Below are 72,089 nucleotides of genomic sequence, written 5' to 3'. Positions count from 1 at the left end.
CCCCTAATCCAATATGACTGATGTCCTTGTAATGGGGGAAATTTGCACACAGACACACACACGGGGGAAGATGAAAGGAGAGATTGGAATGATGCACATACAAGCCAAGGTTTACCAAGAGGTACAAGAAGGCATTGGACAGATTCTCGCTCACGACCCTCAGAAAGAACTAATTCTGCTGACACCTTCATCTCGGATTTCTAGCCTCCAGACTGTGAAACTACATTTCTCTTGTTTAAGCTCCTCTGTTTGTGGTACTTTGTTATGGCAGCTCTAGGAAACTAATTCAATACCACACATAAAGAGAAGTCTATCATTTATATCAAACAATGTACATATTTGAAGTTAGGATAAACTACTTATGATATGTATGTGTTATTTTTCTTAAAGATTTATTTTATTGTTTATTTTTTTTATTTTGACTGAGTTGGGTCTTCATTCCTGCGTACGGGCTTTCTCTTGTTGTGGCGAACAGGGGCTACTCTTTATTGTGATAGCTTCTCTTGTTGCAGAGCACGGGCTCTAGGTGAGTGGGCTTCAATAGTTGCAGCACGTGGGCTCAGTAGTTGTGGCACATGGGCTTAGTTGCTCCGTGACACATGGAATCTTCTCGGCCCAGGGATCAAACCCATGTCCTCTGCAGTGCCAGGAGGATTCTTAACCACTGCACCACTAGGGAAGCCCTATCATTTTTTAATACCTTGCTTTAACGTGAATTTTTTCTATTAACCATTCAACTACAAGACTCAGTGACAGTGTATAAAAGAACTCCTATTTATCTGAACGCAAATTAGAGAAGTTTGTAAACAGCACATCAAACCCACGATCCTGCAGATATTATTACATAATGCAAGGCTAAGTAAAAATAGAAAAATAGAAGTCTACGTAAAGAAAATTGTTGAATGTGAGGTAATATGCATGGCTCATGGAAATAGCCTTAATTGTGGAGAGGTTATGGAAAATCCTCTAGTTTGGGGAAACACTTATGAGGAGCAGCTTCACTTGGCCATGTGACATCCTAGAAACTGGAGCAAGTAATATTACCATCTTTCTGAACATCTGTTACCTCATCTGGAAAGGGATGTTAACAGCTGCTTCATTGGCTACAAGAATTCCATGAGGTGATTTCTGTCACAGCACCTGGAAGTCTGTATAAGGTGGTAAACAAGTGGAAAGAAGGCATGATATGTGCCTTGTGTCCAGCGGGCAGGAGCATCTCCGTCATCACTACCAGCTCCGCCCCCATAAAACATGCCCAAATTAGGAAACTGGGAGGGCAGAGAATCACGGAGTGTTTACTCTCTGCAGAGCATTGTAAAAGGCTTGGTCTTCTCATTTTATGTGTAGGTTCTGCTTCCCATTGCCCCACAGAAATCAACCTTGACTGGTCAATAGGTCGGAGGGAGATGTGGGAATGACAAGAGGGAGGAGGGGTTCCTTAGAGAGTATTTCCTGGAGGGAGCTAATAAAGTCAAGCTTTCTTCACAGCCCAGTGACCCCTGTGCAGACCTGATGAGGTTAGGGCCAAAAGGATTCCCCATAGATTCTAAAGAGACAGAGACTAATTCCCAGTGCTCTGGGGAGAAATAACCGACATGCATTTATTGAGCACCAGCTGAATAGGATGTAAGTGCCCCCCCACACCATGTGGGGTAGACCACTGGGGAGGGCAGGGGGTGCACAGGGGTCTATGTGAGCAAAGCACTAGAGCTGAAGGTGAGAAAATAAGATTCCCTCTCCAGCAGAGGTCAGAACTGCTGGGAGCCCTGGGCCACATCATCTAGCCTATCAATGGGCTTACATGGGCCAGCAGTGTGTTTCTGTTTCAACAGAACTAATTTTTTTATATTGGGAGACTTTAATTAAAATTTGGATTTCTGATTCCTCTTGAAAAATTAAAAGATATAGAAAATTGAGAGACTTCCCTGGTGGCGCAATTGTTAAGACTCCGCCTGCCAATGCAGGGGACACAGGTTTGATCCCTGGCCCAGGAAGATCCCACAGGCCATGGAGCAACTAACCCCGTGCTTCACAACTACTGAAGCCCATGTACCTAGAGCCCGTGCTCCACAAAATAGAAGCCACAGCAATGAGAAACTCGCGCACTGCAACTAAGAGTAGCCCCCATCTGACTTAACTAGAGAAAGTTCATGTGCAGCAACGAAGACCCAACATGGCCAATAAATAAATAAATAAATTTAAAAAAAAGAAAATTGCACTCACTTTCCACAGGGCAAAAATGTACTTAAAGCAGAGAGGAAGTAGCCACGACTCCCACCCCCATCCCCAATCTTAGATGACCCTGTACCACCCAGGCCTTGTTGCTCATACCCTAAATGCACAGACTCCCTGACCTACAGCCAACTCTGTAACTTACGCAGCACTTCAGGACTTCAGCAAACTCTGCCTCATCATATAAAAGGCCTAAGTCCTTAGCGTGGCATTCAAGACACTTCATGGCTTGACCCCTAACTGTTTTCATATACTGTAAGACAGGAGTTCCAAACGTGGGGTCTCCTAAAAGGTGTATGGATCTCTCTGAAACTGTATACAATTGTGTGTGTGTGTGTGTGTGTGTGTGTGTGTGTGTGTCAGAGGCAATGGAGTTTATCAAACAATGCACCTACTCTAGTGTCATTGCTATTAGTTAAGGCCACATGATTAGGTCTGGCTGATGGGAAAATAGACTTCTGCAGCATTAAGGCTGTAAGAATTTGGAGGTATTTGTTACCACAGAAGATCCTACCCTATCCTGACTTCTTCAGTGTAAGTGGGAGATTGACCACAGATTTCATTAGATTTCCAAAGGGCCCATGACTAAGATAAGGTTCAGAATCACTGCTCTTGGGGAAAAGTATAAATTTACATTCTTGGCAAACGTAAAGTGTTTGCCATAGTCCCCCTAATGTGAAACATCTATTTAATCATTCATTTATATATTCACTGAAACACTTGCTGGGCACAAGGCACCGTGCCAGCCTCTGGGATGCAGGGATAAGACATGGCTTCTGCATCACCCTGCCTTTGGAGCGGTGTTCCCTTCCTGTTGTTGCAGGGACTGTTGAATGCAGGAATATACAAATGCATGGGTGAAAGTGAATGAATGCACAAGTGTATGCTGGGTAGCTGTGTATCCCAGCAGGCTTCACACTGCATGTGGGCCCCCAGCTGAGGGAGCAAGTGAGGACTGGAATACAGGCTCCATGCCACAGACCAAACCAGGCTATGGGAGCCCCCAGGGATGCTTTTGCTCATTTTGCAAAGACACTGTATGGGATGGCAGAGACTTTGAAGAGATTCATGCTTGAAGGAAAAGAAGAGAGGGAAAAAAAGTAAGCCTGGGCCAAGCTTGGGAAGAGCATCTAGACTAAGAGAGGAGAATGGCAAACTCATAAATAATTTTTCTGTCTCTATGTCTCTAAATGCAACAACATCCACTGGAGGAGCCAAGAGCCACGCTGCCCTGAGTGTGGAGGGTCAGTGAAGGCCTGAGAAAGATGGAGGATGATGGCCGAGTTGTTTTGATGGATGGACAAGAGAGTGAGGGCGTTCCAGAAAGAGGGAATGGCATGGGCAAGGAATCTGGAGGGTCTGGGGTTTGGAAAGATCAGGAGTCCCCAAGACCATTCTCACTTCTGACACCAACTACAAGTCACAGGGTCCCCAAGACCATCCTCCTGTTTGATAATGAACTAGAAAGACTCACAGAACTCACTGAAAGCTGTTATACTCACAGTTGCCTTCATCACAGTGAAAGGATACAGATTAAAGTCAGCCAAGGAAAGAGGCATGTAGGGCAGCCTCCAGGAGAGTTCCAAGGGCTAGATGCCAGTTTTCTCCCAGCAGAGTCATGTGGACAGTGCTTACTTCTCCCAGAAATGATGTGTGACAACACACACAAAGGACTTCCAACCAAAGAAGCTTAAAGGAGATTTGGTGTCCAGAGTTTCACTGGGGCTCAGTCACACATACATGACTTACCATCCCTGTGACTGACTTAGTTTCCAGCCCAAAGAGAGGGAGAGCTGGTATCACGAGACCCAAAGCCTTTGCCAGAAATCACACTTAGTATAGACTATCCAATGTTCTCCGAGCCCCCCAGGTAAACAAAGACACTCGTGTCAGACAGGACATGCCAAAGACTTCGAGATCACCTCCTAGGACCCAAAGGCAAAGGCCAGAGTTGTCTTTGGGCAAAGTTTCCTTTTCTGTGTAGCTCAAAGTCTTACATGGTTAGAAAGTAAGGCAGGAGGGTGAGAGGAGGTCTATAAGGGAGAACACAAGAAACACAAGTTGGAGCAAGACTGCAAAGGGCCTGGCTAAAAATGTGGGCTTGAGTAGCTGGGGAAGGAAGGAGAGGAACCTCTCCTCTGTGGAGAATCACTTTTCCTACATTATTTCATCTGATCCTCGAACAGGCTGATCACCTTCCAGAGGCTCAGAGACATGAAATGATTGAAGTCAGGACTGGACGCGTCAGGATCTGAACTCAGTTCTGGGTATCATGCCAGCTATATCCAATCAACATATATTGGCTGAGTACCTACTGTGTGCCAGGCTTTGAGCCTTATCTTAGATAAACAATGGCAATAAAATAGACATAGCCAATGCTCCCCTAGGGCATCAAGCACGTAAGTGGGATTAAGCACATAACCTACAAATAGACTGTCCTTATTAACTATGATAAAGACAATGAGAGAGATTGGCAGAGGCACCTGATGTAGACTGGGGTGGTCAGAGAAGGCCTTTTGAGTAAGAGGTTTCCAAGTCAATACCTGAAGGAGGACTCAGAGCTAAGCGGGTGGAGAGTACCTGATGGAGGGCATTTGAACTTTGTTATTCCACCCTGGGTCTATCCCTGGAAGTAGAGTTATCCTCACTTAAAATAAACCAGGGTAATGGAATTAGAAAAAAATCATTCTACAGCTTCTGATGAAATAATAGCTACAGACAAGTTTCATCATTAAATACTAACACTATTAGGTGAAAGGCTTTGAGGGGACAGGGCAATACTTTGATTAAAAAAAAAAAAAGTACCTTTGCAAAGAAGAGCTCTGACAAGCATTGCCCTAACCAGATGAACAACCTAACAGATGGGACCAATGACATGATAACATCACCTATGAAATATTCTTGCCAAAAGTGTTTATCCTGAATATAATTATTAAGCCATGATACTTAACCTCAAATTTACAAGATGAATAAGAAATAGACTATGAGGAAACAGTCTGATAATCTCTTTTAAAAGTTTAAGATTAAATCTCTGTGTCATTTTTAAAAGGTGAGGGTCATGTTCTAAAACAAAAGAGACTATAGAATAAAGGCATAAACTTGACTGTATCTTTGTTCAAAGAAAACACAGCCAAATAGACTTTGGGGGACAACTGAGGCTGGATATCAGATGATGTTAGAAAATGAGTGTTAATTTTCCTAGGTGTGATGAAGTCATGATTATGAAAGCTAATGTCCTTATTTTTAGGACACGCATAGAGGAAGCAGTTATGAAAAAAGTGTCCTGGTGTTTACAGCTGACTTTAAAGGGGTTCATATATATAAGGGAAATATGAGAGGAAAAAAAAAGTTAATTTTTAAATTTGTGTTAGATATTCAGGTGATCATTGCAATATTTGAAATTTTTCACAGTTGTGAGGGAAGAAACATAGAGTGTTCAATTATAAGTCATGGCTCACCTGCCAACACCAGGAGACCCCAAAACATCCACCAGAGCCCTTTTCAAGAAATCAAGCCTCTGGTTAGGCTGCTGGCTCAGTCTGGGGCTCCCATTCAGAGCTTTGTCTTTGTTTCGATGCCCCATTGACAAGAACTATAGGCCCACTCATGCTTGCCTGTCCATAAGAAAAACATATCTGTCCCTTCTACCCTCTCTCTGCCTTCCAGCCATGAGAGTCATGAAGAATATTGTAAGCCACTGGGTAATTCACTCCTCCTCCCCTTTGATCATATGATATGGATAAGATCGACCTGAACCAAGCTTCCCGAGTAGACCCCGCTGGGTAGGTAACCAATTTGATCCAATGAGCCAGTGGGATAAAGCTTTTTCTTCATCCCTCATCCCTTCACCTCTTCATCCCAGGGAACCAAGGAGAAGCCTTCTCGTTTTCTTGCTGGACATTAATGAAGACCGATGTGGCCCCAGGAGCTTCCGCTCCCCATCATGGGACCATGACTGGGAAGAAGGCTGCCTGAGACTAGACATTCTCCAAGGAGCTGAGAGATGAAGCATCTTAATCACCAGCCTGGCCCCAGATCTCACCGCCTTGTGAAACTCCTTGCCCGTGGACTGTTCAATAGGATGATGCAATACATCTTCTAAGCCAGTTTAGTTTGGATTTTCTGCTCTTGGCCACATGAACAGTTCAAACCAGGACAGCACGGACTGCGTCAACTGGTGCTGTTAGAGAAAACAGCTGTGGCCACCATGTTCATATTCTACAGATAGGTGAGCAGTCCCTAAATGACTAAATCTCATGGTCCTCCCCTTACCTGTCCCAGCCAGCAGCCTTCTCTGTCAGAGTGCACTTCTAAAGAGACTCCCTTGCCAACTTTCAAAGCACACTGTTTTTTTTGTTTTTTTCTCAAAAGTGCTATACTCTAATTTGGAAGTTTCATCAGGGACTTTGGAAACTTCCATGAATTACTCAAGCCCATCAGAATAATGAGCCAGTTTCTCAATGGTCTGTTCAAGTCTCATCTCTTCTCCCCTCCAGATCTCCATCTTGTCTTCCCTTTTCCTCCCCTGCTCTCCTATGGAGGAGCTACTTTGAACTTAGAGTTTGACAGATCTCTCAACCTTGAGCACGTTGCTTTACTTCTAAACTTCAGTTTCTTAATCAATAAAGTAGGAATAAGAATAGTCACTCCAGAGTGTGGAAGCGAGGATTACCCAAGATTAAATAAAAGAAGATGTAGCTCCAGGGCAGTATGCTCAGCTTTTCTTCTTTGTCCTTCTCTCACATGGCATTCTGCTTTACTCTGAGAGCTCCATGTCCTTCCAACCTTCTGGGGTCACCCTTTGCATAACGCAACTGCCAGGCCAAGTAACCCAATTTCCCATTCTTTTGGACTGCAGGAAAGTCAGCCTCCTTCTAAACATTTCTGAGGGTTCCCTGGCCACGACTGTCACTCATTCTCACCCACTAGTGTACCCCCCCAATATCTCCCCTCTGCCTCAAACCTAGGGTGGCCCCTTCTCCCAGGTGTGGAGAGGCCAGACCCTCTTTCATGAGCTGGAAGCAGCACCAAGACAGGGCTGCTGGGTCCTTTGGTGTTTACCCAAGACTTGAGGCTGGGTCAAATTCCAATGCAAAACAAGAAAACTGATATTTGAAATTGCTTTATTAGCACAGGTACACAAAACAGTATATAGTTAAAAAGTGATGCTTCCTCACACTCCAATTTCCTACCCCAAAAGGGACCTCTGCTTTTAGTTCCTCATATATCTTTCCAGACAGTCTGTGGATTTACAAGGATATTTTTTTCCAGGAAATAAACACTGACATTTAATATTATAAACCAGGGCTCTAAAGTCTAGAAGTTCAAGTGCACAGCCATGTCTCTCTGTGGTCCAGCCTGCTGCCACTTCCCAGTGTCTCCTCCCACTCAGAACCAAGCCCTCTCTTTCCTGCTCTCCACTTCTCATAACCACTAGCCTCCCAACTGCTCTCAAAGCCAGTTAACATCCACAACTGCTTCTTCATCTACAAGGTAGCCTAGTCTCACCTGCACACAGCAAGAGCTCACGAAGACATCTTCCCAACAAAAGGTCAGCTCTGCTTGGAGTCAATTATGCCCCACCCCTCAAGCTGCTGATGCAAACACAGCAGCTGGTGGAAGAGTAACGTTTTGTTGGATTTGTCCGCACTGCATGGTGGTTTTCTGCCCGACAAGTTAGTTTCAGCAAATGCTGCATAGCTGTTTCTTCCATCTACCCAATTTCGGTCCAAAGGCATCGGCTGAATGTGAACGATGTCCATCACCTCCAGGGAGCCCCGTGAGTGGACAGCACCAGCCCAACTTTACAGGTGAGCAGATTGGGCTCCAAGAGGCTGAATGACCTACCTGACCCCAGAACAAGCTCCAGTGTCCGACTCCCACACTGTGATTGACCCAATGACAGCCCTGCCTCTCCTGCCGCCCCTGCCCCCAGGACTGATTTTACCCAGTAATCAAACTGCTCCCCTCACTGCCAGCTAGGAAGCTTACAGGTTGAGCTTAGAGGGGGGATAAGAAAAGGAATGGAGCTAATGTTGGAGGCAGGGGATCAGGGTGCCCTGAGCTTGCAGTAGCACAAAGAAGGGATCCAAAGACAGTCAAAGGTTAAAGAGTGCATTGGAGCAGACAAGGGACAGAGTGGAGCAGGTTGAAATGGGCGCAGGTTGTCCCAGTGCTTTCACAACTAGGTCCCAGCCCACCTCGCAGCTCCATCTCCTGCAGCTCACATCCCTTTCTGTTTATTCCCAGCTGGTGCAGCTGTCTGCTGGAGGACCCCCTATACATCATTCTGCAAGCTTGAGCTACTGTGCAAACCTCCACACCTTGTCGGTGCTGATTCTTCTGTCCAAAGTTCCTTCCCATCTCCCCTCTTGAACATCAAACTTCCAAAACCCAGCTTAAGACACCTCATCTATGACTTCCACCATTCCATGCTTACCCACCCAGCTGGCTCAGAAGGTCAGGGTCTAGGGAGGAGGAAATCTCCTATTGCTAAACCTACAAGGATGGCTAACACAATGGGAGAAAGTTTTATTTCAAGTCTAATACATGCAAATTGTAATCTAATCTCATCATCTCATAGTTGGTAGAGCATGACAATGGGGAAAGAACAATTGTAATCATAATTAATTATGAGGGAAATTGAAGATGTTTTTGAATATGTTTTGAAGCTCTACTCTCATTCTGAGGGAAGCTCCTCTGGGATTCATCACTTTTAAATGGAAGAGGACACACAAGATATCATGTAGGGTAAATCCCCTCTAGTTTTTATTATTATTATTATTATTGTTATTATTATTATTATTATTACCAGCAATACCTTATGCTTGTAAGTACCCAAATTGGTGACTCAAATTTCCTTCAGCTCTTTCTCATCTGTGAGCGTAACTGAAGTCAATGAGAACAGTAAAGACTCCAACTGCCCTAGCTCATTGCCACCATGACTGGCACATGACAACCAGCCCCCAGCAAAGTCCCCACCCCAAGTAGTTCCAGAAGGTCCCAGACGATTCTCCTGCTTGTTCATGTTCCAGCTGTCTTTCTGCCAACTCTGCAGTCTCTCTGCCCTTCCGCCAGGCTCCCCAGTTCACACTGCAGAAATATCCTCTTACGTCTCAAGTTCATGTCTCCACTGGCACCACCACCAGTCTCTATGCCTCTCTGATGAACACAGAAACCCCCCACTGCCTGCCCTGCAGTCTTTCCTGGTTTGCGAGCACAGACCAACCACGTTAAACCTTTCATTGTGTAAGAGGAAAGAGCCAAATCTGACTACACATTGGATCTGTTTCTTTTACTTTTACCTTTGCTTCCTGTCACTTTTGTTCACGAAAAGGATACGGTCTATATATAATGGCCTGCCTCAGGGAACCCTGTCCCTCTGCCTGAATGTTAAACCAAAGTGCCTTTGTTCAGGGAAGCATCCTGACCCTGCCCACCTGTGGATGGCTGCAAGAAAGAAGAAATTAACACATCCCCTCTCAGAGAATGGCCATTCCAGGGGACATTTGCAAAATGTATGGCTTTTTTACTTTACTTCCTCATCTCATCCCTCCTCTCTGTTCTATAAAAGAAACTGGCATCCAAACCCTGATAAGATGATTATTTAGAGACATTAGTCTGCCATCTTCTCAGTCTGCCCACTTTCTGAATAAAGTTGTATTCCTTGCCTCAATACCTCATCTCTGATTTATTGGCCTGTCATGCAGCAAGCAGAGTGAGCTTGGACTCAGTAACAGTTGGACCCAGAAGTTCCCACTGGGGCTGCTGTCTCTCTGCTTGCCATCTAGGTACCATTTTTCTGCCTCCTGCTGCCTCTTTGGGAAAGCAGTTCCCCACAGTAACTGCAGCAGTAATAGTGGACCCTGCGTTAGGTCCAGGCCAGCTGCTGGCTCTGTCACTACAGCTCTGCTCTGGGGGGCAGACCCGTTCCTCACTGACCAGATCAGTCTGCTGCTCTCTAGAGATACCCCAAACTCACTCTGGGTCAAGGGACACAGGAATGCATGGCAAAGCGGGACAGAAGAATGGTTCTCTCTCTTTGGATGAGAAAGGGACCCCACCTATAGCTGCTTGGACCCCAAGAGGTTACGTTGACAACTGTGAAAGCTCTCCTTCCTTCTTTCACTGCAGCGCATGCATTCTCTTGCTAGGGACCAGACATGCACCCAGACAGCTGGCCCAGAGGCATATGGAGTAGTAGGTATCTACTTAAGAGCCTCATTTCCCTCTAATGACTAAGGCTTTGTTACTAGGTAACCACTTTGGCCACCCCTGGTACCTTCCTCCCTTGGGGTCATTTCTCCACAAAGAGACTCCCCCAGGCCTCTGACAGGTGTACTGAAGTCAGGCAGGTCCCACCATCTCACCTGAGCAGCCATGGGGAGAACTGAGTCCCCATCAGGATAATCCTATCAAACATTATCTTGAATCATTTTTCACTAATTGAGCACCTGCTGTGTGCCAAACAACTGTCTGGGCCCTAGGGAGACACAACTCCACACGCACTTCACAGAATGAGGATCAAGAGTCTTCAGATGCCTGACCTGGGACCTCACAGGCAGTGAAGGTAGAGCTGGGCCACCCAAAACCAGACTTCCTGCCCAGGCTCTGTGACTCCAAGAAGAGATTCTCTCTAAAGGTCCCCAAACCACGCTCTTTACAGTAGGCTTCAGCTAAACTGGGAAATGAATTTTGCTTTTCCTGCCCATGTTTTGTCTTCTGTCCAATTTCCTGAATACGAGGGAATTCTAGGAAAATAAGGACCACTTTTAGAAACTAGATGAATCAAGGAGCATTTGAAAATAAAATATGAATTTGGGCTCAAATGCAAGTGTTAATCTCTAATCTTCAAGGCATAAAATTTGCAAAGAGCCAAGGAAGTGATGGGCAAGTGGAGTTAGCATTGCAAATATGGGCTCCTGGTGGGATCTGAGGCCAAGCTCTGGTGTTTGACATGGTGCTAGGCACCCATACCAATGCACATTGTGATTGGAATATTAATTTTCATTATTCAAAGATACCAACCCTCTGCCAGGGCTTTGCATTCCACAATCCAGAATGTTTTCTGGGCCAGGCCCTGTGCCAAGCATTTATGTTACAGATACAAACCAGCCACACAACTCCACTCTTAAGGATCACGTGATCTCAAACACAGAGGCAATCAATGGAAGAGATGACAGTAGCTGCCACTAGTTGAGAGTTTCTGTATTCTGGGTGCCATGCCAGTACTTTGCATAAATGATTTCATTTAATCTTTACAATCTTGCAAGGAGGTTCTATTATGCTCCAATTCATAGAGAGGAACTAATTCTGAGAGAAGTGCAATAATAACCTATCCAAAGCCACACAGCCAACAGAGCGGAATTTGGATCTATCTGGAGAATCCTATCCGGGGTCCATCTGACTTCGAAATCCATGCTGTTAACCACTGTTCTCTCATAATCACAAAGCAGTATGCCGAGGGCTACACCAGAGGGGTGGATGGGGTACCGTGGGGCGTAAAGGACAAGAGGAAGTAATTCAGGGGGAGAGGTGAAATGGAGAAGTGGAGGGAAAGAGTAAGTTGGAGGAAAAGCTTCCTAGAGTTAGTTGCACTTGAGCTCAATTTAATAGAATCCTAGTAAGTTTTCTGGGTACACAAGGAGTCAGGCTAGCATTCTAGGCACCAGGAACAAGATAAACAAAGATAGAGTTTCAGAGTGTGTGACATAGCAAGAGAAAGCAAGTGTTTTCAATGGATAGAATTCAGGTAATTGGGGAGGGGGTGCATTTGCTACAGGTGAGACTGGCAAAATGTCTGGCACAGAAGAGCCTTGAATGCCATACTGACAGGGCTGGACTTCATCCTTGAAGGACTGGAAGCCATTGAATGATGTAAAACACGAAATCAATCTGATGAGGGGTTTTGTTTCCTAGAAAATTCACTCTGGGGCATGTAGAAAACACACTGATAAAGGGAATGGATGATAAGCTATAAGGACCTTAAGAGTGGGGGGATGTGACACAACTTCTTAGGTCTCCTAATGGTTGAACAGAAGTATTTTTCTGAACTTCATGTGCATCCCTTTGTATGACCTGGTCAGAAAGACCTAAATAACCCCCCAGAGAAAAAACTTAAATGGTCTGAGAAAATGGTTCCTAAAAAAGGCCAGATTTATTTTCCTAAGTTCTATACTGGAGGCTCAGAAGTGATCACGGCCCAGGCAGAAATGAAGACACTGTGGAAATTCTACAGCGAAGCTGGGCTTAGCCTGCTGCAGACACAGGGAAGGCACAACCTTTTAGGCTCTGGAGAGCCGTGATAACAGCACACATTGTCCTGGGGATACAGGAAAGATAATCTCATCAGAGATCCAAAGGTCTGAATAGCATTTTCCTGACTTGCTTTTCAAAAAACCTGAGATTATGACTCTGGGCTCCGAAGGCTGCCAGAATAGTGTCTGTCGTATTTTGTTTTAAAATGCTAGGGATTTTGCACCTTGCTGATATGCCGAGAAAACTCTGTCTTTTCAGAGACATCGTTTTTTAAATTGCAGTTCTTATTTAGGACTAAAATATCTATCACCTCAAAGGATACAGGGGAAATCAAAAGGAAATAAAATACAAGTTTAATAACCTGTCCAGCCTAAAAGGATCATTTTACACATGCAATTTCCTTCCACACTGTGTCACGTGCAGACATTGTTTATGAAGTTGTCATCTCAGAAAACGCAACATCTTTGGGGGGAAAAGTTGCATTGCCCATCTTTGCATAGCATTTCCTTAGGAAACATTTCAGGAGGACAAAAATAAACAAACAAAAATGAACAAAACATGAGCTTTGGAGTCAGAAATCCCAATTCTGCCTCTCACTAGCTGCGTGAGATGAGGCATGTGACATCCCATCTGGGATTTCCTCCTCTGCAGGAAGAATATAAGGAGAGCCCCTACTTCATTGGATGCCGTGAGAAAGAAATGGGATGATGCCTGTGAGATTCCTAGCAAGGTGCCTGGCACAGGGCAAGCATCTGCCAACTGTCAGCTGGTGTAACCCAGCCATTATTATTATTCAAATATTAACTTTTTATCTTATTATAAAAGTAATCACCTTCACATTAAATTCTTTAAAAATATAGAGATGCTAAAAGAAAAATTTTAAGCCATGCATAGCCTTGCTGATCCAAATAATACTTTGCATATGTCTGTTTACCTTCTTATCATTTTTCTATCCAAATATACTTGGGTATATATAGAAAAAAAGTTTCAAAAATAGGACCATACTATACATACTTCTTGTCAGTGAGCTCTGTAGCGGGAGACCTCATGAAGGCAACCAACTAGTGAGAAACACCACATCCGTACTCTGCACTGAGTGGAAACAGTATAAGCATGTACCTAATGCAAGCAAGTGACCCAGGACCCAGAATTCCTGATTTCTTTCTTGACCAGCAGCCACCCATCTGTGCAAGCTTTCTAAGAAAGAGGTCATGCTTGGATTCCCGTCTATCATAAATAGCAACTACTAATCCTTCGCAGCAGAGTTCTGATATTAATTTCCATTTTCTTCTTACTAAGTAGTTGGTGAAATCATATAGGCAGATGAAGCGAGGAGATTGTTTCTGTTCAGATCTGTTGAGGTCCAATGTGTGTCTTGTTTTCTTCTGGGATTTCTGGGTTTTCTTGCAAAGCTCTGCCTGCATACAAATAACCCATCTATTTAGAGGTCTGCTTTCTTCTGCTGTGTCCCTCAGTTTCTCCTGCTGTTGTCCATGCTCAGAATTCCTCTAAGCACGACTACCTTGAGTCCTATCCTACAGAGCTCTTGCTTCCTCCAAGGCTCTCTGAAAAATGCCCTTTGCTGTTTAGTGATGGTCTAGGAATGGTGACTCTACTTGCCTGGACATATAGTTCTTTGTCCAATTTGGAAAACTGCTGAGAGCCTGACAGTGATGGTTTTTTGTTTTTGTTTTTTTTTGGGGGGGGGTTGTTTTTTTGTTTTTAATTTTTTTTTTAAAGAAGAGTTTTTTCTTCTCTTCAAGAAGAGTAACTTCCCAAACGAGGTCCCAGGTGAAATCAGATTCCCCCAGAGAACCCGGTGCAATCCAAATTAAAATGGATTGCCCTAAAGGTAGCCCCGGTTTTGGGTCACATCCAAAAGAAATACAAGTACAGATCCGAGATCTCTCACGGAGCATGCGAAGGGGAAATTGCATGGCACAAAACCAAGCAAGATTCCCTTTAAAATCTCTTTACCCACCATTGTCTCCAAAATCCATCACCCCTAGCAACTGTATCTTTCTCCCTTCTTTCTTTCTTGTTTCCATCCTCCCAACAGGCTCCCTCCTCACTGGCCTGCCTCTTCACCCACTCCCCAAAGCAGGTATTTTGTTTCCCAAGTATCCGGATGTCCTTGCTGATGAAGATCTCCATGCTGTTTGCTACCATTAATATCCTCAGAAACACATGAAAAGATATGGAAATCGGATACTATAAAAAGAAACAGAGAACAAAAAAAAAAAAAGGTTGGAAAGAGTAGAAATTTAAAACTCAATAGCAGGTTTGGAAGATAAGAGTTAAGGAAATCTGCCTCCCACCCTCACCCTCCAAAATAAGTAATAGAATAGAGAAGTGGAAGATTTTTTTAAAAAGGGGATCAGGAAGGCCGAACAATTCTTATTCAATAAGAACAGTTCAAACAATAAGAACTTCAGGAAGAAAAAAAGCAAGGGAGAGAGAACAGAAGAAAGAAAATCTTCATCAGGATAATTCATGGAAATTTCCCAGGCAGGTAGGAGAGCTCAGGTGGAGGGAACCCACTGCCCAGGGCTCCACACGGTGGATAAAAATAGACCAATGCCGAAGCACATAATTGTGAAATTTCAGAACTTCGGGGGAAAAAATCTCTCTCAAGCTTTCCGCAAGGAAATTGTCACATCCATGAGATAAGGTATAAGACTTGCAAACTGGAAAACAATAGTGAGTACCTTCAAAATTCTGAAGAAAACTAAATTCTGGTGGAGAATTCTAGAGCCAGCCAAATTGCTAATCGGGTATGAAGAGAGATTAAGAATATTTTTGGAAATGCAAGGTCTCAGCGCACTCCGCACCCATGCACCCATTCTCAGGAAACAGCTTGAGTGAGCTGTTTCAAAAAAGGAGGTGGCAAGCCAAGACTGATTCAGGATTCAGGAAACAGGAGGACCAGGAGAAAATCCTCAGGGGGTTGGAGAAGGGAGATGGCAGGAGGAAAAGCTGTGTGCCTGGAAAGGGTGGCGGGGGGCACCCGTCCAGCATGGAAAAGGCCAGAAGTCCCTAGAGCGGGATTCAGGAAGATGAAACTTACAGACAACCCAATGCAAACAAACATCTTGTGTGGACATGTAGCTCAGGCTTGCAGTGATGAGAACTATACCAGAAAACTAATCAACACAGTGACAACACAAGAAAGGGAAAACTTTTTTTGCTGAAATGTATTACATGACTCAGAAAAACAAAGTTTTGCAAAGTCAATCCATTATAATATATAGATCTTATTTACATTTGATTTGAAAAGGAAAAAGAAATCTTAAAAATGTCAGTACTCAGGGAATTCGCTGGTAGGGCAGTGGTTAAGAATCCGCCTGCCAATGCAGGGGACACGGGTTCGAGCCCTGGGCCAGGAAGATCCCATATGCTGCGGGGCAACTAAGCCTGTGAACCACAACTACTGAGCCTGGGATCTGGAGCCCAAGAGCCACAACTACTGAGCCTCCGTGCTGCAACTACCTAAGCCCACAAGCCTAGAGCCCACGCTCTGCAAAAAGAGAAGCCACCGCAATGAGAAGTTCATGCACCACAGTGAAGAGTAGCCCCCACGCAGCAACGAAGACCCAACACAGCCAAAAATAAATAAATAAATAATTTTTTTTAAAAATGTCAGTGCTCAAAGAGTAGAATGTGGTTTCCAGGCGCTAGGGGAAGGGGAGTAGGGAGTTGTTGGTTTAATGGGGCAGAGTTGCAATTCTACAAAAATGAAGAGTTATGGGGATGAATGATGGTGATAGTGGCACATTGTGAATGTATTTCATGCTGCTGAGCTGGCTGCTAAAAAGAATTAAGATGGTTAATTTTATGTTTGTGTCTTTTACCATAATAAAAAAAAATTGTAAAAAAAATGCGGAGGTTATCATTTCTAACCAATACCAATTCCAGATATTATAGTAGATAACAAAGCCTTCAGTTATTATGCTCTTACTTAATTTTGTACTGTTCTGCATTTTTTTGCTTTCTATGGATTCTTTTTTTTTTTTTTCCTGTGGATTCTTTAGTTTGCAAGGCCAGTTCTCAGATTGGGAGTTCAACATTGCTGCTTTTCTCAACCATTCAATCAATTATTTTGCTTTGTCTTAGTGGAAAATAAAATTCAAATTCAGAACCTAATCAAGACATTTCTCAGCTGTATAATTTTACTTGTGCACTCTTTTACAAATAATCCAGAAACCAAAAGTAAGGAAAAAATGCACTGATACAAAGAAATGGAATAATCCAGAAAAAGATAAGCAGAGAGAAAGGGGGGTAGATCAAATGGAAAGCATATTGCTAGAAATAGATTCAAATATAGGTCATGTAAAATACAGAGATGCTCAATAGTATAAGAAAAAAGAAGCAGCTATGTCCTGTTTTATGAGATGTTACCATGGCATAGCAAGGTTGAAAATAGGTGAAATGATAATCTAAAGCTGGAGACAGAAACTATTCTCTGTGAAGGGCTTGATAGTAACTATTTTAGGCTTTGCAGGCCATAAGGTCTCTGTGACAGCTGTTCATGTCCCATTGCAGTGTGAACGCTGCCACAGACAAGAGTAAATGAACAGAGGTGGTGGCTGTGTGCCAATAAAACTCTGTTTAAAAACTCAGCTCTCAGGCTGGATTTGGACCACAGGCTACAGTTTGCTGACTGATCTCTGTTCTATTCCCCAGTCATGCTCTGGTCTCCTCCTCTCCCTGCTCTACCTGCTCAACCGCACCCCTGGCTCTCGCCACATCAGCCTTTCTGTTCTTCAAACCTATGAAGTCTTCTCCCATCTCAAGATTTTTGTTTTTGCTGCTCCCCTGGTCTGGAACATCCTCGCACCAGACTCACGTCCTCATTTCATGCAAGAATCTACTCAAATGTCACCTCCTTAAAGAAGTCTCCCCTGACCTGCCATCTAAGATACCAGCCTTCCCGGGCCACAGCATGCTTTACCTACTCACCTTTGATTTCTGCTTTGTTCCTGTGTGTATCATCCCCTGACACGTGGCACATCTGACACATCTTTAATTCTTTTCTTGTTGCTGATCTGTCAGCTTTGCTCACGTTGGTTCCCAGTGCCTAGAACACTGCCTGGTCCACGTTATCAGAGCTAAGCAAATATTTTTTGAATCTTTGGGTGAATGAATAAATGAATGAAATCTGCAGCATTATAGGTATGAGAAAACTTCTCTCAATGAAGGACACATACATTCTCTTTTCATCTAGAAGAACAAATTCTCATTTTTTGTCATCAATGATGCAGTGAAAAAGGAAAAAACTTCCATCTCCCGCTTTTACAAGTAAATAGCACAAAAACCTTCCCCTATAGACAGAATGTTTCTTAAACATGTGTAAATACTGGCGGTGTGTGAATGATAAAGCCAGCTACTTCTAATCTGTAAAATAATTGTTTTCAAGATTTTTCTTCATAAAAGAGTTCTGCGTCATCAGAGACAAAAGGCCCCTAAAATCCCCTCATCTATTCCTCTCTTCCCAGAAGGGACCATGAGCCTACAGAGGGCAGAGGACCTCTCAAGGTCACAGAGCAGGAGGGCAAAGGCTCTGACCAGCACCCTTACTGTGAGTCAAGGCTACGTAACTTTGCACTGTAAGATAACACATTTTCAGGAACACGTCTTTTTTTAATTTTGAAAGGAGCATTTATAAGAAAACGGATTCAGCTTTAAGTGTGGGGCTTTAACATCTAATGGATTCTTCCCTGTCTCTCAGTTATAAATAATCAGAAAATGAATATACTCCCCATACCTTTAAAGAAAAAAAGTCCCAGTTGCATGTGAAATTATTTTTATCTTTCAAACAAAAATTCTGGCTTTGGAGTTTAATCAGGAAATCCTTGGTATCTCACATCAAAATTAATTGTCTTTCCAATGTAGGTGTGTAATCATTGAAGTGTTTACCAGGGAGCGTCTTTCATCCATTTTCAAACCATTTTTCTCTTATTTTGAGGATTTGAAGTAGAAAGATCTTCTTAATCCTTCCACTACTTCTTTTCCCAGCCCCTGCTGGGGCTGGAGAAGGAACTCAAATTTACTGAGAACCAGCATTCAACTCTGTTGTGGGCATTTTACAGACATGGTCTCATTTAATCCTCACCCCTGCTATTTGAGGGGTTTATTTTTGTTTTACAGATAAAGGAACAGGCTGGGAGAGGTAAAGTTAGTTTTTTCAAGGTCAGGAAAGGAAGGTGAACAGAGGATTTAGAATCACACAGATTTTCTTCCAAATTTCAGCCCCAGACCTATCTACTGCTTGTCTCTGGACAAATCACTCCACTTCTCTGAGCCTCCAGACCAGTGCTGTCCAGTAGAACTTTCAATGAAAATGGGAAGAACCCATATCTGTGATGTCCAGTGTGGTAGCCATGAGTCACATGGGACTCTTGAAATGTGTCTAATGCAACTGAGGAACTAAATTTAAACTTATTAATTTTAATTAATATAAATGTACATAGCTACATGTGACCCATGGCTACCAAATTGGTTAGTGTAATTCCAAGTAGTATTCCCTTAGACCCAGGCAAGAGGGTCCCCTATTCTGAACATGCACTTTCCAGGCCCTATACTGCTCTCCTCTGGCCAGAGCCCTCTCCATAGGGTGAGGGGTCCGCAGTCCCCCTGGATACCTACTCCTCAAAACCACGTTCTGAGTGTCTGAAACCATGATCTGGAATTCCTGCCCTAACAGCCCAAGTTCAGGGCTGCCAAGACCTCTTCCTTAGTGCCAAGCTTCCAAGAGTAACCTGTACCTGTGGCATTCACACCTCTGAACCCAAGAGTATCTAAAAATGGCCACTTGGGGGAAGTGTAAACACACCTTAGACACAAGACTGGTGTGTCCACGTGGGATTGAGCAAGGCCCCTTATGGCACTGGAAGAAACCAGGTATGAAAAGAGCACAGGCTGGGAACCCATTCTCCCTGCAACCCAGTTGCCAACGTGGAACTCGCCAAGAGCCTTCCCATACATCCCCTTGGACCTAAGCCTTGGGTCTAATGAGCTAATCTTTGGTATCACACATCAAAATTTTTTATCCTTCCAATGTAGCTATATAATTGTTGCTACTGTTTGCAGCCAAAGAACGTTAGTCCACCATCTTATCTCCCAGCAGCAGCTCCCAGCCCAGAAGATTCTTGCTGCAAGAAATTATCATGGCTCTTGCTTCCTTCTTTTTAGAAATCCTTGGGTTCTGCTTATTTCCAAGCCTCCCTCTCCAGCCTCCCATCAATGTGCTCTGGAGAATGGGTTCTCCAATCTAGTGACTGGCCCCACATCCCCACCATACCCCATCAGAGGAGCCTGGAGGTCATCCTGGGCCCCTCCTTTTCCACTATTCCTCATATCTGCTCACCCACCAAGTTCCATGCAATTAATCCCATTCCTCAGGTTCATCCTTGGTCTCTGAGGAAGATGTGGGTTCACATTTTTTGGCTCTGTGATTGCAGTTGAAGCTGCTGCTGCAATCTTATAAAAGAACAAGTGGTACAGGCCATTGTTGCACACCTCAAAGGCTGCACACCAGCAAGAGCCAACTCCAAGGCCAGTGATTGTTTCTTTTTAGGACAAAGAATGTCCTCAAGTTAAGACAAAGACTAAGGAGAAATTAACTTGGAAAATCTGTGAATTATACTTGCCTCAAATATTCCTTTCTGAAAGTTCATCAAACGTTGGTTTAAGTAAAGCCTTCTGTCTAAATTGCAATTATTTGGCCACTGACTCCTCAGAAGGGAACTACAAAGGGTTTTCATTTTAAATCATCTATCTCAGCAGAGTGTTTTCCCCCAACACACACAAAGTCTAAGGGAAGAGATGATTTTGAATGAAAGAGGGCCCAGAAAGAAATCAGACAGGGACAAACTGCCCATTGCCTCTTTAGGTATGTTGTTGCCTAACATGTACCCTGTTCCTGGCATGCCCTTTCCCCCTTGCCTACTGATGAACTCCTATTCATCCTTCAAAGCTCTCCTTGAATACATCCTGTGTGAACCCTTCCCACCACACACATCTACAGAGACAAATATCCCTTCTGTTATCTCCTACAGATTCACTCCTCATACTGCACTGGAATTTATTCATTTATCTACACCAGATAGTGAGCTCTAGATATGCAGGGTATAAGATGTGTGAAGAAGGTAGGGGAGGACAGAGTTCTTACAACAAGTTACATCACACCTGAGAGATGAATTCCTCTGTCAGTCTTTCTGGGTCCCCAAGGGCCTGAAGCATGGGGAAGAGGAAGAAGAGGAGGAGGAGGAGGGGAGAAAGTGATGGAGAACAAGACCATCAAGGGTGGAATTAGTGACCATAACCTTATAGGCAACATCCGAGGCCAGGAGGAGCTGAAGCAGTCAGGACTCCTGGAACCAGCATGTGGCAACTGTGGTCCCATGTGAGCTAGGAGCCAGGGGCATGAGAGGCAGGGAGGGGCCAGAACCCTGGACAGGGGCTGATGAGAATTAGGCCCAGTGCCGAGATTTTGTTTCTAAATGTGCTGGACTTGAAGAATCAGGATCTATCACATGGTCCTCTCAAGGTCTGGAGTGATTCTCCCAAACAGACCTGGGACAGACACATAAAGGCAGCAATGGGTGTGGTCGGTGTTGTGACAGAGTTGTGAACAAGATGCTGCAGGAGCTCAGAGGCAGAGCTCAACCTGTCCTCAAGGGTGGGTATCGATGCTCCAAACCCACGGGGCAGCTGAGACAGGTCCTAACTCCTACAAACCTAATCCCCTCCCCACCAGAGCCCCGGGCTGCATCCTGATGAATCTAAAAGCTGGACCGACTGTCACTTCAGTGATCCATCCCAAGGGGCTGAGCAGAGGGGGAGAATGATGGTGACAGTCTTTGCAGGCTGGAGACATAGGAAGCAAATAAGAGCAAGAAGCCTCCGAAGGAAGGGAATCCTCCAGAGAAAGTCATAAACACAACACCGGGAGGAGCTGGCATCTCCCCCACTGTCTGGTGTAGGTAAGTGAATAAACTATGCAGTGAGGGCCTCTCCATCTTAGCTGCACATTGCAATCAACCAGGGAGATTGTAAAATACTGAGCCTTTCCCAAAGAGTCAAGATTGAAAACCACTGATTTAAAGGGAGATGACACCAGATCTTTCTCAAACGGAAAGAAAGGGAGGGAAGTGCTTAGAGGCAAAGATGGAAGGAAGCCATGAGACCACATGGAGCTGTGGAGAGCTTCTTCCAAGACTGCAGGCTCTGGTTGGGGAGGGGGCTGGGTTTCTGCCCACAGTGAGGGCAGGTGCCCCCCCATACACACACACACCAGTTCTCAAACCCATCTCACCAACTGCATCTGTTCCTTCACAAGGCATATTCCAATAGCTCCAATTGGTGTCTGTCCAGTTGGCAGAAGAGGAGAATGACATCAGGACAAAGCAAAAGGTTCATCATTTCATACCTGACCTCTCGCAGCATATTCATAACCGATGCCACCGAGGTGTAGCAGCATAAGAGAAACTAACTCAACACAGCTGATTGCAGCCTTGCTATATTTTTAAATTTTATTTTTACACTATCATACTGTAAAACGGACTTTTTCCCTTTTGCATCCATCTCTATGAATGTTAACATTTGCATATATTTGTGCAACCACCGCCACAATCAGGCTACAGAACAGTCCATCCATCACCCAGGGAAACTCCCCTGATGTTCTCATTCATTGTCATACCTCTTCCCCATCCCCGTTCCCCGGCAACCATGCATCTGTTCTCGGTCACTGTAGTTTTGTCTTTTTGAGAATGTCACCTAAATGAAATCAAACCGAGTGTGACCTTTTGAGGATGAATTCCTTCCTGCTTCGTAATGCCTTTGAGAAACATCCAAGGTAGTTCATATATCAACAGCCTGCTCCTTTTTATTGCTGACTAGTACTTCCTTGTGTGCGTGTGCCGCTGTTTGTTTACCCATTCACGCCCTGAAAGACATTTGTGTTGTTTCTAGTGTTTGGCAGTTATGAACACAGTTGTTATACATATCCGTGTACGGGTGTTTGTGTAAGGATAAGTTTTCATTTCTCTCGGATAAATAACTAGGAGTGAGAGTGCGGATGAATGCAGTCCTGTCATGTTTAAGGGCCCAGTTTTAAAGAGTTTAAGGCTTTTCAAGAATATATAAAATAGTAGTAGAGAAAGAACACTGTACATTTACATGGAATAATCTGTCTTTTTTTAAAGCCTATTAACTGTATTAGACATAATTGTTTTAGTTTCAAGGAACAGACGTCCTTAGCTTAAGTAAAAAGAAATATATTAACAAGAAAAAGATGTGTCGCTTGGAGCCTCATGACAGAGGTGTATCAGGAACCTCAAAAAGCTCTAGAACAGAGTAGAAAAAGCCATCAGGAAACTCCCTGCTTCTCTCTGTGCATTTGCTTCATTTGTCTCTTTTGGAAAAAATTTACTCTTTCTGCAACTTGGCCCTTGGGGTATTTAGAAGATGCCATCTAGAATCCCAGGGTTCACCTATTATAAGCCTAGCCATGCAGCAAGACTGACACCCCACTCCCCACCCCCATCCCACCCAATGTGAATTGCATATTTGTAGGACAAGAACTCTGGCCAGTGCATCTCAATCAGTATGGCCAGAATGACAGGTCCATATGGAACCAACATGGCCACGCAGTGACAACCCATGACCTTACAGATGGGGGTGCGCTGCCCAGAGAGGAGATACTCATGTAAAGGAAGGCTGCTCTGTATCATCCTCTGACCATGTCAGGGAGGTCTCTGCCTTCCCCCTTACAGGTCTCTCGCAGGGAGAAAGGCCAGCCAACTCTTGGTCAGGGTATGAGATGAGGTCTGGCCTCATTTACGCCTGGGTAGGTTTACTATACATTAAATGTTTTCTCGTCACACTCTCGCCTCTCCTAAAATGCCTAGTTCTTCAGGGCAAGTCAGCCAGCCTCTACTCTCTTCTGCTCAGAGAAGTGGACCTCCCGTGGGCCTTGGTATCTCTCTCTTTCCTAGCAAGCCCAAGTGGACATTCTGGTCCCTCAGTTAGGTTTGAAGAAGAGGAGATGGTTTGGAAAAACTTTTCACAGAAAGCTGCTATCATACCCAGATATTAACAAAGTGGTACTTTAATCCTAGTTCCTTTCTTATGCTCGGTGTAAAGCTGCCATAGGTGCTTTCCCAGGGGTGGAGGATGACTGGCCGAGCAGGATTTGAGCACTCTTGCCTGGATCCTTGACCATAATACCATCCCATACCAACATTACCCTCCCCTCATGTCTAACCAGCCCAAAAGTTAATGAAGACTACATCTCAGCTGACCCAGGTGTTCTTTAATTGTCTACTTCCCTGAACCTCTTTAGAGAAATACCAAAGAGACAATAAAAAAATACAATGGAGCTCTAAATGCCAGCCTAGCTTGGAGGAGCATTTGCCTAAAGATATAGCCATTCAACTCTCCCTATACCTTCTCTTCTTAGTCTCCAGAGGTTACCATGGCTCATGGTCAAGGTCAATAGCCATTATCCTGCCCTCCCAAGCAGCCACATAAGACGTAGATTTGCCCTTGAAAAAAAGATAGCACCCTTCTTTGCAGAAGGCTCTAGCCTATCTCCCTAAATAAAACGAATTCTCTCTAAAATTGGAAGTGAGGGTCTGGCAGAAGAACATGAGCTTTGAGAACTGGAAGATTAGTGTTTGCATCCCAGCTCTGTTCCATGTGCTTGAGAGGAGCATCCAAGCTCCCTGCCTCATTTTCCTCCCCAGTGATGTGTCCCTGGGATATTGTGAGGAAGAAATGAAATGCTTTTGGTTAAGTGCTGACCCAGGACAAATGCGTCACATTCATTGGTCCTCCCTTCTTTTATCAACACAACCTTGGTGAAATCTCTTTTAAAGTTCCATAGGTCTTAAAGCTCTGTTTGGCACGTTTGCCATCGTTTGCTTAAAAGTAAGCACAAAGCCTTTCCTGTTGATAATTTTCTAAGGAAAAGAACAAAGCAAAGGCTTTCTGGTTTTGACTCATAAGATATGAGTATACAGCTTTTATATATGTCCAATATAATTTCATTCTGTCCCTCCTCCTTCTGGGCATCCACATCCCTATTCATCCATCTTTGTTGGCCCTGATCACATAGCTGATATTTGGCTGTATGCGTGGGTCACCCCCACTACCTGTGGGCTCCTGGGGAACTGGCATGTGTCTAAGTCGTTGGGAAGGAAAAAAACTTTCTTCCACCCTTTTAGGATCTTCTGGCAGGTCTACGAATTAAATTGACATGAGAGAAATTAACAGGAGAAAATTGAATTTAATTCCATAGGTACGAGAACCCGACATGTGTGAGAAGTTCAGAGACAGAAAAGTAAACTGAGGTAAAAATGCCATCCTGAGTGAAGGAATGGGATAGGGGCCTCGAGCTACCAAGGACAGAAGGGTCAGTCACAAGGCAACAAGAAGAACAGATGGGACTTCCCTGGTGGTCCAATGGGTAAAACTCTGTGCTCCCAATGCAGGGGGCCTGGGTTCAATCCCTGGTTGGGGAATTAGATCCCACATGCATGCTGCAACTAAGTCAGCATCCTGAAACTAAGGATTCCACGTGTTGCAACTAAGGATCCTGCATGCCACAACCAAGACCCAGCACAGCCAAAATAAATAAATATTTTTAAAAAAGAGCAGATGTTTGGTAATTAAATGTTTGTCCTGCCATACAGATGGTGACTTAGATAAAATTTATCTCTGAAAATAACTCTTATTCTGGGAAAAATCTCCAATTTAAACTCTTCTAGGTAATTACAGAGGGGCAGTAATTTCTTTAAGCTCAAAGGGTCTTGATTGCCTTTAGTTCAAAATAATCCACACATCAAGGTGGCACATCTTGGAGAGGCCTATCCTGAACCCCCAAAAAGTCATCTTCATGTTCTCAATTTCTGGCACAAGGCCTGGCGCAGAACAGAAATTGTGCAAGTTTGCCAAGAGAATGAGGGAACGCCTGGAATGTAGCTACAGCTCCATGACCTGGAAAGATTTCATTTCACATCTTCTCCGTCTGGCTGACAGCTGGCCGCCTTGAATTTTACGCTGCATTTAGACATTTCTTTTGCCTGGGTTTTCTAGGAAGAAATAACATCAGTTGCCAGAAATGAATATATTCAATTTATCTGCAAGTTTCTTGGAGAAAAACACTCATCCATGATCGATTCTGTTGATTTGATCAGATCAGATCTTCCTATTTGGAAGGGCAAAGGCATATAGTAAATCTACCCCCCTCACCCCATTGTTTGCCACATTGGTCTTCCAGAAGGTTTGACCCATTTTGAAATCTTCCTGGGTGACTCTATTCTAAGGTACCCTGTCATCCTAATGAAAATCAAATTTTCTTCCAAGATGGAACCCAGAAATAAAGATAAGTCCTCTAATCACTCAGGTTTCCACTCTGCAAGATTAAAGTTCATTGCATCCCAAGACAGGGCTCCAAGTTTAACCACAGCAGGAGATGAAATGGTATATCTGACATCCAAGATGGAAAGACATGGCTAAAAACTCAAGGAAATGTTTGTGGAAAGGGGCGCCCTAATCCATTGCAGACTGGAAAGGGGTGTCATTTATCATGACCACTAAACAAAGCCTGGTGCCTTTTTTGCCCCATATGGACAGCTCCTCATCCTTTAAGGCCCACCTCAAAGTCTACCTGCCATGGCTTTTTGTACCTTTCCTCCTCCCAATAGGATCAGGTTCAGTCCTTCCCTCTCGTGATCCTGCAGCCTCCTGCCTGTGTAGATCAATTCTTCCCTGTGCTGGGGGTATTTGCATCTGCTTCTTCCACTAGGAGGGGAAATGGGGTCTTATTCCTCCTGGGTCCTCCCACATTACTTAACATATTTGGGGAAAACTGACCACAGCAGTTTGCATTTATTGAATCCTACAGCATTCCAAGCACCCCTGCTATGAACCTTACAAACATCATATCCTTTAATCCTGAAAACAAACCTTCAGGATTGTTTTGTTTGACTTGCTTTTTCCCCAAAAAATATTAAGAAAAACTCCAAATGTGCAGAAAAGTTGTAAGAATTTTATTGTGAACTCCATAGACTCACCACCCAGATTCCACGATTAACATTTTATGATACTTGCTTTACCACACACTCTCCATCGCTCCATCCCTCTATATATCTATCAATCCACCTTATTTTTTGATGCATTTTAAAGTAAGGACAAATGTATTTTTAACCTCTATTTTACAGATTCACAAAGTTTTAGAGAGGTTGAACATTTTGCAGAAGGCAACACAGCAAAGTGGTAGAAATAGAATTTAATTTCCCATCTGCTCACTGTAGAATCCATATTCTTCCTACTCTACCATCCTGCATCTCATCAATATTGGTTGAATGAATGAGTGATGTCATTTGTGAAGAGCATTGGTAAAGAGATGCTAGTTTATTGGCAAAAGAAACACCGCATTGAAGTATGCTATGTTCATATTTTGAAGAAGGTTTCTTTTGGTAATTAAATAAGTATTATTTACTGGGCTATGAGTTTATATTAGGATTTACATTAGTGTGGGGGAGATAGACAATTTTTTAAAAAACAAATTTAAAAATTGGAAAAATTCAGGTAGTGATTAGACTATGAAAGAAACCAAACAGGATGAGGGTCTAGGGAGGGATTGCACGCTGGAACCGACATTCGCTGGACAAGAAGGAGAGAGGAGCACCCAGGAAGGTTAAAGTCACTCTGGGGTGAACCCAAGCAGTGAGAAGATACCAGTCTTGAGGGACAGCTGGAGGAAGCATGTTTCACCCAAAAGGAACAACAGGTGCAAAGTCACTGAGATAGGAATGATTTGGACATGCTTGGGGGATAGAAAGAAAGCCAGAAGGGCTGAACAAACAAGAGTCATAACAGATGAGGCTGCAGAGGGTAGGAGTGGCCTCATAGGCCAAGGTAGAAATCTTAAATGTATTGATAAATATAGATGAAAGCCATCAGAGAATTTTCAGAAGGAAGGAGCACCAAGATATTTAAAGATTACTGTGACTAAGTATAGGAAACAGACTTTGAGAGACAAGAATGAAAGCAGGGAGCCCAGTGAAATGGGCTGAATTGTGTCCTCCCAAAATTCACATATTGAAATCCTCACCCCCCAGTACCTCGGAATGTATTTGGAAGTAGGATCTTAACAAAGGTAAGTAAGTAAAATGAGGTCATTAGGGTGGGCCCTAAGTAGATATGATCAGTGTCTGTATAAGAAGAGATCAGGACACAGACACACAGGGGAGATGATGTGAAAATACAGGGAGGTGAGAGCTATCTACAAGCCAAGAAGAGAGACGTCAGAAGAAATGAATCCTGTCAACAACTTGATCTTGGACTTCTTGCCTCCAAAATTTTGAGAAAATAAATTTCTGTTGTTACAGGCACTCAGTTTCTGGTATTTCGTTATGACAGCCCTAGCAAACTAATACAACCAGTTCAGAGACCATTGCCATGGTCTATTTGAGAGACAATGATGTTGCAAAGAGAAGTGGTAAGATGTAGGATATATTGGAAGCAGAGCCAGCAGAATTTGCTAATAGATGGGACATGAAGGAGAGGGAAAGAGAAGAATCAAGGTCAGGGATGACACTTAGGATTGGGCTTGAGCTATTGGTTGAATGGAGGTAGGGAAGATTTGGGGAAGAACTCATTGGCGGTGGAAGTCTGTTTTAGACAAGTGGGTGGATGTTCTGTTTTGGACAAGTTCTGTTTGTTGAGCCCTCATGGTAACTACAGTAATAACCAGTTCCACTGAGCATCAGATAGGCGCCAAGCACCATGAGAGGCAAGTTACACACAAAAGAGAAGAGTAAAATGTAGACCTTGTGATCCAGAAAGACAAACACTTATTTTAAATCCTCAACAACGTATGTCCCATAGGACTGCATGTTTCTAGTGGTCAAAGTCAGGGAAACAAAAGTCTTGAGGAGAGCTGCAGTGATATAATAAATCTGGGGGGCATTTCCAGGGCCAGGTGTACGTACCGCTTGTCTGAGTAGGAGTCAAGGATGTGACACTGCCTACACAGTCATGTTAAATGATCAGAAATTAACTGAACATATTTTTGTTAAGATGATTTCATTTGCCTAGGAAGCTGCATTCTTAGAACAAAGAGAGTCAAGGACAGAAACGTATTATAAGTTCCACCTTCAGACTGAACCCACGCAAGTCAAAAGCAAAAAAGTTGCATTATCCCTCAGTTCATGAACAAATGGTGCTTGACACCCACAGAAATGATAAGGGATGGAGACGTAGCCCTCTTTTCGTCTTCTTTGGAATGGAGAAGCAGAAATCCATACTGCCCTGACATCTTGCTCCAGGCTACGGAAACTTGGCCAACATGTTTACTCCCAGGTATGGAGCTGGGTCTGGGGCAAGGTCCCAGCCTGGCTCCTGATGGCAACACTGGGGCTTAGCTCAATTTTTTCCTTTTTTGCTCTCCATGGTAACATGTTGTGTACTTTTCCCAGTCTTTTCTAGGGTCCTTTTATTTAGATCATGGTGACTATAGAATTTTCACTCTGACTTTATTTTAACTTAACATTGTATTGAGAATGTTTTTCACGTCATTAAAAATTGTTTGACGTTACATGTCAATGGTTATTGGATAATTCATCATCTGGACATATACTAATCTAAGCAAGTCCTCAGGGTTGAACATCCAGATCGCTGCAAATCATCTCCCTTCAAAGGTAACAGTGCAATCAGTCATTGCGATACAAATTTGGGGTTTTTTTGACTCTGCTAAGCATTGATATTTTTATGGACAGAGCAATATCTTTGGGCCACATGTTTGAATTCTGTTCGCCATTGGTTCCGCCTATAATTCTTCTCCCTTCTCCTATGCCTGATACCCTCACTAGAGCCCCCCCTAAAGTCCCTCTGTAGCATTCAATATCTGCAACTCCCCTATAATGTCCCCACTTCCCATCCCCAAGGCCAAGTGTTGCCATGGATCCAGCCTGAAAAGGCATTGGAGGAACTCCCTGAAGCTGCCTATGGAGAGGTTTAAAACCTAACGCCAAACCACGGCTCCAGGTGGGTAGGGAGAGAAATTAAAATTGTCAACAATTTAGAATCCCCAACCAAGAGTGGTTTCCCTGAAAGCTCAACTGAGAGAAGCAAAACCCTGCAGGAAAATACAGAATCCCAGTTGGGCCAGCTACTCTGGTGCCCAGAGCTGAAAGACTGACATTCCAGAAAACAGCAGAACCAGTACCAGCTAATGATTTCTACTAGAATTATAATGGATGTAGTATTTTTATAGATGTTTTGGCTTCATGTTTTGAAATGTGAATAAATTTTTTGTGAATTACAGTAAATGTCTATTTATTGCATTTATTCATTTTTACTTCTATTGAATTCCAGTCATTACATTAATAATTAAATTAATTGGATAAATCAAATAAAAATAAAATACAGCTTGATATTAAATGAAATAAATACAGAAATACCAGTATTTTCATTGCATACCAGTATTAAGATCACTAGCTGCGTGCAATATCTTTGCATATAAATCTTTCCACAAAATTATGTAGAGTTCAATGTCCCAGTGTGGAGGGTCACATGACAAATTCTCTCACAGATCAGGGCTGTGATTCTGAATAATTTGTAGCCGTCCTTCTGTCAGACTGTGTCAGCCTTAACATTTCCTTCTTTGCCAAATTTATCAAGAAGCTCAGAACTAAGTTTTGCATGCAAATGCTATAACCATTATAAACAGAGAAGTACTTTTTCCATATATTTTTCTAGTCCTTCCCATTAGGTCTTTTATCCTATTATTGTGTTTTATCTTATTTTTTTTCTTTGACTTTACTGTAAACTATTTCATATCTTTTTTTTTTAAGTGGTAATGTTGAGAAGAGAATGCAATCAGAATCCATGGTTTAAATGACAGGAGCCTAAAGTTAAATTATCTTTGGTCAATATACCAAGCAATGGTGGAGTCTTCTCTCCTTCTCTCAGTCCTTGCATTTTCTTATCTTTTAAAAAGAGCCACTGAGGGACTTCCCTAGGGGTCCAGTGGTTATAACTTCGCCTTCCAAGGCCGAGGGTGAGGGTTCAATCCCTGGTCAGGAAGCTGGGATCCCACATGCCTCGCAGCCAAGAGACCAGAACATAAAACAGAGGCAATCTTGTGGCAAATTCAATAAAGAATTTTAAAATGGTCCACATAAATAATAAATAAATAATAAAATAAAAATAAAGTCACTGAATAATAAGGCTGCACCAAGATCCCATTATCACAGAACTTGCCTCCCTCTCCCCAGCTGACATGAAAGTTTTCTGTTATTTTGATATTGATCTCATCTATTTATGATGGAGGATCAGGGCAGCCCTCCTTGGGTGCCATAATGTCAAAAGATCCCAGATCCATCGCAAACTGCTCAGTGCTCATAGATTAGAGCCGAAGAGTATGTTTCAACTGGTCTTGTGAGTTTCCTCTTCTCCCCATTTTTTCAGTTACTTCCCAGCTACTTAGCATGGCATGTGGGCTGTTATTATAATGCAAGGAATATTGAACCCACTGAGGATTTTGTAATGTAGTCAAGATTGCAATATACACATATGAACATTGAAAGGTAATGCTTTGAGCTAAGTTTTGGACATAGCCTGGTGCATAATAGGTAATTCAATAAATATTATGGAAGGGAGGAAGGAAGGAAGGGAGGGAGGAAGGGAGGGAGGGAGGAAGGAAGGAAATACTCCAGCAGACATCATGTTGTCAATAAACTCTCTAAAGATTCTGGGATATAGGTAACTTCACATCTTCTTCACAGTTTCTTTGTATCTATGGGAGCCTAAGATATTAAACTTGGAGCTGATGGTTATAAAACAGGAGAAAGATCCTTACTCCCATAAACACTAGGGGGAAAAAGGAAAGAAAAAAAAAGTAACCTTGATGTCTTCCTTTGGTCTGTAAAGATATTATTACTTCTAGAGATTTCTCACATTGCTTGCATACAATATACCTAGAAATGTCTAGAAGCCTGAACAAGCAGCATCCTCTTCCTTGCCTGCTCTGTACCCAAACCCTGCAAGCAGTTCTAATACTGTGCTTCAGAAGAAATAGTGACAAACTTCACAATTATCAAATCATCTCTGGGTGCTGAGAGTCACCCCCACAGTCCTTCTCTCTCTCTCTCTCTCTCTCTCTCTCTCTCTCTCTCTCTCGGGCAGAAGTCCAGTAGCTGGTTCTTTCTCTCCTCCCAAGCTCTCTGAAGTGGTAGCTCACATGGCTGGCTGTGATCTGGCCTCTCTCTTTTTCTGGGTCATGGCACCTACACCACCTCACACATCTGAGAATCTACACTAATTCTTCTCCCATCCAGCATATTCTTGGCTCTGTGCTTTTCCTGATTCATAATCCTGAAACCTGCAGTTCACAACCGCTTCCCACAAAATAAACAAAAAACAAAAACCATAGTCTTAGAAGAGGGAAAAAACACCTCTCTGCACCCCTTTGCTTGACTTTGTTATCTACTTTTCTCTTCTTTAACCATCTCACAGAAACCACAGAAAAATAAGAAAAAGAAAACAAAGTCTCATATCTGATGAAGTGACCAAAAAAATAATCACACTATGTCCTTTTGTCCTAACATTTAGCCAAAACTAGAGCAAAGTGTAGCAGGAACAAGGTAGGCAAAAATTAAATCCTGGCTCTATCACTTGCAAAATGAGTGGACTTCGGAAGACACTTCTCAGTGGTCTCCTCTCTTGCTCAATACAACGGTTAATACCTACTGCCCAGGGTTGCTCTGTGGACTCCAGATAATGTATGTAAAGCACCTGGAGTACACTAAGCTTTCAAGTCCTGGAGCTGTTGTTAACACACATACCTCGTTCATAGCTCCCATCTCTATACTGAGTTGGGTAAGTGCTTTGATGGTGTCAAACAAGAAAGTACACTTCCTCCACCCAGGAGAGCAAACTGAAAGCACTGTGAAGGAAAAATGTATTGACACAGTGCCATTACCAGAACTAACAAACATTCCCTGAAAAGTCCCTTGGTGCCCATAAACCATTACAAACCTACCAACCTGGAGTTTGTCTAAGCATGTTTTTAAGGAATTTCTATTTTTCAGCTCATAAAACCTATAGGGACAACAAGTTCCACCTGTTAGTCATAGCCCATAAATCTCCCCTTCACTAACACAACAGCCTTCAGGGAAGGTGATGAGACCCAGGGGAAGGAGTTCAGACGTTGTTTCCAAATGTGGGCTGAATCTGTTATTTTCTACCTGTAAGGGCTAAGATAAGTGGCTAAGCTCTATGATCCTTGGTCTTTTCGCTATGAAGTGGGGATAATAGTATCTAAGCCACACATGGTTCAACCTCAGAGATTTCTGACCCACTTTCCCTTCTTCCAAGAATGCTTTTCCCCATAGATAGGTATCTTGTTTATTTATTAAAGTTTTTATCCAAAGCACACCCATATGAAATGTCCCATGTCTATACTATAAACAGCTAAAAAACAAGACAAACTTTTTTCAGACATTGGAAAGTAAGCAGAAAAGTTACTGAGAGTAGGGAATAATAAGGATGAGCTTTATGAATGCATTGACTGTCTCCCTGGAGTTGATTTCTAGAACTCAGAATAGGCAGAAGAAGCCCAAACTGAGACTGAAATCTTGCCAAGTTGAAGAGACTAAGATAAGAACACTATAAGACAGGGGTAACTTGAATTTTGTGGGGAATGATACCAGAAAGGAGAGAGCTAAGCAGAGAAAATCCTCCCCAAATCTGTATAAGTTTCCCCTCCTGTCTTTGGATGAATACTAATTTGTGTATGCATGGGGTTAAACTCTACAAAACTGTGAAGAAGAGCTGCTGCATAGCTATAAGCAGAACAACTCCCATTGTTCACCAGCCAGGGTGAAAAGAACTCACTAAAAACTGATGACCTTCAGTAGAAACCCCAGACAATACCTACTAATTACAGAATATGCATTTTGGTCAAGTGCACATGGAAAACACTGTTAGATGATATGCTGGTCCATAACATGTCTAAATAGATTTAAAAGAACTGTTATCACATGGGGATATGCTCTGACCATAATGAAACCAAATAATAAACCAATCACAAAAAGACATCTGAAAAAAGCTAAATATTTATAAATTAACATACATGTAAATAATCTGTGAATCAAAGAAGAAATCACAAGAGAAATTAGAAAATACATAACAGAATGAAGTAAAAATAGAACATAACAAAATTTGTGGGATCCAGCTGAATCAGTGCTTAGAGAGAAAAGCTATAAATACTTATGGTTTTTAAAAGGGAAAAGACCTAAACAATTATCTAAGATTTCACCTTAAGAAGATAGGGGAGAAAAGAGCAAATTAAACCCAAAGTAAGGAGTAGAAAGAAAATTTTTAAAAATGAGGCAGAAATTAATGAAATAGAAAATATAAAACAATAGAATTTTTAAATAAAAGCAAGAAACCCAATTGAATTCATTCTTTGAAAATAATTTAAAAACAAAAAAAAAACACAGGAGGGAGGAGATATGGGGATATATATATATAAATACAGCTGATTCACTTTGTTGTACAGCAGAAACTGGCACAACAATGTAAAGCAATTATACTCCAATAAAGAGCTTAAAAAAAAAAAAGTAACAAGGTTTATCTCAGGAATGCAAGATTGATTTACCATTAGAAAATCAGGCAGTGTAATTCACTATATTAACAGACAAAAAGAAAATAAAAAACATGCAATTATTTCTCTGAACTCGAGAAAGTATTTGAGAGAATTCAACATTCATCTTTGCAATGAAATAGAAATAAAAGGAAATACCTTTAACCTGTAAGGGGAATTTGCAAACAAACAAACAAAATCCCTATAATTAGTTCCATACTTAGTTATATAAGACTGAATGCTTTTCTCCAAGATTGGGATAAGGCAAGGCTCTCCATCTTGATCAATTCTATTCAACAATCTATTGGAGATCCTAGCCAATCCAATAAGATAATAAAAAGAGATGAAAGAAATACAGGTTGGAAAGGAAGAAGTAAAGCTGTGTTTATTCTCAGATGATATTATCACATACATAGAAAATCATAACGAATACCTGAAAAAACCTCCAAAACTAACTAGTAAATTTAGGAAATATTATAATAAACAAGAGCAATATGCAAAATCCAATTATAATTATATTTAATAACAGAAAACAACTTAGAAATAAAAGTTTTAAATGCCATGTGTAATAATATAAACAACACAAAATACTTAGGGATAAATTTAACAAAATATGTGTAATACCAGAACACAGAGAACTATAAAACACTTCTGAGAGTAATTAAAGGATTCCTGAGTAAATAGAAAGAAAGTTCATGTTTACAGACTAGAAGATTCAATATTTTTAAGGTGTCAGTTATCCCCAAACTGATCTGAAAAGTCAATGCAATTCCATTCAAAATCTCAGCAATCTTTTCTTAAATTAACAAATTGATTTTAAAATTTATGTGAATGCAATAGACCCAGAATATCTAGAGCAAATTTGACATAGAAGAACAAACATGAAGGATTATACACCTCATTTCAAGACTTGCCACAAAGTCAGCAAACTTCTTTGTAAAAGGCCAGATAGTAAATTATCTAGGCTTTGCATGCCATGTAAAACTCTTTAAAGATATAAAAAACATTTTTAGCCCATAGGCTGTACAAAACAAACTATGGGCTGGATTAGGCCTAGAGACTATAATTTGCTATGTGACAAACCTCTCTTACAATAGTCAAAATAGTGTGGGAATGGTGTAAGGATAGATATACAGGTCAATGGAACATAATAGAGTCCAGAAACAGACCCACACATACATGGTCAATTGATTTTTGGAAAGAGAGCCAAAGTAATCCAAGAAGGAAGACATTAGGCTACACTGCCCAAGAAGACAGCGTTGGGGCTGGGGACATAATTTAGAGAGGCAGGAGTTTACATCTCATGGTTTTACAAACCTTCAGCAGGAGGAATAAGCAATCATTTTTGATTTGGGCATTTAGGCTTCTTAACTGTTTCCAAATCTCACGTTGGTTGCTTGGTTGTTTACTGCTGTTCAATCCTAAAAACAGGAACACATAAAGGTAACCATGACATGGTTTTACAACTTCTGAGAACACTCTTAAGGAAGTCCTAATCTCTACCATGCCAAGAAACATGCCACCCTTCCTCAATATTTAAGAAAGTTTCTTTAGAACTGGACCACTCCCCTCCTTCATCAATTAAGTCACAGAGCCCCAACCCTAATCTCTTCCAAGGGCAAGATTCCATTACCAAAGACCTGTTAACTCTCTCTAGGAGGAAAAAAGAATCCCCCATCTCAAAGGCACAAAGTCCTACTGACAAGTAGAAGGAAAGTTGGGTTTTCCCTAGTGATGAGATTACTTCCAAGAAAACAAGACCTCAACAGTTTTTAAGTGTGTTAGTCTACTTTATTAATTTTTCAAGAAGTTAATAGCCTTATTGCCAGAATAAATAAGAAAGTTAAAGCAACTCATAATTTCACCCACAGAGATTAACAAATTAATATATCTATTTACAAAGAACTAGAATTAATTGGTGAAACAGAATTTTAAAAAAATCCCATAAGATGCCAACACATAAATGAATAAAAGATGTGACAGCTAATTTACAAAAGAGGAACTGAAGTTGGTAAACAGCTTTACTTTCTTCCTTTTTAAAAAAAAAAATAACTTTTTTGGAGTATAGTTGCTTTACAATGTTGTGTTAGTTTCTGCTGTACAACAAAGTGAATCAGCCATATGTATACATATATCTTCTCTTTTATGGATTTCCTCCCCATTTAGGTCACCACAGAGCTTTGAGTAGAGTTTTCTGTGCTATACAATAAGTTCTCATTAGTTACCTATTTTATACATAGTAATGTATATATGTCAATCCCAATCTCCTAATTCATCACATCCCCTTTACCCCATTGGTATCCATACAGGTAAACAGCTTTATGCTTTCTTAAAGCCTAAAGTGCAAATTCAAATAATAGTGTTGTTCTAAATTTCACCTATTAAGTCAGTGACAAACAAAAATACTGGAGACACAAATCCACAATTATAGTTGCAGTCTCCAACATTTCTCTCTCAACAACTGATAAAACAATTAGACAAAAAAATCAGCAAGGGATATAGAAAAATTCAACACCACCAACCAACAGGATCTAATCAACATTCACACAACACTCCATCCAACAACCGAATGAACATTTTTTTCAAGCACCTAGGAAACACATGTAAAGATAGACCATTATCCAGGCCATAAGAGAAACTTCAGCAGATTTAAAATAATTAAATCATACAGAGTGTATTCTCTGACCGCAGTGGAATTAAACTAGAAGTCAATAACCAAAAGATGTATAAATATAGCTGATTCACTTTGTTGCACAGCAGAAACTAACACAACATTGTAAAGCAATTATCTTCCAATAAATGCGTATTTTAAAAAATTTCATAAAGAAATAAAATAAAATAAAATAAAATAAAATTTGAAAATAGATAAGAGGGAATGCTCTAAACACTGGAAACTAGACAAGACACTTTTAAATAATCCGTGGGTCAAAAAGGAAGTCTCAAGAGAAATGTTTAAATACACTGAACTGAATAAAAATGAACTAAGAACAAATCTGTGTGACAGAGCTAAAGTAGAATTGAGAGGGAAATTTATAGCATTAAATTCATATATTAGTAAAGAATAAAAGTCTCAAATCAATTATCTAAGATCCAACCAAAGAATTAGAAAAAGGAGAGCAAATAAACTCAAAGCCAGCATAAGAAAGGAAGTAATACAGATAAGAGCAGAAAGAAACGAAATGGAAAACAGAAAAGCAGTAGGGGAAAAAAATCAATGAAATAAAGAATTGGTTCTTTGAAAAGATCAATTAAAATTTCATATCTCACCAAAGCAATCTTGAGGGAAAAATATGGAGCTGGAGGAATCAGATTCCCTGACTTCAGACTATACTACAAAGCTACAGTCATAAAGACACACACAAAACAGTACTGGCAGAAAAACAGAAACATAGATCATTGGAACAGGATAGAAAGCCCAGAGATAAACTATGGTCAACTCATCTGTGACAAAGTAGGCAAGGATATACAATGGAGAAAAGGCAGCCTCTTCAATAAGTGGTGCTGGGAAAATTGGACAGCTACATGTAAAAGAATGAAATTAGAACACTGCCTAACACCATACACAAAAATAAATTCAAAATGGATTAAAGACCTAAATGTAAGGCCAGACACTATAAAACTCTTTCTTTAATTAATTTATTTACTTATTGGCTATGTTGGGTCTTTGTTGCTGCACAAAGGCTTTGTCTAGTTGTGGCGAGTGGGGGCTACGCTTTGTTGTGGTGCGCAGGCTACTCATTGCCGTGGCTTCTCTTGTTGCAGATCACGGGCTCTAGGCACTTGGGCTTCAGTAGCTGAGGTACATGGGCTCAATAGTTGTGGCTCACGGGCTTTAAAGCGCAGGCTCAATAGTTGTGGCACACAGGTTTAGTTGCTCCGTAGCATAGGGAATCTTCCCGGAGCAGGGCTCGAACCCATGTCCCCTGCATTGGCAGACAGATTCTTAACCACTGTGCCTAGGTTAGTCCCAGACACTGTAAAACTCTTAAAGGAAAACATAGGAAGAAAACTCTTTGACATAAATCACAGCAAGATCTTTCTTGACCCACCCCCTAGAGTAATGGAAATAAAAACAAAAATAAATAAGTGGGACCTAATGAAACTTAAAAGCTTTTGCACAGCAAAGGAAACTATAAGCAAGACGAAAAGACAACCCTCAGAATGAGAGAAAATATTTGCAAATGAAACAACAGACAAAGGATTAATCTCCAAAATATATAAACAGTTCATGCAGCTCAACATTAAAAAAACAAACAACCCAATCAACAAATGGGCAAAAGACCTAAACAGGTATTTCTCCAAAGAAGACATATGCATGGCCAAGAGGCACATGAAAAGCTGTTCAACATCACTAATTATTAGAGAAATACAAATCAAAACTACAATGAGGTATCACCGCATACCTGTGAGAATGGGCATCATCAGAACATCTACAAACAATAAATGCTGGAAACGGTGTGGAGAAAAGGGAACCCTCTTGCACTGTTGGTGGGAATGTAAATTGATACAGCCACTATGGAGAACAGTATGGAGGTTCCCTGAAAAACTAAGAATAGAATTACCATATGACCCAGCAATCCCACTACTGGGCATATACCTAGAGAAAATCATAATTCAAAAAAGACGCAAGCACCCCAATGCAGCACTATTTACAATAGCCAGGATGTGGAAGCAACTTAAATGTCCATCAACAGATGAATGGGTAAAGAAGATATGGTACATATATACAATGGAATATTACTCAGTCATAAAAAGGAATGAAATTGGGATATTTGTAGAGACATGGATGGACCTAGAGACTGTCATACAGAGTGAAGTAAGTCAGAAAGAGAAAAACAAATATCGTATATTAACACACACATGCGGAATTTAGAAAAATGGTACAGATCAACCGGTTTGCAAGGCAGAAATAGAGACACAGATGTAGAGAACAAACATAAGAACAGCAAGGGGGAAAGTGGGAGGGGCTGGGGTGGGATGAATTGGGAGATTGGGATTGCCATATATACATTACTAATAAGAAAAAAATCAAATTGTACACTTTAAATATATGCAGTTTATTATATATCAATTATATCTCAATAAAAGTTCTTAAAAATTTTTCACATCTCTGGTAAGATGTAACAAAGAAAAAAATAGAGAAGACATAAATTACTAATATCAGGAACAAAGCAGGGGACGTCACTACAGATCCTGCAGACATAAAACAGATAATAAATACTATAAAGAATTTTACGCATGCAAATTTGACAACTTACATGAAACGAACCAATTTCTCAACAAGTACAAACTATTCCAAATCACCCAATATGAAATAGATTATTTGAACAAGACCCACAAATATTAAAGAAGTTAAAATTCTCCCCACCCCCCCAAAAGAAATAACCAGGCCTAGATGATTTAAGTGTTTAAGAAGAATTAATACAAATTCTGTTTATTTTTTTCAGCAAATAGAAGAGAAGGGAATACTTCCCAACTTATGCTATAATGCCAGTCTTACCATGAATTCCAAAACCAGACAAAGACAATATAAAGAAACAAAGCTACAGACCAATATTTCCCATGAATATAGATGCAAAGATTCTTAAAATATTAACAAAGAGAATTCATCAATACATTAAATAATGATACACCAAGATCATACAGGGTGTATTCCAGGGATACAAGTCTAGTTCAATATCTGAAAATCAATCAGTGTAATATACCACATTAACAAGGTAAAGAAGAAAAATCACACAATCAAAAGAAGCACTTGACAAAATCCAACACCCATTCATCATTTATTTTTCAAAATCTTTCAGAAAATTAGGAAGAGACAGATCTTCATTTGTCTATTGTATCTATATAGATCTGTTATCCTAATTTGATAAAAAAAAAACCTACAAAAACAAAACATAAAAAAACTTATAGCTAACATCATACTTAATGATGAAAGACTGAATGCTTTTCCCCTAAGATAGAAACAAAGCAAAGATGTCCACTTTCACCATGGCTACTCAGCATAGTACTGGAAGTTTTTGCCAGCACAATAATACAGGAAAAGAAAATAAAACACATGCAAATCAGAATAAAAGAATAAAATTATCCCTCTTTGCAAATAATCTATATAATACCAATGAACAGGATACAAGGTAAAAATACAAAAATCAGTCATATTTTGTATATACCATCAATGAACATGTAGACAGTGAAATTTTAAAATATAATACCATTTATAATCATTTGCAATAGTAATAACTAGGTATGAATCTTTCAAAACATGTACAGGATTTGTATTTTGAAAACTACAAAACACTGATTAAAAAAAATCAAAGATTTAAGTAAATGCAAAGGTGAAAAGCAGCTCAATGGAGAAAGCACAGTTTTTCATTAAATTGTATCAGAACAACTGGATATCTATAACAAAAATCAATAAAGCTCAATCTAAGTGTCACCTCTTACACAAAAACTAACTCAAAATTGACTATAGATTGAAATGGTAAGTATAAAACTATAACACTTCCAGAAAACAAAGACAAAAACACAGAAGACCTGGGGATTGGTGAACAGTTCCTAGATATAACACCAAAAACATGATCCATGAGGGAAAAAAAATCAATAAATTGGACATTATCAAAGCTAAAAGCTTTTTCTTTGTGAGAGACCCTGTTAAGACAATGAAAAGTCAAGCTAAAGACTTGGAGAAAATATTTGACAAAGGACACATATCTAGAACATATAAAGAACTCCCAAACTCAAGATTTTTTTTTAATAAATTCAATTAGAAAATGGACGAAAGACATGAAGAGACATTGCATAGAAGAGAACAAACAGATGGCAAATTGTTATATAAATGAGCCAAAAATGGCCTTTGTGTATTGGCCCCTCGGTTGCTTTACTTCTTCACTGCAGGCTGAGATGCATTAGCCTAAAAGCCTGCTGGCTCCAACTCGAATTTTTACACATCCAGCTGTTTTAAAGATAGCCCAACTAAGCAGATTTTTAGCCATTTAGGGCTTGCCTGCTTTACATTCTCTGAAAAACCTCATTCCATATCTGCTAACCATTGATAAGCTAGAGCCTTACGGTTATAAAACACCAAGCTACCATGGTCCTTAGGAGTTCTGTGACCCAGAGGCTCCCTGCTGTGCTGCTGAATGACATTACCTAAACAGATAAGCCTCTTCTCTGATCCTCCTCTTTCCTTGACCTCCTCCCCTTCTCAGTAGCAACCCCTCAAGCTTCTGAACAGACTTCTGCTAGGAAAGATTTCCCCTCACGTACAACCCTGTCCAAGCACCACTCTTTAAAGTTTGTTGTGTTACTAGCTCTCCTGGTCATATCTTTTCCCTTGCTCTGTCCAAAATCCCTCAAGCCCCAGACACAAATAAACACATGGAAAGATGTCCTGTATTATTAGACTTTAGGGAAATACAAAAGCTAAGACCGTGATGACATATCACTATATACCTATTAGAACAGCTGAAATTTAAAATATCGACAATACTAAATGCTGGTGAGAATGTGGAGAAACTAGATCTCTTATTACGTTTCAATGTATTGGAAACTTTCCATTTTATTCAAGAAATCTGTTCCATGTTAAGAGCCTTGATTAAAGAGGTAAAATGTACAACCGCTCAGGAAAGTAATTTGGCAGACATGAACCAAATGACCCCAGGAATTATGCTCTTAGACATTTATCCCAGAGAAGTGAAAGTATATGTCCACATAAAATCGTGTACATGGGGACTTCTCTGGTGGTGCAGTGGTTAAGAATCTGCTTGCCAATGCAGGGGACATGGGTTCGAGCCCTGGTCCAGGAAGATCCCACATGCCGCTGAGCAACTAAGCCTGTGCGCCGCAAGTACTGAGCCTGCGCTCTAGAGCCCTCGAGTCACAACTACTGAGCCTGAGCTCTCGAGCCCATGAGCCACAACTATTGAGCCCATGTGCCACAACTACTGAAGCCTGTGCACCTAGAGCCCATGTTCTGCAACAAGAGAAGCCACTGCAATGAGGAGCCCGTGCACCACAATGAAGAGTAGCCCCCACTTGCCAGAACTAGAGAAAAGCCCTCATGCAGCAACAAAGACCCAATGCAGCCAAAAATTAATTAATTAGTTAATTAATTTAAAAACTCATGCACATGATTGTTTATAGAAGCTTTAGTTCTAAAAACCCAAACTGTGAACAACTAAAATGTCCTTCAATAGGTGAATGGTTAAACAGTGGTTCATCCACACCAGGAAATACTATTCAGCAATGAAAAGTGAATTATTCATACATGCCACAACTTGGATGGATCCAAAAGGCATTACACTCAGTGAAAAAGCTCAATCTCAAAAGGGCAAATACTGTTTGATTCCGTTGAAATAACATTCCCAAAATGGCAAAGTCATAGAGACATGCAGTGGATTGGTTGTTGCCATGGGACAGGCATCGTGGAGGGGAAGGATGTGGGTGTGACTGTAAAGCGATAGCACTAGGGAGATACTTGTGATGGAATAGTTCTGAAATTGACTTCAGTCCTGGTTACACAAATACACATGATGTAGAACAACGCACATACATTGTGCCAATGTCAAATTCATGCTGCTGATATGGTATCATTATTATGTAAGATGTGGAGAGGGTTCATTTCAACTGGCACAGTGGAATTTCTCCTAAACAACTCTACTCAATCAATTTGGCATTTCCCCTGTAAAGCAAGCAGACTGGTGCCCACTGAGACATTATCACTCCCCACTGTGGTCTGCTCTCCCGCACTCTGTGTTCTAATGCTCCCACCAATTGAGCTGTCTGTTTACCAAGAGTGAGTTGTGTTTGTTCTCAAGCCTGTTGGGACTACTTGAACTGTTCTTCTAATTACTTAATTAAAATAAACATAATAAAAACCCATTAAGTATGAGTGGGATAAGTGAGAGAGTGGCTGTTTCAATGAAAACGAAATTGAAGGCTTTGGAAAGGCTCAAAAAAGAGCCAGATTATGGATGTCAAATTAGGCATGGGTGAACCAACAGTAAAAGATTCAGAGGGGGTAAGAATTTTAAAAATCCAGAAGGATACTGCATTCAGGTGGTCTCACAAAGATCTCTAGTTCTTGCTCTCTTTACAGAATTCTAAAGGGAAAATTTCAGGTGGTGCATTGAGGGTAATGTTTATACAGGAAAGACAACATAAAAGTCCAAACAGGGGACACGTACACCATGATCTTGTCTCTACATCAAAAGATTAGCAATGTAATAGATTTAGATATAGACATAAGTAAAATAAAATGCTTAAGGTGTGTTTGTATGATCCTTGATTCTCCATTTTAACTAACTACCACTTCCTATTACTTCTAATAAGGTTCATCCTATACTGCCATATATACAGTTAACAATGTCCATCAAGAACCACCCCAAAAGTTCTACTCTCTCATCTACTCATCCCACTTTGGGAAATTTCATCTAAGAAAATAATTCAAAAATCTAGAAAAAGTTGTATGTGCGAAGATGGAATATGCCCTTATTTTCTTTGAGGGATTTATACCCCATGTCCACTGCTACTGTGCATCTAGGCATTCAGCCTTCACCTTTCCTAGGTCTGTGCATATGACCCAAGCTACTTCAATCACATTCTCTCTCTCTCTCTCTCTCTCTGTAGTGGAATAACTCAAGGAGAGGAAACCACAGCTAACGTGTACTCACTCTAACAACAAAGTTGTAACCGGATCATCAAGTAGTTCCTGCAATCCTGCCCAGAATTTCCCCGACTCTTGGTTTTTTGTTCCCCCGGTTCTTCAATCTCCTTGTGAGCTTTGTGAGCTCATCTATACACTTCAAATAGATCCCTTTTCTGCATAAGCTATCCAGCATTGGTTTCTGCACCTTGCCAACAAAGAACCCTAACTGATGATTTATAAAAGTAGAAAAATATAGGAATCATCTAAATGTCAAAGAACTGGAAAACAGTAACACATAGTTTATCCACTCAAGGAAATATTATGCTGTCATTAAAAATTATAGCTATTAGGATATATAATACAATAGTGATGTCTATAATACCATATCCGTGGGAAAAAAAATCAGGGTGTAAAATCTTACATGCAGTATAATTACAACTATGTTAAATATACACAGAAGAACTTCAAAATAATAATACGGTGGGGATTATGTTTTTTGCTCTTTTTTCATACTTTTTTACATTTTACTGATTGAACTGTCTTCTTTTCCAAATAGAAATGCTAACTTTTATGTTTGCTGGGTTTTTGAAATAGGAAGAGAAACAGATGCAAACACGTTGGTCCTTTATTGTTCTCACTGTCTGTCTTTATAACGGGGCACGAGTTCTCCCATTGGCTCACTGCTTAACTGTCTGGTGCCGTATAATGGATACTGCATCTCAGATTCTTGAGTGCCTATGATGCACTGGGCACCGTGCTGGAACTTTACACCATCTCTAATCCTCATAACAATCCTATGAGGTCAATTACCTTGCTCCCAATTTTCAGAAAAACAAATTGAAGCCCAGAGTTTGTAGCAGCAGAAGTCCCCATGATAAGTGACAGAGACAGGATTTGATTAGCATCGTGTATCACATATGTTCCACAGCACCATTTTATTTATATATGAAACAAGGTATTAAAATTGAATTTTCATCCAGACACCAATATACAATAGGTATGACGTTTACAAGTGAGGAATCACTGTAGACTTTCAAAGTAAATTCTTGAGAACCATTTCCCAGACCCTTCACCTATTTGGATAATATCAAAGGGTAGAAAAACAGAGCAAGGAGAATTTTGTGAGTAGGCTCATTTGGGAGAGAGCTGTGCTGGAAGTCCCATTCCCTCTCCCACCTGGTTAGAGGGTTTCTTTCACAGAGCTACTCAGACATGACCCCTACATGTGGGAGCTCAGTGAATGGGCTGGGGTCAATTTCCTGCCAGGGAAATCAACAGACGGGGTGAAGGTCTGGCAAGTGCACTTCCTGGGCTGTCAGGGCCAGGGATGCTGACTGCTTCCCCGGGAGCAAATGAGCTCCCATGGGGCAAGAGCTGAGTTGATTTGTCTCAGTTCTGTTCAATTAAGGCAGCTTAGAGGGACCAAGGCACCCAGGAGCAAGTAGCTGGATGAACTCCTAGAGATTGGTGAAAGGAGTCTCAAGTCACCACCCAAAATGGAGATGGGTCCAAGGACTTATAGGGGAGGAGAGCCCAATAGGAAACTTCTGAAAAGTACACAAAAGGAAGAGTCACAAGTAAAAGAGACAGCTCTAAACATCCACTAGGACCAAGGAATCTACATGCCACACACAACACAGCACCAGTTCAAGAAGGACCTCCCTTTCCCCTTAGCACCCTTCTCCCCAGCAGACCCTGGAGGGGTTAGACACGGGGCAGCTGAGGGACCAGGAATAAGAGAAGAGCAAAGTAAAGGAGAGAGAAGTTTCTGGTGAAGTCCATCTTCCCCACATCACGCTTCCCGTTGGCATCAAGGGAGGAAGATTTAAAGCCAAATCCAGCTCAGAACTTAAATTTTATCTTGGACTAAGCTTTCAAATTATTGTGTTAAGACAGCATTTTCAACTAAAAGTGACTGTCAAACTGTTGAAATTGTGTACAAGCCTCTGTGTCCTTATCTTTTGAAATAAAAGGCTTACTCAAGAGTTAATGATCAGGAAATGTGAAGATGTAGAAACAAAGAATAGCTGTTGGGCTGGAGAACTGGTAATAATTTAGACTATAAATCTGCCAGATAGCAGAATCACTGAACTCCCAGTTCACTGAAAGATATAGATAAAGGCCTAACACACATTCCTAGATTGTTTTTACAGGAAGCAGACCCCCACCAGATGAAAACTGCTGACCAAAACAACATAGCTCCTAGACTGAAACCAGAAGTTTGATGATGCTTGAAACTTCACCTTGATACCAACCAATCCAAGAATTGTCCAGGAGCTGGTCACACACCCTAGAGCCCCCTCCCTCACACTGCCTTTAAAAACCTCTTCCTTGAAAACCAACAGATAATTCAGGTCTTTTGAGCTTGAACTGCCCATTCTCCTTGCTTGGTGCTCTGCAATAAATCCTGCACTTTCCTTCACCACAACCTGGTGTCAGTAGATTGACTTTACTGCATGTGGGCAAGTGGACCCAAGTTTGGTTCAGTAACACGGCCTTGTACTTAGGAGTGAGCAGAAAAGCTATGGCACCTGCCAGAATCCCTGTGCAGAGACAGGGGAAATAATTCCCACTGAAGAAAACACTCAAGGAGGCAACAGAATTTTTTTTAAGTCATAAGACATAATATATGATGAGCTGTGCTTGTTCAATATACTGGTTGAACACACTGGTTTTATTATGGAGGTCTGTCTGTCTGACGAGGCCTGTGCTCTAGGACAGGGCGTAGGGTTTGTCACCACAATATTCTCAATACTTAGAACAACACTTGGCACATAGTAAGAGTTTATCAAATTCCCTCCCCACTGATCACAGTGACCAAAGAAATGGTGGATGCTCCAGGAAGATCACCACATTTCCATATGTACCTTCAGGAATTTATTTGAATTTCTCACCTCTTGTGGGAGATTGGGAAACAATTTATCTGCTTCCTTTTTTAACAAATTCTGGCAATGACCTCTTTAGATATCCAAAACAGCATTGATTGATGTTATTTCAGGGCACTATTTTTTTTTTTCCCAAATAGCATTTTGTTGTTGTTTAAAGTAATTCTGAGAGCACTCCACATTAAATATTTTGTGTTAAATCTTCTCTAATGTTTTTAGAGTGTATATAAGAGAAACAGAACCAAAAAGATAAGTAGACAGAGAGATAGGTAGGTAGGTAGATAGATGATAGATAGATAGATAGATAGATAGATAGATAGATAGATAGATAGATAGATAGATAGATAATAGATAGATATAGATAGATAGATTTTAAGAAATCTGCTCTTGTGATTTTGGAGGCTGGCAATTCCAAAATCCACAGACCAGGACTCTGGGGACCCAGGGAAGAGTTGATGGCACAGTGTTTACTCTAAATTTCACAGGGCAGCAGTCTGGAGTTCCTTATAGTCTTGACAGGTCTTCTTCAGAAAATCTCTTTTCCTTTTGAGACTTTGAACTGATTGGATGAGGCCCACCCACATTTTGGAGGATAATCTGCTTTACTCAAAGTCTACTGATTTAAACATTCATCTCATCTCAAAAAAATGCCTTTACAGCAATATCTAAACTGGTGTTCCACCCAACAACTGGGCACCATGGCCTAGCCAAGTTGACACATAAAATTAACCATCACAGGGGAAAAGATTTACCTTATATTCAGGAATATAGGACACTATGGGTGTAAACATGTCTCTTCCTAGCACTCCTGGACTAGGGAAAGTGAAAAAGTTTACCAACATTATTGTCACACATGAGTTGGAGGTTCATTCTCTTTCTTCCTTTCTTTCTTCCTTTCTTTCTTCCTTTTTTTTTCCTTTCTTTCTTTCTTTCTTTCTTTCTTTCTTTCTTTCTTTCTTTCTTTCTTTCTTTCTTTCTCTTTTATTCTTTGTTTCCCCAGGTCTTCTTTTCTAGAGGAAGAGCCTGAGGTAGACTTTAGTTGCTTATGACTTACATGGAAGGGCAAGCCCAGGGCTCTGACTGTGAAGCAAAATATAAAGTGAGGAAAAGGAAAATATGATGCTTTGTGGAGTAGCATATTACCCCATGGGTTATCACTTCACAGGGAGCTAAGAGACAGCACATTCCTCAGAAGGCTTGCTCACCCAATACTGTACACAGATGGGCCAAGAAGAAAGAGCCTGCCTCAAAGTGGTACCAAGGAGAGAGGAGATATTCTTCTGTCTGACTCACCCCTTCTCCTGTTTCCCCTCGGCCAAGACTGACTCCACAAGGAGATAACCCCATACACACACTTCCTGATGTGTCATCTTGGTGACCACTCAGGAAGCCAGGTCCCAGTGTCCCACACCCTGATGGCATGGTGTCACATCCAAATCCAAATTCACAAGTGGAGCGGTGATCTGACAAGGATGAGGTATCAACAAGAGACAAAGAAAGAAGCAGAGGAGGGCATCTGAGAAAACTAAAGTTTGTATCCCAAGACACATCAACTTTAGGGAGTTACTAAAAACAGAAAAACAGTGAGAAAAGGTAATTAGAGTCAAACTCTGATCCTATTTGTAAATGCCTATTTGGAGAGCTTGAGGTGAGATTTTAATTCCCAAGGGTTAGGGGAAAAGAGCTTCGGAGTCAGATGAGTCCGAGTTTAAATAGAAGCCCAGCCCCGTTCCAGCTGTGACCCTGAGCCCCCTTCATTTCTCAATCTGTAAACCCAGGAGAATGCTCCCTACATCCGGGGCTGGGATGAGGTTTAAATGAAATCATTTCCCTAGATTGGCACACAGAAATGCTCAATAAGGATAAGATTTCTTCCATTTCCTTCTTATTTTACCCAACATTCTTCATCTGCCCTACAGGAAGATACTCAGAGAAGGAGTTTAAGCCCTGAGTAACTGTCCGTGATTCCTTTACAATCTCATGGATGTGTACATTTCAGGTAAAAAGAAATACAGGAATACTGTAAAGGAGTTATTAGCTACATGATATGAATTTTAATGATGTTTAATTTTAGAACAGTTTTCTGAACATATTCTTAGCTTTCATCACTCAACAAATATTTGTGAAGCATCCATGTGTCATAGGCTGTTTTGGTGAATTTATGCCATTGGGGGCAGACAGTTTTAGAATCCAATGTGGCGAGCGGAACACCATTTTGATAATAGTAAACCGTTAAAGCAAATCCCTTGGTCTTTTTGCAGCTCAGGAAGTGGGTCTGGGGATACTGCTGGCAGGGGAGGGGGGCACGTGGTAACTGCTGTAACTGAGGTGGTGGCTCCAGCCACATAAGGGAACTAGTTCTTGTTCAATTGTGCCCTGCTTTACTACGTGCTGTTCCCATGAGCTGGATTTCTCTTCCTTATCCTTAAAAAATCTCTGGGCAGCCATCTATTCCCTTCTTCTACCATCACTCCAGTCTTGTTCAGATACCAGTCCTCTGCCCTTCTCCATCACAGCACCCATCACACTCTATTGCTGGGTAGTTGCTGATTTTTCTGGCTTATTGAATAAAGGACTCCTTGTGGACAGAATCATGCCTACTCATCTGGCTAAGTCCAGGGCCTGACACAACGCTTGGCACATAGCAGGCACCTGGTGGAGGAAGAGAGGGAACAAAAGAGGAAGGAAACCTACTACTTTAATATGTAAATAAATAACCCATACACATATACAGAAATAAGTTAATATGTAAATACACATATACCTGGGTCAATATATAAAAGAGTAGGCATTATATACAGTTATATAGGAGTATATAGAACATGAATTTTGATAAAGTAATTTTGCAACTATTTTGGTTTTAATTTTATAGTTTTAGGATCTCCCTTTGTTGGCCAAAGAACCCTAATTTTTTGTTCTTACTGAAGAAGCTGAAACAGAGAAAAAGAAAGTTATTCTATTCAATGCACTTATTAGCCACGACTTATAAATGGACAGAAAACACATTCAAACTAAGTTCAGAGAATTTATTGGCTCTGGTATTTGAAAGGGACTTGGGACTTTATCAGCTTCAGGAATAGCTGGATCTGAGGGCTCTTTCCACTTCTCAGCTCTGTGTTCCTTTGGGATGGCTTTTTCAGATTCAGATGTACCTCACTGATACTTCTAGAAGCTCCAATAAACAGAAGTGCAGTTTTCCAACAGCTCCAACAAAAGCCTCAGAACTGAGTCCCATTGGTCTCTCTTGGGTCACGTGCCCATCTCTGAACCAATCACTGTAGTAAGGCGGATATCAGACAGGCCTGGGCCATGGCTCACCCCTGGAATTTGGGGCAGAGTCCCCTGTATACCATGGATAAGATTGGGAGAGGTGCCACTCTCTAAAAGGACATGAAGTTGCTGTCCCCAGAGGAGGGTATGGTTGCTGGATGGCAGAACGCCATGTGATCAAAATAAAGTGATAATAGAGCCAAGAGTGGAATTGATGGCTTTGTATGAGACAAAACTTCTAACGTTCTTGAGGGGTTGGGGGTAGAGAGACCAGGGTTAGTTCCAGTCTGAGCTGGAGCAGTAGCAGTGGAAATAGAAGGAAGGGAGAGAGTGGAAAGATAAAAGCAGGGAGCCTGAGCGACACAGGGTAATGGGCAGGCTGCACTGGGTAAGGACAGAGAACAAAGAGGGAGGCAAGCAAGACAGCCAAGTGACGTGTGGACTGGCACGAAGACCAGTGCTTTGAGAGCATCACTCATGCCTGGGTACCGTCCCAGAAGCCAATCCATTTCCATTTGACTTTGTTAAAATCCAGGAATCACATTTCCAAGTTTAGGAAAACTTCCTTATCTTTGTTCCCTCAAAAGGAGCCTGGTCTTTGGCTTCCAACAAACAAGCCAATTTTATTATTATTATTATTATTATCATTATTATTAATCTCCTGATTGAAGAGGAAGATCATGGGATTAGCAGTCCAACAGACCATGTCAGATCCCTGTTTTGCCACTTGGCAGTGGTATGAACTTGAACAAGTCCCTTCCCTCTCAGAGCCTCAGTTTCCAGAGCTATAAAATGGGGGTCAATCAGAGCTACCTCACAGGATTTTGTAACACATGACAGCCACCAGTCAAGTCCCAGAAGTGCTCGACTCCTGTGAGCTGCTATCACTGTTACTCATGGTGCTATAAAATTTAGAGGTCTAAAAAAGTCCAGCCATAAGTTCCTCATAACAAGTTCATAACTAAAGCCGGCAGGACAAGCCCACACATACGTCCACATGTTGTGAGATTTTTCATTATGGAGCGAATGCTTCCTCTTTCTGAAGACTGACATTCACCCAGAGATTTCTTTTTTTTTTTCTTTTTTTTTTTTTTCCACACCACCATTAGACTCTGCTCAGGATTCCCGGAGGGAAGCAGTACTAGATAATTCATTTTTCATCATCTGAGCTGCACAAGAAAAGTTTCCTTCTTATCAAAAGATGAAAAAGCAGAAATGAGAGCACAAGCAGAAGGGGAAGGGAGTTTTGTTGGATCTGAACTTGAGCTGTGGCCTGCACTTGTGGAGAAAAGTCAGTGACCTGCTGGGTTTCACACTGGGTGGGCCCACCCTCTACCAAATGAGCTTGTATTGCATGCCTTTAGTCATCCACCCAGGTATCCACCACCCGGCACTCACTGACTACACTCTGCACCAGGTTTGAGGTTGGACACTAGGAACAGTGTTAAATAAGACCCATCCTTTGCCCTAAGTAGCTCATAAACCACAGCGGGAGTCCATGAACTGTTTTAATAAGGGGCCGCATAGTAAATCATTTAGACTTTGCAGCCCGTGTGGTTCCTGTCTCAACAACTCATCCCAGCCATCCCAGCACAAAAGCACCTAGAGACCTGAGGTAAATGAATGGGTGGGGCCATGTGCCAATAACCCTTGACAAGCTGCCCGAGTTTGGCCATCCCTACTCTAGAAGCAGAGGAGGCAAAAGGCAAATAAATACAAGTTCTTTAATTGCTCCAAGGACAGAGATGAAGGCAAGTGGGAACAGTGGCTTCGGCTAGAGTTTGGGCACGAAACGAGGAGAGATGATTAAATATTTGGGGACCTTTGAGACTTATTAAAAGAGTCAGCAAGGATGATGCCTGGGCAACTGGGTGGTGGCACTTACTGAGGCCACCCCCAAGGGGATGGTCACCTACATCAGTGTCTCTCAGCCTTTTTTAAAATTATCACCTTCATCTGGAGCCTTTTTAGACGTTATTTTCTTAACTACACCCCCATAAAATTCTAATACCACCGATGTACTATGTATATTTGTGTACTGATGTATATCTCTGCTTTACACATAAAAAGAGTAAAAGGCTTTTTCCCTCCCCCCAAGAACCAATTTTCATCCCCTTAGGAATAAGTTAGCCCCTGTTGAGAATGCATGGTCTGGATCTAGGAGAGGTGACTATCTCCTGCCTATCCAAGGCCTTCTGGAGGGCATGGTCAGAACCTTGAGATGTCCAGAGGATGACCATGTTAGAACACAGCAGGGCAAGGCCACCTTCCAGGGCTTTTGTACCTTCTCAACCTTCTTAACCTTCTGAACCTTCTGGGATTACTTTGCCCCAGATTTTCACATGGCTTTCGACCCACAGTCACAAGCTGATTAAAAAAAAAAAAAAAAAAGATATTCACAATTGGCACCAGAATTCCCCTTAAGAAGAAGATTCTAAGTGGGTGTGGAGAAAACACCTAAAGAAGTGCTTTGGGTAGAAGATGAGAGCCTTGGTGTAGGTGTGTACACCAAGGGTGTGTAGAAAGCATTTACTGTTCTTGTTGGAGGAATTGGTAGAGGTAGGCAGAATACCGAGGCTTATAATGCAGGAAGCAATGTTTATTGTAGCGGTACAGGCCCAGTGGTTTCACATCCAAAGACTGAGCCCTGAACCAAAGGAGAGCTTCTCCTTGTATAGACCAGTTCCCATGCTTTTGGGAGCCTATAACTATGTTTATCTATGTAGAAGCAATGTACAGAAGCCAGAGTGCATACGTTAGTTTTCCCTTATCTTATTGACCCAGATGTTTGCGCTGCCCTTGGCAGGGTCCTGTCTAAGAGGCCAAAAGTTATTTATTCCCTGGGGCTTGCATTTTCCTATGTTTGTCTTGTCCTTCCCTGTTTTTGTTATTGACCTGCCTCATTCCCCCCTTTGATGCTTGGATCTCACTTAAGGTCCAATAGCATCATTTTTATTTTGACTTACTGGTTGATATTTCCATAGCATCATTGCATGGGTGGCTGTTTTTCTCTCGACTAAATTTTTAATGACGTTTGAAATTATCCGGATAATTAAGGGGACAAAACAGGGAAGTAATAGGAGAATTCCCAACATTGTAAGCACACTTATTATTAGAGTCGCGTAACCACCTAAAGTTGAGAACCATTCTTCCAGCCAGCCAGTAACAGGGTTTTTAATTCCTGAATTTCTAGCCAGTTCATCTGCCAATGATGATAATCCTTTGAGGGCCTTAGTTATGGTGCCGTCCGGGGCGGTGTTATTGGGGATAAAGGTACAGCACTTTCCTCCCAGCGTGACACATCCTCCCCCTTTTCCTGCTAACAGCTTATCTAAGGCAATCCTATTTTCCCAGGTCATGCAGCTAGTGGCATCTAACTGGCTAGCCACCCCTTCTGGGGCCTCTCTGGTGTAATTAATGCATCTTTGCTGGTTGTAGTAAATATAGTTTATCCAATCTACATTGTTGTTAATTGTTACCCACCAGAAAAGGTACAACTCAAATCCTGCTGCTATCTGATCTCTGGCCTTGAACTCGTCGGGGACTCCCCAGGGCACTCCTATTGAGTCTAGATATACATCTGGGTCAAAAGATCCTGGAATGGATCTTTTGGCCTTTGTAAGGGGACGGAATGCCAGGATGAATGGTATAGCCAATTGAACCAAGGCATATGTTCCCATCCAACTGGTGGGCAATCTGTCCAAGAGAGTCCGGTTTCCGCAGTACCACCAGACATCAGCCCGAGGAATATTTAAGTTAGAGTAATTTGCTCCCGGTTCATGCGACACGTCTCTTAGCTTTATGTGGTCTGACAGATCTCCCACAGGAGTAGTGAACTTTCCTCCCCTTCTAGAGAGACACAAAGAGTAGTTCACCTTTCCCACCAAGAAGGAGGGTGTTACCCTCTGGTCTGACTCCCATGTTGCCGGGTAGAGCAGGACCAAACTCCTACATGTCTCATTTCCCCAGGCCTTTTTGTCTTGATAGAGTGCCATCATGCAGCCACATCTGGAAGGATCATTGTCCCATCCAAGAGGGAACGGGACTACCTGTGCCTGTGGTTGCCTGCAGCACATGCATAACAGTCGCTTTTGTTTAGGGCCAACACTGAGAATTTTACCCATTCTATCCAGGCATCTGGCCCCCCATATCCTGTTTCAATTCCTAGGGTCTGTCTTAGATCCTTTACTTCAATCACCTTTACTTGTTTTGGATTATTTACAGGCTGGCGTTTTGATGTCTCTTTTTTTGGGTTAGGCACTACCGTAGTAGATTTAACTACTGGACCACTGACTAAAGCTATTTTGAATTTTCCCCAGGGGTCCCTTCCAGACACAACATCTCCCAGTCCATAAGTCGGAGGGGCTACTACAGGGAAGGTGTTTATTTCAGCAGGGTTATTAATAGAAAGGATTATCAGATTACATTGTAACAGCTGGCAGTCAGGGGGTGTAGTTCATTTGTAAATATGTAATTTTGGCTTCAGGCGGTCCCATCCCCACCTGAGTTGCCACCTGAGTTGCCACCCGAGTGAACTTGTGCTGGCTGTCCACCCTTGATACTGAGTGGCCCACCATATGTCATTCCAAGTGGACAGGGTGGCCCCATGCTATTATCTGTCTCAGGACAGAGGTATTTATCTACCAGGGAAAATTGTTTTTGTGCATTTAGATCTCCACAGGGTATGACTTGGCAAGCATCAAACTTTACAGAAAAGGGAGTAGCTGACCCAGTCACATTAATGGTCAGCTTGATAGGCAAACAGGGGTTTGGGGTACTTCCTATCACAACAATTATCCCAAGCATCCAATAGCAAGCAAGCAACTTATAAGCATGAGGAAAAACAGCACGAGTAAAGTCCTTTCCCCCCATGTCCAATCTTCAGGAGCAGTAGACGCTAATCCCACAGCTAGATTTAGTGCTAAAAGTGCAGCTAGAATCAAGAAAAAGGGATTGCAGCCCATGGGGAGGTAATAATAGTCTTATCTGTCCTTTTGCTGTGGCGTCTTTCCTCAGGATTCCACCATGCTTAGATCAGTCAGCCTCCAGAGTGACTGAGGCAGGGCTGTTGTCTTCCAGGGTTCTAAGCGCCACAACTCATTTCTTTCAAACAGTCAGTTTACACAGGGCTGTTGGATCAGGGATGCACTCCCAGTCTGGAGAGGCCAGCTTCACTCTGCTGTGGTGAATCCAAGGTGTCACCTCAGCCACCTTTACTGCAGCAGGAGTGGATACAATAACAGTGAATGGTCCCCTCCAGAGGGGCTTCGAAAGCTGGACATTCCATTCCTTCACCCATACAGTATCTCCGGGTTTGAAGGAATGGACGTCAGTAGTTAGACTCACAGGCAGTCATTCCCCAAGCCAGTGATGTATATCGGTTAGGGTTGAGCCAAGAGCCTGCATTTGTTGCCTTAAAGTGATATTTCCTATTTCCTTTAAATCTCCCCTTATGCTCTTCACTATAGGGGGAGGCCGCCTGTAAAGAACTTCAAATGGAGAAAACCCAGTTCGTTTTGTGGGGTTGTCCTAATTCTCAACAGGGCAATAGGTAGCAGTTGATCCCAATGTAAATGAGTCTCCTGACATAACTTGCTTAGCTGTCGTTTTAAAGTTCTATTCATTCGCTCTACTTTCCCTGAACTTTGTGGGCGATAGGCCATATGCAATTTCCAAGTAATTTTTAATCCTTTGGCAATTAACTGTACTATTTCTGCCACAAATGCAGGCCCATTGTCTGACCCTATGGTAATCGGAATTCCAAACTGGGGAATGATCTCCCTTAGGAGGAGCCAGGCTACTTCTCGCGCCTTTTCTGTACGGATGGGAAAGGCCTCTACCCACCCTGAGAAAGTGCACACAAGTACCAACAGGTACTTATAGCCCTGGACGTGGGGGCGTTCAGTGAAATCTACTACAATATTCTCAAATGGAGTCCCTCCAACACTCTGTGACCCGGGAGCCATTCCTGGCCCCTGGCGTGGGTTGTTTTCGGCACAGAGTTCACATTGTTGGCTTATTGCCCGAGCGATACTAGAGAGCCGAGGAACACAGAAGCGTCAGCTCAGGGTAACCTCTGCAGCTGTCCGACCCCCACGTGTCCCTTGATGATATGATTTGACAAAGCCTGGGGCAAGGGCTTCTGGGATGGCTACGCGGCCGTCCTCAAACTGCCACCATCCACTTGGGAGATATCTTCCCTTCTCAGTTTTAAGCCAAGTTCCCTCATTTTTAGAGTACTAAGGGTTCCATTCTGTTAGGGGATAGGGGAGTAAAGCAGTAGTTAAGGCTGCAGTTTCCTGAAGTTCTCTAGAGGCCGCTAGTCTTGCCTCTCGATCGGCTGGATGATTTCCCCTAGCGGTTATTGTGTTTTCCTTCTGATGTCCCCGACAATGTATGACTGCCACTTTCTTGGGGGCCCATACTGCATCTAGAAGTTCAAGAATTTCTCTTCCATATTTTATATCTTTTCTTCCTGAATTAATTAACCCTTTTTCTTTGTATAGGGCTCCATGCACATGGAGAGTGGTGAAGGCACAGAGTCAGTATAGACAGTTACTTGTACACCTGCTGCCAATTGAAGAGCCCTGATCAATGCAATCAACTCTGCCTTTAGGGCAGAAGTTCCCTTTGGCAAGGGCCAGGCTTCTATGGTGGAATTTAATGTCACCACCGTGTATCCGGCCAACTGCTCTCCCTCCTTCACAAAGCTGCTACCGTCAGTAAAATATTCTACAGCAGGGTCTTTGAGGGGCTGATCTGTTAAATATTGGTCTGCTAGAGAATACGTCATCCATGACTTCAATGCAGTCATGGTCTGGCAGACCTCCCATCAGCAACAGCGTAGCTGGATTGAGAGTTTTTACCACTTCTAGGTGGACACGGGGGTTTTCACATAACATTCCCTGATATCTAACCATCTGAGCATTGGTCAGCCAGTATTGTCCCTTACAGTCCAGCAGAGTTAGCACCGCATGTGGCACCCGCACAGTCAATTCTTGTCCCATAGTGAGCTTGTCAGCCTCAGCGACCAGGAGAGCAGTAGCTGCCCATGCTCGCAAACAAGGGGGCCATCCTCTAGCAACTGTATCCAATTGCTTGGACAAGTATGCTACGGGACGGTGCCAGAAGCCCAGAATTTGAGTTAACATGTCTACTGCTATCCCAGTACGTTCATGTACATACAGAAAGAAAGGTTTTGAGACATCCGGGAGCCCTAAACTGGGTGCGTTAATGAGAGCTCTTTTGATCTTTTCGAATGCCTCTTGTTGTGCCTGTTCCCATATTAATGGTTCCCTTTCCCCCACTTTGGTTGCTTCATATAGGGGTTTTGCCATTATAGAAAAGTTGGGTATCCAAATTCTACAAAAGCCTGCCGCCCCAAGGAATTCTCGGACCTGGCGTCGGGTTGTAGGGACTGGGATTGAGCAAATGGTTTGTTTTCTTTCTGGGCTTGGCCGTCATTGCCACTGTGAAAGGTGGAACCTGAGCTGTTTTACGCTTTCCTGGCAGATCTGGGCTTTTCTTTTAGATACTTTATAGCCTGCTTCCCATAGGAGGGTAAGGAAGCACCACGTTCCCTCCATACATCCTTTTTTGGTTTTTCTGGCTAATGAAAGTTCATCCACATATTGGAGCAAGGTACAGTGCAGCTGGTCAGCCAGGTAAGCCTTTCAATCAGTTGCTAGGGCTGTCCCAAAGATGGTCGGGGAGTTTTTAAAACCTTGTGGCAACCTAGTCCAAGTCAGCTGGCCCTTGTCTCCATTTACAGGGTTTTCCCATTGGAATGCAAAAATGTCCTGACATGGTGGAGCTAGACGGATACAAAAGAATGCATCCTTTAGGTCTAGACAAGTAAAGTATGTTGCTTCAGCAGGAATAAGTCCTAATAGCGTGTAGGGGTTCAGGACAACTCAGTGCAGGGTGACAGTAGCCTGGTTTACGGCTCGGAGATCTTGAACTGGCCTATATTCCTCCATGCCTGGTTTCTGTACAGGCAGGAGAGGTGTGTTCCATGCTGACTGACAAGGCCGTAGAATACCGTACTTTAGGAATCTCTCTAAATATTTTTGGATCCCAACCTGAGCTTTTCGGGAAACAAAATACTGTCCTTGGAGGATTGGCCTGGCCCCAGGTTTTAGTTCTATCATCACCAGGGGAATGTTTCTAGCCAGTCCAGGGGGTTTATCTTCTGCCCATACCCCAGGTATTCGGAAAGGGAGCTCGGGTCCTTCTTGTGGGTCCTTGATGGCACTATAGAGGCGCCATTTCTCTTCTCAGGGGAAAATAAGATCCAAAATCCTAGCCTTGGGCTTTCCCAAAGTCAAAACTGCTCATCCTTGTGAGTTAAAGGTTATCTGGGCTTGTAACTTTCCTAACAAGTCACGCCCCATTAGAGCTAAGGGACAATCAGGAAGATATAGGAACTCATGAACCACCTCATGGCCTCCCAGCCTACATCGTCTGGGTAACAAAAAGGGGTGGTGCGCTCGACCACCTGTGGCCCCCACAATGGTAGTTTGTTTTCTCAAAATAGGTCCCACCAATTGTGTTACTACAGAGTGTTCTGCCCCTGTGTCTACCATAAAGTCCATGAGTTGGCCTCCTGTAGTCATTCGGACCATGGGCTCCTGGGGACCTAGTAAAGTGGAGCCTGGTCTATCCTAGTCTTCCCCGTATCCTTCCATGGCAGCTAAACCCACAAAGTCATCGGAGGAGGTCTCATGTCTCTGTCGCCCAGGCTGATATCATCCCTGGATTACTCACCCCCTTTCCTCTCCTTTATGGCCTGAATGATGGTCCTCTGATCAGTGAGGACATTCATTTTTCCAGTGTCCTTCCCTATGGCAGTGGGCACATAGGTTTGGTCCCAGCCTGGATCTTGGATAGGTTGGTTTCCCCTCTAGACTCACTTCCAGGCCCCTGCCGCGGCCTCAACCTCAACCTCGTATGTCCCTTCCTCGGGGGCACCCTTTCCTTTCCATAAGAGTGGCCACAAGTAAATCTGCCTTTCTCTTTAATTTCCTTTCAGCCTCCCACTTAGCTTCTTGGTCTCTATTAATATAGACCTTGGTGGTTACCTCCAGCAATTGACTGATATTCATCCCAGCCAAACCCTCAAGCTTCTGCAGTTTTCGCTGGATATCCCGTTGGGCCTGGCTCACAAAGGCTGCATTGAGCATCCTCTGGTTCTCTGTGGCTTCAGGATCAAATGGGGTGTAAAGGCGGAATGCCTCACGCAGTCTCTCATAGTATTGGCTCGGGCTTTCCTCAGGCTCCTGGAACACCTCAGTGGTCTTACTCACGTTCATAGCCTTTTTCCCTCCTTCTTTCATTGCATGTAACAGGGCCTCCTGATATCGTTCTAGCATTCGAAGGCCTTGGATTTCATTGGGGACCCACTGGGGGTCTTCCTCAGGAAAATAGCATTGGGCGTATGCCTGGGTGTTAAGAGTGCCTTCTGGTAGATGTTCCTCTAGCCACCGCAGGGCAGCTTGTGTGACTCTATGGTGCTCTTCGGGGTTAAATAATGTCAATAAAAGCTGATGACAGTCCGCCCAAGTGGGCTTATGAGTCTGAATTATGGACTGCATCAAATCAATCATAGCTTGGGGCTTTTCTGTATACGAGGGGGTATGGTTTTTCCAATTTAGGAGGTCTGTTGTGGTGAAGGGCTGATACATGAATGTACACTGTCCCCCCTGTATCTGTCCATCCTGATCATAGTAAAGAGGTCCCTGAGTTACTCTCAATGGCATTTCCAGGGCTGCCCGTCAGCCCCGAGTGAGGGGTGGGCTGCTCTCATTTCCCTTCTGTTTTCCAGGGTTCGGAGACTTCCCCAAGGAGGTGGTTTGGAGCCTGATGTCTGGGGCATAATGGGTGAGGAGGCTTCAGATGAGCTACAGACCTCACTATTCCTTGCTGAGTCAGTAGCGGGTAGGGGAGGGTATAAGGGTACATATGGTGGGGGCACTTCCTCTGGCTCTCCCTCTAGGACTGGCTTTTTTAGTTTAGGCTTGCACCTAGAAGAGGCTATTGCCTGTGCCATCAGGATCTTACAATTTTCCTCTAGGCATAACTGAAGCCAGGGTGGCTTTATCAGGACTACATCCTGCCATGAGTCTATATATGGGAATTGGTCTGGGTATCCCAGGTCCCCTGTCACTACTTTATATATTGTATTGATTAGTCCCCTGGCCAAGGAGTTCTCCAAGAGTCGTCCTACTCTGAATGATGGCCACTCTATTTTGCACAAGGTACAGAGTTTTCTAGGGGTCAGTTTAACTATGTAGCCTCCTGAGTATCCCTTTTTAAAGCTCTTAATCATGCATTCTAAAGGGGTGGGTTTACTTTGCTTGCCACCCATTTCCTCATGTCCTATCAGATGACACACACACACACAAGGGAGGGTAGAAGTAGGAAAATCAGGTTTTGAAAATGTGCTTCGTCCATCTCTGGCCATTTCCCTCATGAATATTTTCAGACACCTCTTAGCATTGGTGGGATGGAATAAATCCCAAGTCAGGACTTTCCGAAGAGACCCACCCTAAGCCGTATGAGGATTGCCACAGAACCAGATCAGGACTCAACACTCGCTTCGACCTTAATTGGTCATCTCATTTACTCACATTCATTCAACAAGCTCTAGCCTTCCGCCCAATCCTTTTAACCTTAGAGTTGGGGTTTTGCCTCTTCCTCTCCCCCTGAGAGGGTCTTGGAGGTTACTTGGGTGACTCTTGGGAGGTAATTAGGCTCCCCTTTCACCACTTAAGGATGGGCCTATTAAACCAGAATGATCCTGGGTTCTTACCAGTCTGTTGGGTGGTGCTCCCTGCACTGGTTCCTGCACCTCTCCAGGCTCCATTGTGCTCTCAGAAGTCTCACCCCAACATGCCGGGAGGGCTAGTCTTCTATGGATCAATTGGTCCACTGGTGCCAGGTGATGTCACCACCCCCAGCGTCCCAGGGATCATACCCCAGAGACAAGGGAGGTGAAAGCACCATCTCTATATACCATCTCCTGATCCCGGACAAGCCCCCAGAAATGTTGGGGGAATCGGTAGAGGTAGGCAGGACACCGAGGCTTATAATGCAGGAAGCAATGTTTATTGTACCAGAACAGGCCCGGTGGATTCACATCCAAAGACTGAGCCCTGAACCAAAGCAGAGCTTCTCCTTTTATAGACCAGTTCTAGTGTTTTTGGAAGCCTATAGCTATGTTTATCTATGTAGAAACAATGTACAGAAGCCAGAGTGCATACGTTAGTTTTTCCTTATCTCATTGACCCAGATGTTTGCGCTGCCCTTGGCAGGGTCTTGTGAAAGAGGCCATAAGTTATTTATTCCCTGGGGCTTGCATTTTCCTATGTTTGTCTTGTCCTTCCCTGTTTTTGTTATTGACCTGCCTCATTCTGGAGAACAGGATGGGGTGGAAAGAGAAGCTAGGGTGGACCCAGAAAGACAGGAAGGCCACCTGGAACACATTGACCCCTCCCTTTAACCTGAAAATCTTCAAGGAATTCAACGAGCATACCCAAAATGTCCCACACAAGCACATTTCTTTTCGGAAGAAGTGAAGGAGCTGAGATTTGCGCCAGAGAGGAAGGCAAAGGAAAGTAAATGTATGAGAGAGCAACAAGCAGATCCCAAGCAGGTGAGCCCAGGAACAGAAAAACTCTGGAGGTGTCTCATTTCCAAGACAACATAACTGGGAGCATAAGATGATTCCACTCAAATTTCCAGGTCCAGGGAGGCCCAGGAAGATGGCCAGGGATTGTTTTCTGTATCAGCTCCTGTAAGCATGCAAGCCACGGAAGACCCAGCAAAAAGTTAAGCAGCAAGGAAGTATTATCTCAGAGATAAAAGATTCAGAGAGAGGATAAGAGGTTCAGGATTGATTCATTCAATCCTAACACTGTCACCATGGCATCTTCCATTTTTCCCCTGCCACCCTTGTCACGTGGGCCATGTCTCCCTTCCAGGGTTCCCAGCGGCTACCACAGTTACAACCACATCTAAAGGCAGTAAAAAGTGTGAATGGCTGTTGTGTGAAAGTTTTTAAGAGTGAAGAAAACTTTCCCAGATTCTCACCTGAATCCCCAGTCCTCAGCATGTAACCTCATAGAGCTAAATCAGACTCTATGTTAGATCTGTTTCTTTGACTTTAACCTTTGCTTTATGTTGCTTTTGTTATTATAATCATACATGATGGCCTGCATCTGGGAACACTGCCCCTCCGCCTGAATGTTAAACTCAAGTGCCTCTGTTCAGCCCACAGGCAGATGATCTGCCCTGCCCACCTGTGTGAATGGCTGAAATTAACATCCCCTCCCAAAGCTGGTCATTCCCAGAGATCTTTTGCAAGACTGATGGCCGTTTAACTTTACTTCCTCACAGCCTCTTCCTCTCTGATTCTATTAAACAAACCAGCATCCAGACCCTAAGATGGTTTATTGAAGACACTAGTCTGCCATCTTCTCTGTTTGCCAACTTTCCGAATAAAGTCATATTCTCACCTCAACACCTCGTCTTGGATGCATTGGCCTGTCATGCAGCAGGCAGAATGAGCTTGGACTCGGTCACAAGCACACTTCTGAGAGATAATGGATTTATCATAGATCTTCGTCTATAGCAGCCTCAAGGCAAGAAGAATGGAATCAATGTGACTGCCCAAACTCAGAGTGTGGTCCCTGGATCAGCAACATCAGCATCACCTGGGAGCTGGTTAGAAATGTAAATTACCAACCCTAGCCCAGGCCAACTGAATCAGAAACTCTGGGGGTGGAGCCTGGCAATCTGTGGTTTAAGGAGCCCTCCAGGTGATTCAGATGCACCCTGAAGTTTAGAAATTAACCACTTGGCTTAGACTAATAAGCATGCATCCCTGTGGATCTGCCTGTCCTGCAGGTGGCACCTGAGTATGAGAGAGGCCAAATGGAGAGTCCACAAGGTGGAGAGCCTGCACTCTCATCACTTGGCAGGGCAGAGGTGAGTGAATTCCTCATAGATCAGGGGGACCCTCAAAAGCACCTGGGCTTAAGCATCTTGCCAGAGGCAAGACAACACAAAACTTTGAAGGAAAGATCTCAGCGCCACCTCTAAAGATTAGCAACCAAATGTATACTGATATGCTATACAGTAAAATAAAATGCTTAAGATACATTTGTATAGTCTTATTTTAAATGACCAATTACCTATTTAAATTACCAACTTCCCTCTTTGAATAAGAAAGGAAACTCAAATACCTCTCTCAGTAACTGAGTAAGCAATGCCCAAAAGACATCATAAAGATCTAGACTGTTTAAACAACATGATTAACAAATCTGACCCAATCAACGTATATAGAACATTACACCCAACCATCAAAAAATACATTTTTTTAAGTGCACATGGATTTACCAACACTAGTCATATTGTTGGGTCATGAAGCAAATGTCCACAGACTCCAAAGGACTGAAATGATATTGAGTATGTTCTCTGACTGGGAAGGGATTAATCTAATTATCAATGACAAAAGAAGTTTTTAACCATAAAATATTTGGAAATTAAGCAACATGATTCTTAACAACCCATTGGTCAATGAGGAAATCAAAAATGGAAATAAGAAATCATCTTGAGCTAAATGCTAAATTACATGGCTGTGGGCCACAGCTAAAATTGTTCTTAGAAGGAAATATTTATAACTTTAACTGCATGTATTTAGAAGAAAGTCTGAAAATGAATATTATTATTAATAATAATAATAATCCATCACAAGAAGCTAGAGAAAGAGGAGCAAATTAAGCCCAAAGGAAGTAGAATAAAGGAAACGATAAAGGGTAAGTAATTAATTAAATAAAATGGAGATGTAAATGAAGTCTTACACGGAAAGCATCTAGTGTGTAACAACCTGCAAGGAATGAGTAACCGCCTTTCACTTTAGTTGGAATGCTCCTCGTGTTTCCCCATTCAGCGTAATCCTGGCTCTGGAGCTGAGATAAATATATTTTATCATGCTAAGGAAGAATCAATTGATTTCTATTTTATTAATAAGCATTGAATTGTGTCAAATATCTTTTCAGCAATCGTAGAGGTAATCGTGATTTTTCTCTTTATCTCACAAACTTAATCCATTTTATAATATGAAATCATCCTTGAATTCCTGAAATAACACTTGGCCCTATAATATTATTTATGTAAAGTTTTCTTTCATTTGTGAGAGTTCTTTTCAAGACTTTTGCTTTTAATGTGATGCTGCACTACAGTCTCTAATACTTTCTTTTTATCCATAGGTAACTCTGGTCTTTCATTTCAGTTTTCTTTTCATCTCAATCTTTATATCAGGTTTTACTAATGTTAATGTCACTATTCTTTAAAAAAGAAGAAAAACGTGTTTCTTTTCCTTTTTCTTTGTTCTAGATTAGTATAAATAAAATTGGAATTATCAGTTATTTAACAATTTGTTTTGAAGAATTACAGTTTTAGAGAATAGTTGTTTTTTAAAAAAGTACAAATCTACCATACCCCAGATTCCCTACATCTATACGTCATTTTTTCTGAGTCGTTTATAAGAGTAACTTATACATATAAACCTTTAACCCTAGGTACTTAAGTGGGTATTTTCTGAACACAAGGCCATACTCTTACATAAGACAATTGTCAATATCAGGAAATTAACATTGATACAATCCTATCATCTAATCTATAGACCTTTATTAAATTTTAATGGTTTTTTCCAAAAATGTCTTTCATAAAAATTTTTTCTCTAGTTAGGACCCAACCCAGTATCACATGTGTACTTGTCATGTCTTTCCAGTCTTTTTTAATCTTCCTTAGTCTTTGTCTTTAAAAATCTTGATATTTTTTGAAGAGTGTGGGTTGTTTATTTTGTGTAACATCCTTCAGCTGGAGTTTTCTGGTGTTTCTTCATGACTAGATTCAAGTTATGATTCTTTGTCAGAAATGCCACAAAAATGAGGTCATGTTCTTCTTAGTGCATTATATCAGGAGACGCACATATGTTTGTCCTGCTACAAATGATGTTCACTTTGATCATTTGGTTAATAGGTATCTAAAATCTGCCAGATTCTCAGCTGTAAAGAATATTTGTGCTTTAATAGTTTGATTAAAATTCCCCTGGAAACTTTACAGCATTTTTTCCTTTATGGAGGGGATGGTAGCTTTTTCAAGACTTTCTTTATAATTGGTTTATTTAGACTTTAATTTCTTCTAAGATCAGACTGGATAAATTACATTTTCCTAGCAAATTATTTCATCAAGATTTTAAATTTTATTTTCAGGGAGTTATAGGAAGTCATCTCCTTTTTTTTAAACTCCTGTTTGATAGTGTTTCCCCCTTGTCATTTCTTATTTTGCATATTTGAAGTTTCTTTTTATCTTGCTGGGTTAGTTGGCTAGTGGTTTTTTATATAGTTTTCCAAGAACTTGCTCTTGGTTTTATTTGTTTATTACTTCTAGGGGTTTTGTTGCCTGATTTATTAACCTCTGCTCTTGTTTTATAAATCTTTAAATTAGCATATAAGAAAATGGACTTTTGTGTTATAGTTCTATGAGTTTTAACAGAGGAACCACTACCAATATTAGGAAACAGAACGGTTCCATCCCTCCCAAAGTTTCTTCATGCTGACTCTTTGTAGTCACTCTATCCCCCAATTCCTAACCCCAGACAACCACTGATCTGTTCTGTCTCTAAAGTTTGTCTTGTTTAGAATGTCATATAAATAGAATCATATAGGATGGAACCATTTGCGACTGGCTGCTTTCACTCAGCCTAATGCTGGTGAGATGTATCTATGTTGTCACATTTAGCAATAGTCTGCTTGTTTCTATGGCTGAATAATATTCCATTGCATGAATGGACCAATGTGTGTTTATCCATTTACCCATGGAAGGACATCTGGGTTGTTTCCACTTTGCAGTGATTATAAGTAAAGCTGCTAGAGGAACTGTGACAGAAAGTACATGTAAAGAAAGTATCTTTATTGTTTATAAGGTATTAAGTTTCCCATATGTTATATACCCAGAGAAAACCATAATCCCAAAAGAAACATGTACCATAATGTTTATTGCAGCATTATTTACAATGGCCAGGACATGGAAGCAACCTAAATGCCCATCAGCAAATGAATGGATAAAGAAGATGTGGCCTATATATACAACGGAATATTACTCAGCTATAAAAAGGAATGAGATGGAGCTATATGTAATGAGGTGGATAGACCTAGAGTCTGTCATACAGAGTGAAGTAAGCCAGAAAGAGAAAGACAAATATTGTATGCTAATTCATATATATGGAATCTAAAAATGGTACTGATGAACTCGGTGACAAGACAAGAACAAGGATGCAGATGCAGAGAATGGACTGAAGAACTCGAGGTTTGGGGGGGTGGGGGGTGAAGGGGAAGCTGAGACAAAATGAGAGAGTAGCATAGACATATATATACTACCAACTGTAAAATAGATAGCCAGTGGGAAGTTGCTGTATAACAAAGGGAGTTCAACTCAAGGATGGATGATGCCTTAGAGGACTGGGATGGGTATGGTGGGGGGAGTCGAGGGAGGGAGGGAATACGGGGATATGTGTATAAAAAGAGATGATTGAATTTGGTGTACCCCCAAAAATAAATAAATAAATAAATAAATAAATAAATAAATAAATAAAATTTAAAATAAATAAATAAATAAATAAAATAAGAAAAAAACTGGAAAATAAAATAAAATGAAATAAAATACCCATTTCATGTTAAAAAAAAAGCTTCCCATATGCTAAATATATCTACATTATTAAGTATTCAATTTAAACCTACCTGACCTGTTACTGACTAAGAGTGCTAATGTCCTTTAATATTACTGTGTTTCTATCATGTATTTTTTTTCCTGCAAGTAATTCTTGTAGTTTTATTTTAGTGTTGATGCATCATTGTGTATCTTTGCCCATTTTCTTGTTTCTTGGCTTACTGAATTCCTCAATTTTAGAGATGTGTCTTGTAAACATTATAATATTGGTTTTTCATTTGTGACCCAATCTGGATTTATTTTTCCATTAGTAGGTGAGCATATTAGTTTCTCATTGCTGCAGTAATAAATTATCACAAATTTAGTAGCCTAAAACAACACAGTTTCTTACAGTTCTAGAGAGCAGAAGTCTGAAATGGGTCTCATCGGGCTAAAAGCAAGGTGGTGGCCTGGCTGCATTTCTTCTGGAGGTTCTAAGGTAGAATTCTTTGCTTACTTCTCCCAGGTTCCAGAGGCTGTCTGCACTTCCTTGGTCTACAGCCCCTTCCTCCACCTTCTAAACCAAAATGGTAGGTTTAGTCTTCTTCAGATTCAACCACTTCTCTTCTACAGTCAAGTTTCCCTCTGTCTCCTTAAAGAACCATTGTGACTATATCAGATAATCCAAATTAACTAAAACAATCTCCTTAAAGTCAACTGATCTGTAACCTCAATTCCATCCACAACCTTTGCCATGTAACAGGTTCCAGAGATGAAGATGTAAACATCTTTGGGGGCATAGAGGGGGAGCATCACTCTTCCTACCACAGTGAGTTTAGTCCTTTTACATTTGATAGTATGACCAATACTTTGGTCTAAGTTCTGACATATTACTGTGCTTTCTTTGCTTTGAGATCAATTTTCTGTGTTTCATTTCCTATAGGCAGTTCTTTTGATATTTAGAAAGGTTAAAATTATAATTGTATTTGATACTCTTAGTCATTGATTTTTCTACTTATTTATTAGTTCCCTATCATCAAATTTTAGTTAATAGTATTCTTCTTTAGCATTTATAGTTGTACTCTTAAATATGACATAATAGATTGACTTACTGTCCTAAGTTCTTCACCCAGGAGGAATATGTTCTTCCCACCACCATTGAAGATGGGCTTGGACACGTGACTTGCTTTGGCCAATGGATTGTTAGCAGATAGGAAATGAGCAGACTCCTAAAACATGCTTCATTGGTTGGCTTGACCTCTTATATGCCCGTGGTGTGCTATTAGAAGACCTACCCTGGGGAGCTGCTGCCCCTTCAGCCTGGGTCCAGAACTAATACATTTGAACATCTGAACCCAACCCACAACTTGCAGCCAAACCCAGATGACCCACAGCTGAAGCAGGGCCTCCCAATAATTTTACTTTGGATCAGCCCAGACCTCAGTCAAAGTGACAACAGATGAATGTGAGAATAAAGTTTCTTGTTGTTCTTCTTATAAACCCTGACTTTTGGGGATCAATTATTATATAGTAAAAGCTGGCTATTATATTTTTATTTCTCCTCCTTTGTCAACTTTAAATGATATGCTTTTACTCCCAGCTATTATACGAAACAATCAATATACTTTCTTTTCCTTCTCTTTTCTTTACCTTTTCCTCCCCGGTTTTTGTAAGTTTTATTATCTCTAAGATGTTTTACAATATATAACATTCATATTCTACTCTACCACTTTAACACCCACATTAATATTGGTCTTGGTTCCAGATACTATATGTTTTCACTTATATGTGAAATCTAAAAAATAACAAAACAAGTGAATGAATATAACAAAGTAGAAAAAGTAATAGAGATGGAGAACAAGTTAGTGGTAACCAGTACAAGAAGGGTTGGGGGTTGGGCAAGACAGAGGAAGGGGATTAAGAGGTACAAACTCCTAGGTACAAAACAAGTAAGAAACAGGGATGTAATATACAGCACAGGAAATATAACCAACATTTTATAATAACTTTAAATGGAGTATAATGTATAAAAATACCAAATCATTATGTTGTGCACCTCAAACTAATGTAACATAGTAAACCAACTATATTTCAATTAAAATACATGTATGTAAAGTAGTCTTGGTTCTACTGTCAAATATGCACAGTGCTCACTGTGTCAGTCACTGTTAAACTTCTACACACTTTCTCAAAAAACATGTTTTGGTTGGCTGAAGTTTGTCATTTTTATTTTCCTCAAGGAAGGCTCATGGGAACACATTCTCTGAGCTCTTGTGTTTTTAAAATTGTATATCTCTGGCTTTTATATGTAAAGGGTATAAAGATATAAAACCATTGATTCATATTCTTTTTCATTAAATATTGCTTAAATGTTGTTCTATTTTTACCTGGAACTGAATGTTGCTCTGGAGAAATCTGAAGCCAGCTAGAGGAGAGGAAATAAAGTCCTATATAAGGGGGAAAATCAGGAATCTTTATATTCGAAGTCCACTCATATTACGAGACAACGTCTCAGTGTTGACCACTGGGGGTCATCCTTGTCAGGCACACAATTTGCCCTTTGCAATATGTAGATTGAAAAAAAAAAATTTTTTTTTAGGAAACTATTCTTTATTTATAACTTCATTATTTGTTGTGTTTCATTATTTGGGTTTTTTTTTTTTTTTTTTTTTGGTGAGCTCCAATTACACATATATTTAATCTCCTTTGCCTGTCTTCCGCATCTATCACTATCCAGTCCTCTTTAGCTGTTCTTTTAATCTACATTTCACTTTGTTTACTCTTCTCAGTTCTATTTTCTATGTCCTTTCTTGTTTTTGTAGTGTTTATTAGCCCTGTGCTCTTTCAAATTTTGTCTTTAATAATGGTTTCCCTTTTTCTTCTATTTCTTTTCTGAGTTTTGCCACATCCTGTCTCATCTGTTGCTGCCTTGCAGTCTCATCCCTGAGTTATTGCATGGTGGTTGTTCTCAGAGGAAATTGCTTCTATATGATATTTTATGTAAGGTGGACGTTTTGCTCACAATTTCAGTCTGTTCCAAAGCCATTTTACTAGTGAGTGTTCTTTGTTCATAAATGTTGCTGTTCCTTTCTCCCTTTTTTAATAGCAACTTTGTTAAAATACAGCACTGGTTTGTTTGTATCGCTCATTATTGACTTCATTAAGACTTTCTGGACCAAACATTGGACAAAGTTTTCTGTAGGTGGAGAGGCCAGGGTAGAATTATAATAAAGTTGGTTTTCACAACTCAAAGCCTCTCTTTTCCCCATTTGCTACAAAGTTAGAGTGCTTCTACATATAACGTGGTGTGGAGGATTAAATTTCTATCCTCACTTATCCATTCTCCATAGTGCTATACATGTGCACACTTGTCATGGTCTTACGGTCATGGATTGTACTTCCTTACCCCTTGGTCTCAGATTTGACTATACAACTTGCTTTGGCTAATGGGTTATTTGTGTGTATGCCACAAGCAAAGCATGAAATGTGCTTGTGTAGTTAGAGTTACCTTTTTGACTCTTGCTTTTCACCACGAGAAGAATATGCCTCAGGTTGCCCCTGGATTAAGAAGGTTGAGATACACATGGACCAGACCAGCACCCAGCCCTCAGACTGGAGCCAAACCCAGCTTAGACCAGCCTAGATACATTAAGCCCAGCCACCCAAAGACACATGAATAGGAAAAAAAAATGTTTACTGAATTTGGAGGTATTTGCTATGTAGCAAAAACTGACTGATAGTTTCAGCCTCCTTGCTTCTCTGAATCTAACCAGGTTTGGGGGAATGTCTTCCTGTCAGCTTATCCTATGTTCTCATCCTCTTTTTCAATCAAAGGATAAAGATTTTCTCCTTTAGCATAGTTCCCCCAGCATCAAGAAGTTTAGCTTTTGTCTTTGTTTTTTGCTCAAATATTTTACTGAGCTCTCATCTCTGCTTTTTGGCTACTTCCTCTCTCACAGCTACTGTGTATTCAAGACAGCACCTACATATTTTTCAGTCTGTCTCCTAGCTTCACTGAAAAAGGGGTTTGGAATTTTGTTTTCTGTCCTCCTTATTGCTTTGGATCATTTCCAGGGGGAGAAGGAAAGAATATCCTGTTGGCACATCCATTTTCAAATGGAAGTCTCTGCCTTGTTTCTAGGATAAGAATAAGAAGTTAGCATGGAGTCATGGAAAGAACATGAGCTTTGGAATCAGACAGAACGTGAGCTTTGAAATCCTCCACACCAGGTTATATGTAGAAGCACTCTAACTTATAGCAAATGGGAAGAAGAGAGGCTTTGAGTTGTGAAAACCAACTTTATTATAATTCTACCCTGGCCTCTCTCCTTCTGGCTCGACTGCTCATTTTCTGTGTGAATTTGAAAGACTTACATCAACCTCCCTGAGCTTCAGTTTGTTTTCTGTCTATAAAGACAATCTAGTGACACTTACCTCAGAGAGTTATTTACTGGGTAAAAAAAAAAAAAAAACCTCTTCAGAGAACCAAGAATCAAAGCTAAAAGATAGTAGTGCAAATAGTAGACACAGAAAAAAATAAGAAATGTCATTATTGTACTTTTTTGTTGTGCTGGTGGCAGTTGTCGAATGAATGATGTAGGAAAGCACTTTAAAAGTACCCAGGTGGTGAGGCAAATAAAAGTATGGAGACATGCCTCCCATTCTCTGCAACTTGTATAGCAGCCATAAGAGCTGCTGATTCTTTTGGAAGCTCAGAAAACAGTTTCTTTCCTAGCACCCTGTCCCCCTTTTCAATACTTGGATTTTCTTACCCCACCACTACGGAACATGCGCCTTGTTTCTAGGGATAGAGCAGGTGACTCAAGCCAAACCAATTAGCACAGCCTCACTCGCTAAACACCATCCAGTGGTTCACTGATGGATACGTGATTCATTCAGAGCCAAGAAGATTGTAGTTATTTGCTGGTGGCTTCAGGAAAGCAAGGTTTCCGTCTTCTAAGAGAGTTTCTAAAAGCAACCCTATCCCTCTCCCTGCATATGGTCATCAAATCCCAGAAGATTTTGGCAGCCCTCTTCCAGCTATACCAAGAAAGAAGATGGCCTCAGGATGAGGCTGGCATGGCATAGAGAAAAACACCCAAGATCCTTGGTGATATCTTTGAGCAGCTGAAACAAACTAACACTGAAGCTCACCCAACCTTGTTGCTGTCTAGCTATAAAAGCAATTAACCTTTTTTTAAAAAAAACTAGTTAAGCCCATTTGGATTAGATTTTCAGTTACTTGCAACTGAACACACACTAGCACACTCTCAGATCTCAAAGCTTCCCAAACAAGTTGCTGCATAACACAAGGAGATCAACTCGATGATTGGCAATGACTTAGAGGGGTGGGATAAGGAGGGGAGGGTGGGAAGGAGTTGTGAGAGGGAAGGGATATGGGGATATAGGTATAAATACAGCTGATTCACTT

The sequence above is a fragment of the Hippopotamus amphibius genome, chromosome 1, assembly GCF_030028045.1.
Source record: "Hippopotamus amphibius kiboko isolate mHipAmp2 chromosome 1, mHipAmp2.hap2, whole genome shotgun sequence".
NCBI lineage: Eukaryota > Metazoa > Chordata > Mammalia > Artiodactyla > Hippopotamidae > Hippopotamus > Hippopotamus amphibius.
The sequence above is the reverse complement of the archived record's forward strand: the minus strand, read 5'-3'. Positions refer to the sequence as shown.